This window comes from Oryza sativa, chromosome 10 (assembly GCF_034140825.1).
Source record: "Oryza sativa Japonica Group chromosome 10, ASM3414082v1".
Taxonomy (NCBI): domain Eukaryota; kingdom Viridiplantae; phylum Streptophyta; class Magnoliopsida; order Poales; family Poaceae; genus Oryza; species Oryza sativa.
In genome coordinates this window covers 19,577,781-19,646,560 of record NC_089044.1, presented here as the reverse complement: position 1 = coordinate 19,646,560, position 68,780 = coordinate 19,577,781, and the positions used below count along the sequence as shown (strand labels likewise).

Here is a 68,780-nt window from a genome sequence, read left to right as displayed (position 1 = left end):
CACAGGTAAATAGAAACATCATTCCATCAGATATTTCATGATTAGTACATGTGCATAATAATACGTTGAGATAAGATAATCAGATCGGAAACCATTCTATACAATCCAATCTTGTTCCATAAAAAATATATTGTGATGATCAGTACTGCATTTGGTAAAGAACAAAGCTTCAGACATATCTTTTGTTCAGTTAAAAAACAAGTCAAACTATTCAACACCTAAACAGTACACATAGATGAAATTTAATGAAACCCTATAAATTGTTTTGGATCTAATGTCAAAATTACTGCCTAGACACATTAAGTTTGAAACTCCAGTCACAAATCCCTTTATGATCCGTTAGTAGAGATAACGACAAACTTTTATGTTTTTTCTGGCATCAACAGCATAACATAATTGCTTGTTTACAGTCTAGGAACCACAGTAAAAATAATTCGGAGAGGTGGCATACATACCTCGCTATTTACACATACAGAGAAGATCCCTCCTCTAATAGGACTGTAGGAGAAAAGAATTCCAACACAGAATTTCAAAGCTGCAAAATGCTTCAGCAGCTCAAAGATTCTATAAAGGACTTGTATTTTTCAGGGAGAAACCTATAATATTCTTGATATTTTCCCCCAGACAAAAGATCTATAAACAAGGAAGCAGTGGATGCTTCGAGGGAAAAGTGCTTCTCATCAATCATGGAAAGGTAAGTGCCAGCCCTGGTTATCTCACCTCTCTGCAACAGTTCCCTAACAATGAAATTTAGCATGCCAGAGTCAACAGTACAGCCATTGTCCTCCATTGAAAGAAAGAGTTGATCCAATTCTTCTAGCAACCCCTGTCCTATAATATTTTCAGCCATCAACCTGTACGTCCAATAATTCGGCACTAAACCGTTAGACGAGAAAGCAACAAACAAATCCTTGGCTTCATCATTTCTGCCAACTTTAAGCAATGCATCAATCATAATGTTGAAAGTCCTAGCCTCAAGCTTCAAATCCATCAAACATAGGTTCTGAAACATCTGAAGTGCATCATCAGTGAGTTTGTTTTTGCAAAGTCCATGAAGGATTATGTTGTATGTGCTAAGTTCAATCTGCGTTCCACTTTCGGTAATCCTGACATAGAGTTCTTTTGCAGCAGCAGTTCTTCTGGTTTGAAATAAACCTTGCAGAATTATGTTATACGTAATAATATCAGGACTAACACCACTGCTCTCCATCTCCTTAAAAAGAACTAACGCGTCTTCCATCCTACTAATTTTGCAGTAGCCATTAATCAAAGTGCTATAAGTAACAGTATTAGGTTTCAACCCAACTGAGACCATGCCAGAAAGTAACTTCATTGCTTCATCCATCTTACCTGCCAAGCAATATCCATCGATGAGTGTACTGTATGTAATGATATCAGGCTTCACACCAATACGTACCATCAGGTCAAAGAGTTTTTCAGATTCTATAACCCTCCCTTCTTTGCAATGACTGTCAATTATTGAATTAAAGAAAATAGTGTCCAGACAAATGCCTCGATCCAACATTTCAAGAAATAACTATTATATGTCATGCAATCAGGCATGACACCATTCTTAACCATCGTGGTAAGTACCTCCATGGCTTGTCCATAGCTTGACCCTTGCATAACGCAGCAATAATAGAGCTGTAGGTCACAACATCAGGTAAAATCCCCCGGTCCAGCATTTCATGGTATGTACTGTAAGCTTTGTCTGAATCCCCCTCTTTGAAGAAGCCATTGATGACAGTGGTATACGACACCACATCAGGTGGGCTACCTCCTCCTCGATCATCAGCCATCATGTGCAGCAACTCGAGAGCTTCTTGGCTTCTGTTCTCATCACACAGCCCGTTGAGAAGATTATTGTAGGAGAAGACATTTGGTATGCAACCGAGCTCGGTCATTCTGCGGAGCACTATGTCCATTGCGTCGCTCGTCCTCTTGTCGGCACAGAGGCCCTTGAGCAGAGGAGTGAAGGTGATGGCTTCCACTCTAAATCCCTTCTTAATGACATTGCCCAAGGCCGCGAAACCGAGGTCCAAGCGGCCCGCGCGGCAGCAGCAACCGATGAGAATGCCGTAGGTGCACAAGTCGGGAGTTACCTCGTCGGCGCCAGCTCGGGCCATGCGGTTGTAGCGGGACACGGCGGCCGCGGGGCTGTGACGCGCGACGTCGGCGAGGGCGCGGTTCAAGCCGTAGATCGAGGCGCCCCTGCCACGCCGGAGCAATTCGTCGAACACGTGGCGTGCGTCCTCGGCGCCACTGCCCCCCGCGCGGCCTCCTCGCCCTTGGATCGAGCCGTCCGAGCGAAGGGCGCCAACAGCGCGGGAAGCGGCGCGGCGCGCCATGCCCGCCCTAGCTGACAGGTGCAGCAGCAGCGCCGGCGGAAACCAACGCCGCAACGCAGTTTGTCTTATACGGAGAGGTGGGCGGCACCAGTGGAGGATAGAGGGGAGGGGAAGGAGGAGATGGCAGGGATGGTGTAGGAGATCGGCGACGAGCAGGGCGTGGAGAGAATGAGAGATCGGCCGGCGACGTCGGGGCAGGGAGATCGCGATCGATCTCTTCTGCGCGGCGCTCTTGGGGAAAAAAAAGACAGAAAAAAACTAATGCTATAATAATGATTATATTTATTTTAAAGTTCCATGGGAGTTATAAAAGATAGTTCTGAAAATAAACAATGTCCCTTCTCTCCCACCGTAAGCGACAACAGCTGCGCATTTTCCTACTGCGCGCCGTGAAATAATATGATATGGTTGGATTTAATTTTTATTAAATTAATCATGATTAATAATGCTCTTTGAATATTTTTTAAAATTTTCGGAGCTTAATTTCTAATTTTGATAATATAAACACCTTTTCAACATTTATTTAAATAAAATTCCCAATTTCTCTATGGGCCATTTTCAGTCCATTTACTATCTCAGCCCGCAAATAAATTCTACTTTACCTCCTCCAACTCCTCCTCTGACTACGTTTGTTCGACCCTCCGGCCTTCCCTCGGCCCATCAAGCATGCGCGGCCTGAAGATGGAGGCGTTCTGAGCCGTCTGATCTGATGGACAGCTTGGATCGCCTCCGTGTCGCTGAAGATACGAATGGGGAAAAACCTAACCCTCCCTCACATTTCCTTCTCTCTCCATATCCTATCTCCCAAGCAGCGGCGGCGGCGCCCTCCCATACCACGTGCGATAGCAGCGACATCGTTCCCCGTGAGCGGCGGCGGCGGCGCTCGAGCGGATTCGGCGGCATCGGCAGCTTCCCGCGGGATTGAGATAAGATTTGTGTGCTTTTTATTATTTTTTCTGTTCTTTTTCTCTATTTTTTGGATTGTCTAGTTGGATTTCAATCGGATTTACGGACGAAAATTTAATGTGACGAAAGGAAAATTATGAATATTTTAATTAGTTAAGATAAGATTTAGGCTATCTCTTTTGGTGATGCTCTAAAATAAAAGCATAGTTTAAATTTGCTATAGTCTGCTACATCCTCAGTTTCATATTATATGTCATTTTGATTTTTTTTCGTAATCAAACTTCTTTAAATTTGGCTACATTTATAGAAAAATATAGTAGCATTTTAATAAAAAAACAAACATATTATAAAAATATATTCCATGCTACATTTAATGAAACTAATGTGGTGCTTAAATGTTGCTAATTTTTTTTCTATAAATTTAGTCAAACTCAATAAAATTTGACTAAGAAAAAAGTCAAAACAACTTATAATATGAAACAGAGGGAGTACGAAATAAAAACTACTCCCTCCATCCAAAGAGGTAATAACCTATTACCGAATTAGACATTACATACGACTACAAATCTAGATAGCCTAATCAAATTCGTGAATCCAAATAATATCTAATCTAGTACTAGATTCTTATATTTTGGAAGGAAAGAAGTACTTCATCCGTCCCGTAATATAGCAATATAGTATGGAACGAGATTGTTATATTATGGGGCGGAGAAGTAGTAAAAATGTTATTGCAAGTTTGCAACTGTGCCAAAACCGGTGTGGTGTTGAATGAAACATATGTTAACGTGATAAAATGACATTATTAAACTGTACAAACAGTTTAATAACCGATGTATTGATTATTGGGTAGTTAGTAGTAGTGCATGCTAAATAATGAACGTAAGGGCAAGCTATTGCTCGTTGTGCTCTGTGCTAAGGGGCTCAAATTGTGGTGTAGATGACGGTTCAAGCTAAAGTTTCAGCAGAGGATAATGAGAAGGATATCATCTTAAGATCATAAGATGTAGGATCAATATATACCTACTGCCTAGATACCTTAAGTTTGAAACTCCAGTTACAAACCCCTTTATGATCCGTTAGTAGAGATAACGACAAACTTTTGTGTTTTTTCTGGCATCAACACCAGAAGATAATAGCTTGTTTACAGTCCAGGAACCACAGTCAAAATAATTCGGAGAGGTGACATACATACCTCGCTATTTACACATACAGAGAAGATCCCTCCTCTAATCGGACTGTAGGAGAAAAGAATTCCAACACAGAATTTCAAAGCTGCAAAATGCTTCAGCAGCTCAAAGATTCTATAAAGGACTTGTATTTTTCAGGGAGAAATATATGATATTCTTGATATTTTCCCCCAGACAAAAGATCTATAAACAAGGAAGCAGTGGATGCTTCGAGGGAAAAGTGCTTCTCATCAATCATGGAAAGGTAAGTGCCAGCCCTGGTTATCTCACCTCTCTGCAACAGTTCCCTAACAATGAAATTTAGCATGCCAGAGTCAACAGTACAGCCATTGTCCTCCATTGAAAGAAAGAGTTGATCCAATTCTTCTAGCAACCCCTGTCCTATAATATTTTCAGCCATCAATCTGTACGTCCAATAATTCGGCACTAAACCGTTAGACGAGAAAGCAACAAACAAATCCTTGGCTTCATCATTTCTGCCAACTTTAAGCAATGCATCAATCATAATGTTGAAAGTCCTAGCCTCAAGCTTCAAATCCATCAAACATAGGTTCTGAAACATTCGAAGTGCATCATCAGTGAGTTTGTTTTTGCAAAGTCCATGAAGGATTATGTTGTATGTGCTAAGTTTGTTGGAAATTTGGTCATAATTCGGCATATTTTAATCCAAAATAACAAGATAATAAACATGATATTTACAATAGGATTTGATCCAGTGATAGTGGTGAATGTAATCAACATGAGCATGCTTAACGTTGAATAAGCATCAACAATCACATAATGACACAATGTTGACATTGCGATGAACATTAACAGTAAAACTTCTAATTGAAATAATGTAATAAGGTTATACCCCAAGAATGGTCCTCCGCTGGAGTTTGAGGCAGTATTGCCTCCGTTGGTGTTGACGGGAGTCTCCTTCTCCTTGTCTCCAGTGTTCGACATGTTGGTGAAGATGAAGTAGATGTTGACGAACAGTGAGTAGTCGCGCCTTGCGCTCCCCAAAAACCTGATCGCCCGCCCGTCTGTGCAAACGTCGCAGCAACGCGTGGTTTCGGAGGCCTACTCTCCCAACGCGTGTGCACACACTCGTCGGGATGGGATTACCGTAGCAGCAACAGCTTTTGAAAATGGATGAAAGTGTGTCTTCTTCTTCTCGCGGGAGATCAAATCCATTCTCATTTTATAAGAGGAATGGAAGATGAAGAGTAAGAGTCATGGAATAGGAAGAGGAATGGAGCAACTAATTGTCATCAACTAGCCATGAACCATCCTCCACTACACAACCATCAACCAACAATCAATTAAGAGTAATTGATGTAAGTTACCAATGGAATAGGAAGAGGAATAGAGCAACTAATTGTCATCAACTAGCCATGAACCATCCTCCACTACACAACCATCAACCATCCATCAATTAGGATTAATTGATATAAGTTACCAATTCCTTAATCAAATGGATTAATTCTCAAAACTCTTCATCCCATTGATATCCCATAGAAGAATGAATTCACATGAATTCCTAGCATAATGAGCCTTGGAATTTATTTGATTTAATTGATTTAAATGGATTAATTATCCAATTAAATCTAACAAAGTTCAATCTGCATTCCACTTTCGGTAATCCTGACATAGAGTTCTTTTGCAGCAGCAGTTCTTCTGGTTTGAAATAAACCTTGCAGAATTATGTTATACGTAATAATATCAGGACTAACACCACTGCTCTCCATCTCCTTAAAAAGAACTAACGCGTCTTCCATCCTACTAATTTTGCAGTAGCCATTAATCAAAGTGCTATAAGTAACAGTATTAGGTTTCAACCCAACTGAGACCATGCCAGAAAGTAACTTCATTGCTTCATCCATCTTACCTGCCAAGGGTAATGATATCGGGCTTCACACCAATTCGTACCATCAAGTCAAAGAGTTTTCCAGATTCTATAACCCTCCCTTCTTTGCAATGACTGTCAATTATTGAATTAAAGAAAATAGTGCTAAGACAGATGCCTCGATCCAACATTTCAAGAAATAACTCTTCAGCCTTCTCCCATTTGTCAAAGATACAGAGACTATGAATTAGGGAGTTATAAACAATGCTGTCAGGTCTTAGTCCTTCATCGATCATCTGCTCAAAATAAAGCATAGCATCTTCTACTCTACCTGACTTGCAAAGTACATCTATAACTGTTCCATAGGTCACTGCATTCGGATTCAATCCTTGCTGCCTCATTTTGCTGAATACAAGCATTGCCTCTTCTACTTTCTCTTGTTTAGCGTATGCACATACTAGAATGCTGAAAACATAATGATTAGGGTGGATACCGTTTCGTACCATCAAATCCAAGAGACCATGCATCTCAACAAGGGCTCCTTTGGTAGCATACCCCTGAAGCAGGGTACCATAGGTAGTAATATCAGGCTTTAGGCCCCTCTTGGTCATAGAATCAAAAATCTTTCTTGCTTCCGTGCATCTTCCGTTCTTGCAAAGATAATCCATGAGCGAGTTATAAGTAACAACATCTGGTTCGACACCATCACTGCGCATCTTTTTGAGAAATACAATAGCCTCTTTCGGCTGCCCTGAAGAGCAAAACCCATGCACAATACTATTATATGTCATGCAATCAGGCATGACACCACTCTTAACCATGGTGGTAAGTACCTCCATGGCCTTGTCCACAGTTTGAGCCTTGCATAGCGCAGCAATAATAGAGTTGTAGGTCACAACATTTGGCGAAATCCTCTGGTCAAGCATTTTGTCCAGATCCCCCTCCTTGAAGAAGCCATTGATGACGGTGCTGTACGACACCACATCAGGTGGGCAGTCACCTCCATCATCAGCCATTATGTGCAGTAACTCGAGAGCTTCTTGGCTTCTGTTCTCATCACACAGCCCGTTGAGAAGAATATTGTAGGAGAAGACATCTGGTATGCCACGACGGAGCAATTCGTCGAACACGTGGCGTGCGTCCTCCGCGCCACCGCCACTGCCCCCCGCGCGGCCCCCTCGCCCTTGGATCGAGCCCTCCGAGCGAAGGGCGCCAGCAGCGCGGGAAGCGGCGCGGCGCGCCATGCCCGCCCTAGCTGACAGGTGCAGCAGCAGCCAGTGGAGGGGAAGGAGATGGCAGGGATGGTGTAGGAGATCGGCGACGAGCAGGGTGATCGCGATCGATCTCTTGCGCAGTTGTGTGCGGCGCTCTTGGGAAAAAAAACCAGAAATTTCCGTTCAGAATGGCCCACTTTTATTTTTTTTATTGTACTGAAAAATTACCCTTGCGTTGCAATGGAAAAAAAACTAATGTTATGATAATGATTATATTTATTTTATAGTTTCATGGGAGTTATAAGAGATAGTTATAAAAATAAACAATGCCCCTTCTCTCCCACCGTAAGTGATAGCAGCTGCCATTTCCTCATCACGGACCGTGAAATAATATGATATGGTTAGATTTAATTTTTAATTAAATTAACCATGATTAATAAATCTCTTTTAATTTTTTTTTGAAATTTTGGGAGCTTTATTGCTAATTTTCATAATAAAAACATCATTTCAGCATTTATTTAAATAAAAATCTAAATAACAGTTAGTGATGCTCTAAAATGAAAGCACAGTTTAAATTCTATAGTCTGCTACATCCTTCGTTTCATATTATATGTCACTAGCAAATATGCCCGTGAGTTGCAATGGGTGAACTAAAAATTAAAGATTTGCACTGGTTTTAGGAGTTTGAGGGGACAAATTAAGGGAGCTAAAGCGAAATTATTCTGTGCGGAGCGTACACATGGCCTATGGGGTGGCCCAATAGTGCGGCCGGCCTGGGAACAATTCAGAGGCAACTTAAAGGACCTAAAGTGAACTTATTTCACGCGGAGCGTACATGTGGCCCAATAGTGTGGGCAACCTAGGAGTGGCACCCGGCCCAACGCGGGAGAAGCCGTAGTTGTCCGATCTGATGGACGGTCCTGATTGATCCCGATCTATATAAAAACTCAGCAGCCCAAACCCTAACTCTAAAATCATTTTTCCTCCCCCCTATCTCTCTCAAAGCCACCACTCCCCTTCCCTTCCTCACCGGCGTCGCCGCTCCCCCCCGCGCGCGCGCCCTCACCGGCGGCGCCGCTCCATATCCCCCTCTTCCTCCTGTCTCGCCGGCGCGGCCACGGGGAGGCGGCGACGGGGAGGGCACCCTACTGGTTCCCCTCGACCACTCCCTCCCCCTTTCTCCACCGGCGGCGCTCTCCCTCCCGGCGTGGAGGCGGTGATACATTCTAGTATAATGAATTTGGATAGATGTGTCACATTCACCTAAAATCTCTTATGCTATGTAACGAAGGGAGTATTGCAACTTTGCAAGTTTGTAAATGTGCCAAAACCGGTGTGTTGAATGAAACATATGTTAACGTGCTAAAATGATGTTAACAGTTTAATAATCGGTGAATTGATTTTTGCGTAGTTAGTAGTAGTACATGCTAAATAATGAACGTAAGGGCAAGCTATTGCTCGTGCACACTTGCCATGTGCACTGATATTTTGTTTTTGACATTTTGGTTTTTAGTAATACCCCTTCTTTTTTTTAAAAAAGTCTTTGTTCCTTTATAAAGGAAAGGAACATCGTATCAATATCACACGTTATACTGTCATATCCGTATACAATCGCTTGTGCGCATACCATATAAGATCGCTTGACACGCAGTAACTGATATGTTGAGCTGACCATGGAATCTCGTCAAATTCATACCCAGAACGCAGAAACAAATGAAAAGGTAAATCACATGCACGTAACACAAGTGAATCCAATACAAAACATTATTACACTTACCGAATGGTGTACCCGGACACAATCTTAAAGAAACTAAAATTAACAATAAATCCCTTACCTTACTCATTAATATTCATAGTCACTAGGATTTGAACCTAGTAGATAACGTTATGCACCCACAACTCCTTCACAATAATTCCTTTGGTGCTTCCCCAAATTTGATATCCTTAACTTAAGCCAAGTAATCGAGCGTCTAATATCAAATCTTACCAATAAATTTGTGGAGTATATAATTACCAAGTTTCCCCTTTTCTTCTATCTTTTGGTTCATTTTCACTTCGATTTTCAATGAAATATAACTCATTTGTGCACGACAAAATTACTTTGTTCTACTGCTTAATCGGCGTGGCAGCACCAAGTGCACAAATGAAGGCAGAAGCAGTCTTACCATTCAGTGTTCGATCCTAGCCTGCCCTACACCATATCTTCAAACAAGAACACAGGATTGCATTGACAGACTCGAGCACACATTTTTACTTCACAGTTTAATTTAATGAAACGAGCAACTTCTCCTAAATTACGATAAGTTCTTAGGATACGTTATATATTTGTATTGTTAAATATAAAATAGGGGCTAAAATAAACTACATCAGAGTCTATTTTTACAAATCTGACTAACAACGGACAGTCCTGTATTTCTCCTCTCTTCAGTCTGCAAAAATGGACAGCACTCAGCACCTAGTCTGCTACCAGCCATACTAGAGGCTCAGGAACATGAAGTAGATAAATTGTGGACTAGAAGTCTAGAACATATATAAATTATAAAACATGGAAAAAAATTCCCACTCAACGTGGGCAAGCAAATTAGCATGATATGCATGAAAATAAGGTGCTAACATTCAAAGATAGAAATAAACAAAATTCATTATGTGGTTTGGCCATATGTGTATGCAACAAAGTTCTTCATTTTAAAGAAGGTGCTATAACTGTGTGAATAGAACTATGTTCAAGGCAGCCACCAAAGAGAGTTTGGTGTTTTCCCCAAAATCATATATGATTCATAAAATCTTGTTTGTTTACCAAATTCTGTAATTGCATATATGTCTACTTAAGAAAGCAGGGATGAGACTACAGCCATACCAGCTGGCTCCTGCTGTCCATACGCCGCAAAGGAATTACTCCTAAGAGATACATTGCCCATCAAATAATTCGGAACATAAATATACTTGTCTTGCTTATAAACTTGAAACACCTTCCTAGAGTTAGAAGGGTATAGATATCCAAAAAACTCTGATGGTTCGCAACATAGATAGCAGGGCTACTATTCGGTGGCAGGTTCTCCATTCCCTCGACGTCAAGCTTGTAGAACATGGAAATTGTCAGAGTTGCCCAAATCTTTGCAATGTAGTGCTGAGCTCTCGAAAAAAATTTGCAAATATACTTATTTTTTCAATAATTTATGTTTATATACATGCATGGAGAGGTTTTATAAAAATATACGCATCCCGCGAAACGGAAACGCGGGACAGCGACGGTTCCGCAGATTCAAAATACGGGACCGACGATCCTGCGCGGAACCGTCATGGTCCGGCAGCTCCAAAACGCGGAATCGCGACGGTCCCGCGGTTCCAAAACGCGGAACCGCAGTGGCCAGCGACTCCAGCACTGTGCAGCGCAGTTTATACACTGTTTTAACCCTGTGCAGCACTGTTCACACATTGTTCATGGTCGGTGCCGCGCCTCCATTGTGCGGAACTGACCCGGGAACTGTGTAAAACAGTACCAGAAACAGTGTCAAACAGTATTAAACACAGTGCCATGCAGTAAAAAAATGTTGGCGCCGCGGTTCCGCACACTGGCGCTGCGGGAGCGTACCGGTTCCGCGTTACCGGCAAGCGAGACTGGCTCGGTCCCGCAGCCCCATTCCGCGCGAACGCCTCGGCCGTCCACTCCGCGCCGCCACGCCATACTTTTGTTGCGCTCCCGCATAACCGATCTGCGGATTAGTTATATTTTCGCAAATTCTTCATACTAGTGTATATAAACGTAAATCTTTTTCAAAAAATGGGTATTTTCAAATTTTTTTCCTGAACTCTCCTCCGGTATCGGTCAAATAGGAGCACAAGTGGATGAACCACAACCATGGCGACAAACAAAAAGATTGCTGCAACTGCAGCCACCGCGTAGAAGCAAACCCCTCTGACCCTTGAAATCACATCGATGTCTGGTAACCAAATCAACAACAAAAGTAACCACATAAGAAATGCAATTCTGGAATTCGGTATGAATCCCATGAGTTTGTCCATGTACATGATTTTATTTGCATCCGCACATTACATGTAAACTGTATAGACATAGTTTTTTGTTTTGCATCATACATCTTAGTAAGAAATATCCATTGCTGCTCAAATTCCATGAAACACAAATGCACAATAGCTAGTATTAGCTGCTACAAGTTCTTTAGAAAGTCTTAACAACTGCCTGTTCTCCTCAATTTATACTAAACATTCTATTGACACCTTCAAGGTTGGTGTGGAGCTAACTGTTATAACCAACAATATATCATGGTGGTTAACAAGAATGATGCGCTGGCAATGATTATGTTTGATTTCCACACCTTCAGTTTTAAAATTAGAGATGGCAATTTTGTCACTGCAGGTTCAAATGATTTTTCTCCCCTCCACAATTCCACATTTTGTCAAGCAATTGCCAACAACGTTCCAAATGTAAATGTTCCAGCAAACTACATTAATGGCTATGAGGCCTGCCCAGCGAGACGAACATCACAACACATTTTGCGAGAAAAAAAAATAAAAAAGGGAAGAGAGTGGAGGAGGCTGCAAACCTGAGAGCGCCTGCGGCGAATCCCCCATGGTAGCGACACCACCAGCGGCGAAATCCGATCTCACCACAGTCTCCCTCCGCCGCCAGCTCGCCGCCAAAGCCTGCGGACCAGGGCGGAGCAGCGCGGCCGATACACCCTGATGCGGATGGCACTCCACGCCTCGGCCACGGTCGCCCCCCGCCATCACCACTGCAAAAACGCCAAAATCACAAATCAACCGGATGAGAAGATATCAGCTAGCGGCGGCCTCGAGATGCGTGTGATTACCGTGCGCGGTCGACGACGTGGCAGCGGGGGCAGCGACGTGGGCGATTACGTGGTGGCGACGCCGACGCGGCGGTCAAATGCAAAAGGGTCATCACCACCACCACTGTCGGTGATTACATTTTAAGATAGACGGAGTCTTTTTGCCATTTCTCTGGAGTTCCCATCAGAACTGTGCGCTCTTATTGAAATCCATCCAGTTGAGCCTCTAATTGGATTTGCATTGCCACGATCCTTTTTTATATTCAACTTCAAACCACTACCATTGCTGTGCCTCTCGCCTAATGAACCACTTGATGCCCCATTGCTTGATATAAATGGAGAACAATTGAATGCCTTCTGTGACAGACCAGCATCACTACCAGAAGATATAGTAATATGAGAAACTTCTGATTTTGAAGATAAGCAACAATGACGTGTCTGGTTCGACAAAAGTTTTTTTTTTTCGAGTTCTTGCTCTTTCCATCATTAAATGAAGTTCCCCCCATGACATCTGCTGCATAACAAAGCTTCAAGAATGTCACTAATTAAACTTATACGAGGAACCAACAAGATAATCTGGGTCAGGAAACATGAAATATTAAAAATATCAGGTAGCATTTTATAAATATTTGGTGTCAGGCCAAGTTCAACATCTGTAGTGAGACTTGAATGGCGACCAAACTATATTGAGACAGTGCATAGAAAAGCCAACGAGATCAACTGATCAAACAAAATTGGTGTTTGTTATTACCAGAGTAACTCTGTTGAGAGACTTTAGACGATTTCGGATATGTAGAGCTGGAAACAACAGAAGAATTCTGAAGTATTGAAAGAGCTGCAGCAAAACAAAATAGGCGTCAGACTGCAACTTTAACATACTGGATGTTTAAAACATTTTATTGTGTTAGCGAACACATTGTATTATTAAGAAAAATACCTGATAATAACTCAATAGTATTGATAATGACACCAACAAAAGAAAGCAAGGAGCGTTTCGGGTTCAATTTTCTACTCATATTAAGCAAATGGGTCTGCAAGAAGCAAAATGAATGTAAGAGTTCATATTGCTTTTTCAGGAAGAAAAGAAAATTGTTAAGCAGACATACAAAGTCGCACTGTTTGCACATTTTGCACAGAACAAATCAGGAGAGAAGATAGTACAGAAGAAGGAAATGGGTACTAAACTGAAACAGAACATATAAGGAGCATTACCTTGTTATCATCGCTTAGAAATATGGCATTTTCCAATATTTTCAAACATTTCAAGAGGAGAGCAGCACTTTGCAAAGATGTTCCTTCATTTCGGTCCAAAGCTGAAGTGGATGTATCCTTTATGAGATTCTGATACACAAGGTTTGCCACCAGAAGTATATTGTTAATTTATTTATTCAGTTTATCAGCGTAATATGATTGCATTATTAGTTGGGGAATAAAAAGTACACAGATAGGAACACCAAGCATTTAAATTAATGCGCAATTTACTCCAAACTTGCTTACACATGCAAGAACAGCAAGTATAGCTGGAAAAGTAACATCCAAATGAATAATGTTCACTTGGTGTAGATATGTCAAGTGTTATTATCGTTTCAAGTGTTATTATCGTGGGGGATATAATCATCAGAGGAACTGTAAGATACTAACACCACATGCAGAATAAAAAAGTATTAAAAAACTATTTTTGCAACATAAAACAACATAATTTGTGTTGCAGCCAATTTTCCATGTCCTGATGAAAATAGTTACTACCTCAAGCATTTTCCATGCCCCAAAATATAACAACCTTTGGCTATGTATCTGGACAAGCATTACTTTCATGTGGCTTCAAGCACATTAAAGCTAAAATGGCGAAAAGGAACAAGCCTGCACAATCCATTAGAGTTGAACAAAGGAAATGTAAAATATGCGATGTTAGCGAGATCTCACCTCCAATGTTGAATGAAAATCCACCATAACGTCAAAAATACTATCAAGACCTCCCATCTCCCTTAATGTCTCTTTAAAATTTCCTCCAACTCTGGACACTGTGTCAGAAGTCTCTGTAACAATCAAATATTTGATAAGGGAAAACCTTCCTAGTATGACAATGGCCATAGGTGCTTCTAGTGCAGTCCACTACTCCAATTCAATTCTGCAACACAGATGGAAGTCATCAATCAAAAGCAGGTGAAGAAAAGGGCTAAGCAAACCACCCATGAATATTGCAAATAGGTGCTATGTAACTTATGACAAGTTGACAACTGCTTATTTGGCTCATATAAATAAATATAATGGTCATAAAGGGAAATCATGACCAAGAAATTTGATTAAAACTTACCCTCTACTGAAACAGCAGACAAGCATGCATTTTCCATTGTCAACAAAGCAAGCCACTTTGGACACAGTTCTGGCCTTGTTGTTTTCTTGTCATCTTTGTCGAGCGACTTGATCACTTGACAGCTTAAGAGAATCTCTTCAACTTTTGAAAGGATTTCCTCTGAAATGCAGTCAGAATCCTTATTTGATCCATTAAGCATTTGAACTTTACTGATTCCAAGAAGTTTGGAACCTATCGATGGTGCTTTGGAATCAACAAGATTCACTGGAGGATTTAATAATTTAAGAAGAAAATGGACACCAGATTCTGAATCCAACAAATGATTTTCTTGAACCTGAACAACAAGAAGGGAGATATTGGAGAATAAGCACAAGTGAAGTTATACCATTAAAGAGTACGAGCTGCTAGCAATAATAACTGAAATTTACACCATAAATTAAAGTTCAACTTCAAACAAAATGATGAAATAAAAGCATGGATTTTCTCAAATAATCTTCTTTGTAATCACATGCCAAAATATTCATGGAAAACTGGTGAATACTTATATAACTATACTGTAGAAATAAATAACTTTGTCATGATGTGATTATCTTTATGGACTGTTATATAAAAGAAAACAATCGATATGCGTAAAAAATTGGAATGAAGCATGCACAGAAGCATAAGGATGGGATTGAGAGGTACTCACATCACTTCACAAAATGAATAGAAGAGCAGCTGCACCAATAGTGCAGGGAGGATCATCAATGTTCAAAACCAAAATTGAATCAATAATTTGTTGTACCAATCTATAGGATATAAGAAAAGAGGACACTTGTGAGTAAGAAAACAAAAGGTAACGTACAATAATTTCATTAACGGAACATGTGTTTGTTGAATGGAACGATTTCAGTATCTTTTGTTCAGTTAAAAAACAAGTCAAACTATTCAACACCTAAACAGTACACATTAACGAAATTTAATGAAACCCTATAGATTGATACACACAAATGAATCCTACACAATGTTGGATCTAATGCCAAAACTACTGCCTAGACAAATTAAGTTTGAAACTCCAGTTACAAATTCCTTTATGATCCGTTAGTAGAGATAACGACAAACTTTTGTGTTTTTTCTGGCATCAAAGGCAGAACATAATTGCTTGTTTACCGTCTAGGAACCAGAGTAAAAATAATTCGGAGAGGTGACATACATACCTCGCTATTTACACATAAAGAGAAGATCCCTCCTCTAATACAACTGTAGGAGAAAAGAACTCCAACACAGAATTTCAAAGCTGCAAAAGGCTTCAGCAGCTCAAAGATTCTATAAAGGACTTATATTTTTCAGGGAGAAACCTATGATATTCTTGATATTTTCCCCCAGACAAAAGATCTAAAAACAAGGAAGCAGTGGATGCTTCGAGGGAGAAGTGCTTCTCATCAATCATGAACAGGTAAGTGCCAGCCCTGGTTATATCACCCCTCTGTAACAGTTTCCTAACAATGGAATTTAGCATGCGGGAGTTGGCAGTACAGCCATTCTCCTCCATTGAAAGAAATAGATCATCCAATTCTTCTAGCAACCCCTGCTCTATAAGATTTTCTGCCATTAAACTGTAGGTCCTAACATCTGGCACTAAACCGTTAGCCGAGAGAGCTGCAAACAAATCCTTGGCTTCATCATTTCTGCCAACTTTAAGCAATGCACCAATCATAATGTTAAAAGTCCTAGTCTCCAGCTGTAAATCCGTCAAACATAGGTTCTGAAACATTCGAAGTGCCTCGTCAGTGAGATTGTTTTTGCAAAGCCCATGAAGGATTATGTTGTATGTGCTAAGTTCAAGCTGCGTTCCACTTTCGGTAATCCCGACATAGAGTTCTTTTGCAGCAGCAGTTCTTCTGGTTTGAAATAAACCTTGCAGAATTATATTATACGTAATAATATCAGGACTAACACCACTGCTCTCCATCTCCCTAAAAAGAACTAACGCATCTTCCATCCTGCTAATTTTACAGTAGCCATTAATCAAAGTATTATATGTAACACAATCAGGTTTCATTCCAACTGAGACCATGCTGGCAAGTAACTTCGTTGCTTCATCCATCTTACCTGCCAAGCAATATCCATCGATGAGAGTACTGTACGTAATGATATCGGGCTTCACACCAATACGTACCATCAGGTCAAAGAGTTTTTCAGATTCTATAACCCTCCCTTCTTTGCAATGACTGTCAATTATTGAATTAAAGAAAATAGTGTCCAGACAGATGCCTCGATCCAACATTTCAAGAATTAACTCTTTAGCCTTGTCCCATTTGTCAAAGATACAGAGACTATGAATTAGGGAGTTATAAACAATGTTGCCAGGGCTTAGTCTTTCATCGATCATCTGCTCAAAATAACGCATAGCATCTTCTACTCTGCCTGACTTGCAAAGTATGCCTATAACTGTTCCATAGGTCACTGTATCCGGATTCAATCCTTGCTGCCTCATTTTGCTGAACACAAGCATTGCCTGATCTACTTTCCCTTGTTTAGCGTATGCACATATTAGAATGCTGAAAACATAATGATTAGGGTGGATACCGTTTCGTACCATCAAATCCAAGAGACCATGCATCTCAACAAGGGCTCCTTTGGTAGCATACCCCTGAAGCAGGGTACCATAGGTAGTAATTTCAGGCTTTAGGCCCCTCTTGGTCATAGAATCGAACATCTTTCTAGCTTCCGTGCATCTTCCGTTCTTGCAAAGATAATCCATGAGCGAGTTATAAGTAACAACATCTGGTTCGACACCATCACTGTGCATCTTTTTGAGAAATCCAATAGCCTCTTTCGGCTGCCCTGAAGAGCAATACCCATGCACGATACTATTATACGTCCTGCAATTAGGCATGACACCATTCTTAACCATGCTGGTAAGTACCTCCATGGCTTTGTCCATAGCTTGAGCCTTGCATAACGCAGCAATAATAGAGCTGTAGGTAACAACATTTGGTAAAATCCCCCGGTCCAGCATTTCATGGTATGTACCGTAAGCTTTGTCCAGATCCCCCTCCTTGAAGAAGCCATTGATGACAGTGGTATACGACACCACATCAGGTGGGCAGTCACCTCCATCATCAGGCATCATTTGGAGCAGCTCGAGAGCTTCTTGGCTTCTGTTCTCATCACACAGCCCCTTGAGAAGAATATTGTAGGAGAAGACATTTGGTATGCAGCCAAGCTGGGTCATTCTGCGGAGCACTATGTCCATTGCGTCGCTCGTCCTCTTGTCAGCACAGAGGCCCTTGAGCAGAGGAGTGAAGGCGATGGCGTCCACTCTAAATCCCTTCTTAATGACATTGCCCAAGGCCGCGAAACCGAGGTCCAAGCGGCCCGCGCAGCAGCAGGAACCGATGAGAATGCCGTAGGTGCACAAGTTGGGAGTTACCTCGTCGGCGCCGGCTCGGGCCATGCGGTTGTAGCGGGACACGGCGGCCGCGGGGCTGTGACGCGCGACGTCGGCGAGGGCGCAGTTCAAGCCGTAGATCGAGGCGCCCCTGCCACGCCGGAGCAATTCGTCGAACACGTGGCGTGCGTCCTCGGCGCCACTGCCCCCCGTGCGGCCCCCTCGCCCTTGGGTCGAGCCCTCCGAGCGAAGGGCGCCAACAGCGCCGGCGCGGACGCGGGAAGCGGCGCGGCGCGCCATGCCCGCCCGCCCTAGCGGACTGGTGCAGCAGCAGCAGCGCCGGCGGAAACCAACGCGACGCAGCTGATACGGAGAGGTGGGCGGCAGCAGTGGAGGATAGAGGGGAGGGGAAGGGGGAGGTCGGCGCCGTGCTATTTGGCGCTGAAGTATACGATTTTGCGCTCAACAAAAAGATTATTTTTAAATAAGTTTTGGTCACGGTTAATTTATAAAATTAATTTTTGGAAAGTGTCAAATTGTCAAAAATTTGTGTGATAAAAGGGTGGCCGCAGTTTGCAAGCGCGTCTAGGTCTAGACGCTGTTATAAACAACGTCCATCCTGTTTTGATAAATCCTCCAAACAAATTGCTAATAATTTAATTTTAAAAATATTAATTATTATTAATATAAAAATTCGGCGAAACATGTGTCATGTAAATTGGATATATAGATCTTTATTTGAGTCAGATTTTAAATCCGTTTGCTTTTGGAAATACGGAAGGAGTCGTATAAGGTATCTCTTTAAAAATTTTACATGCTAACTTGATCGAGATATCTGTTCTGCGCGCGTGGAAGAGAAAAAAAACATAAATTTTTTGCGGTAGTTTAATAGAGGGATCCACCTTTAGTTTTTTAGTTTTTTATTGAATTTAGGCTCTCTCTTAGATGGAGGAGTATTTCCACTTCCTATTTTCAGTTTAGGAAAAAAAATAAATTTTAGGGATAGATTATTGCTAACATATTAGTGATGCTCTAAAATCAAAGCACGGTTTAAATTTGTTATAGTCTACTACTTCCTCCATTTCATATTATAAGTCGTTTTGATTTTTTTTAGTCTAACTTATTTAAATTTGACTACGTTTATAGAAAAATATAGCAGCATTTTTAACACAGAACAAATATATTATCAAAATATATTCCATGCTAAATTTAATGAAACTAGTGTGGTGCTTAAATGTTGCTAATTTTTTTCTATAAACTTAGTTAAACTCGATAAAATTTGACTAATATAAAAATCAAAGCGATTTATAAGAAAAAAAAAGTCAAAACTACTCCCTCCATCCCGAGAGGTAATAACCTATTACCGAATTATACATTACATACAACTATAAATCTAGACAACCTAATCGAATTCGTGAATCTAGATAATATCTAATCCAATACTATATTCTTATATTTTGGAAGAAAAGAAGTGCTCCCTCCATCTCATAATATAGCAACTTAGTACCAGACGAGACATACCAATTTGTTATATTATGGGATGGAGAAGTAGGAAAGAATTTATTGCAAGTTTGCAACTGTGCCAAAACCGGTGTGTTGAATGAAACATATATTAACGTGATAAAATGGCGTTATTAAACCGGTGTATTGATTCTTGGGTAGTTAGTAGTAGTTCATGCTAAATAATGAACGTAAGGGCAAGCTATTGCTCGTTGTGCTCTGTGCAAATTGGGCTCAAATTGTGGTGAAGATGACGGTTCAAGCTAAAGTTTCAGCAGAGGGTAATGTGAAGGAGATTATCTTAAGATCATAAAATGTAGCATCAATATATACCTGCGAAAGATCTGAGAAAAAAATTAGATGTGTAGGAGTAATGGTAGTTAAGAACCCTTCACTTGACATGTGATGGAAGCAAAACCAGGAAGAAGAAAGGGAATGAAAGAGAGCTTAACACGCTGGTAGGTTTCTTACTTTCTATGGTTAAACAAATTGAGTTACATAACGTGGAGAACTAGAACACTGGAAGAGGTTGGAAAGTCCCCCCCCCCCCCCCCACCGTCGCTCTCGCACGGGCGGCTTGGGGGGCGAAAAAACCCTAGCTGCCCACTCCCCACTTCTTCTCCCCCACCTCGCCGCCGCCGGAGCTCGCCGGCGGCGAAGCCGGCAGCGAGCAAGGAAGGCAGCGGCGAGGCCCTTTTTTCTTGGCGTCTTCCTCCTCGACGCGATGAGGATGGGGCAAACGACGAAGCCCTCACTGCGGTCGGAGGTGGTGACGCCGTGGCGGTGTGGGGAGGCGGCGGATCCGGCGCCCCCAAGGCCGGATCCGGCCATCCCGCGCCTGGATCTGGCGTGGCGGCGGCACGAGGCGGCTAGGGACGGCGGTGGCGGCTCAGCAAGGTGCGCGGTGGCGGCTCGGCAGCGGGCGGGCGAGGTGCGCGGCAATGGCATGGGGCTGCCTCGGGCGCGGAGGCGGAGCGTGGCGGCGTGCGGTCGTGTGCGCCGGTGACGTGCAGCCGGCCCGGGCGGCAGCGGCGGCGGCTCAGTGGCATGCTCGGCCCTTGGAGCTGGCGGTTGTGCTCGCTGGCGCCGGCAACAGCGCGACGGCCGTGGCTCGCTGGTGCCAGCGCGAGCTGTCCCATGGCGCGGCCAGGCCTCGGTAGCCGGGCGGCCGTCGTGGTGCCCTTAGCGGCCAGCTGGGCGGCGCGACGCAGCCAGGAGGGGCGCGGAGACCAGGCAAAGGGGGTGCAGGTGGGTGGCGCCGGAGCCGGAGCGACAGCGTATCCGGCATTGGCGCAGGCCCAGATGGTAGTGCAAAGGGAGCTGGAGTCGATGGGTTGTCTTCCTCGTTGCCGGTCGGCACCCTCGCCCTTCCTAGAGCTCATCCCCTTCTTTTGCGGGGAGTTTCTAGGTTGGATTGAGACAGCAGCTCGCCAGCGGGGGAAGCTCAGGCTGCCGAAGCAATGTCACCCAGTCCCGGGTTCTCCTTTGGCCAAAACTGGCAAGGCGGCCGGCGGGTGGTGGAACGGAGGGGTCCTGGGCCAGCTCTCAGGGATGGTGGTTCGATGGAGTCGGCCGACGAAGGGGCGTCGGTGCGGTGCGGTGGAAGCTACGTGCTACCTTTTGTCTGTGTGGTGGTTCTGAGTGGTGGACGGTGATCTGCGATCAAGGCTATAGGGTCCTAGGCGGAAGCCTAGTCCGGTGGTTCACCGGACCGGCAGCGGCTACGCCTTCGGGCGTCGTAACCTCCTTGGGGCGCTGTCAAGGGTTACCCTCTCCCCTTCTTGATGAGTTTCTCTGGGTGAAAACCACATCTTTTTAGATGGACGATGGCAGCATCCTACATGTCGTGACCACCTTGGTGGCATCGTTTTCGAAGTCTCATCTATGTGTTGCTGCCGTAGGCCTAGCGGCGTTTGGTCACACTTAGTGGCGGTCGTTTGGTGCTAGGCTTCACCCTCAGTGGTTTGTGCTTGGGGGTAGTGTATGGTGTGTGGTCATGCACCTTGGTGCATTGTGGTGTTTTTTCTTGTAACTTTTACTCCTTAATACATTCGGATGGCCTTGTCGATGACATGGGATCAGGAGTATCATGACTAGAGGTTTGAGGCAGACACAATCGCCCACGTGGCCTGGCACCCTCGGGGGACGTCGGGCCCGAGGGTGATGTGTTCGCCCTCCTCTTAGTCCCCCCGAGGGGGTCGGACCGCACCCGCCTCGGCCCCGAGGGCCGAGGCGCCCCGACCCCTCGTGGGTTTTTGCTCCGCGTGTATGGGTTAGGTGAGCACAGCGGGGCTCACCTAACCACATTTATTGCGGTTTGGCTGAGCGTGTCACGCCGCATGTAACGAAGTGCAGTGCACTCGTTTATCCGGTCTGTGACCAGTCACAGACCGGTCAGATCGCGGGTTAGGTGGCGACAGGCGATCTGACGCACGCCTCGCCCCATCCCGTCAGGACGAGGGCTTCTAGGCGCTCGTCCCCAGCTGGAGCTAGCGTGTTACCTCCTAGAGATGGCACGTTAGTCCTGGTTAGATATATGCCAGGCTTCATCCTAACCATTACAGGCAAGATGTTGTGTGAAGAAGGGCCAACATGTAGATTGCTAAACTGACGCGTGGTGGACAGGAATGAGCAATTTGTGACCAGTCTGACACTGGTCATGTCGTCAGCAGACAGCCATAATCCCACGTCGCACCTGCTTTCGGCGGAAGTGGAGGTAGGTATGGGCCGTCCTATCAGAAGGTCATTCGGACGGCAACTATACAAATCTCCGTCCATTTATGAAAAGGTAGGGTAAGTCCCCACAGAAAGGAGGGAGATGGTGCATGTGGTATCCCCTTAAGATATAAAAGGAGGACCTTGCCCACTTAGAGGGGGGGACTGGACTGGACTTTTCCAGATTCGGAACCCAGAACAAGGGAGAGGCTGGCTCATACTTTGTAGCTCCTTCATACACAGATCCCCCCAAAACACAGGAGTAGGGTATTACGCTTCTCAGCGGCCCGAACCTGTATACATCGCCCGTGTCTTATGCTCTTTCGACGGTCGCGAACCTTCCACATACAGAGAGCTTAGAATTTCACCCTGAGTCCCCGGCCGAACCGGCAAAGGGGGGCCTGCGCGGTCTCCCGGTGAGGAGCCCCACGCTCCGTCATCTGGCGCGCCAGGTAGGGGACTCAGTGTGTGTTTTTCTGAGCTCTCGTACTCTTCCGTGTGCGCCAAGCTTTTCCTGTTCAGCCTGATGGCCGAGCAAGCAAAGGCGCACGACCTCTCTCCGAGTGTGAGTGGCGACGACGGGGAGCCGAACCCACGCCGTCGAGCTCGTACTCCACCGCTCCCTCCACGCCAAAGTCCTAAGCGGGGGGAGGCGCTCGAGAGGGTCGAAAGATCCGCGACTTCACCGATCGCGGGCGATGGAGAAGAACGGCGAGATGGGGAGCGTCGCCTCCTCGTCTACGGCGACGGCAGCACGCCCCAGGGCGCGCTCCAAGCTGCGGGCGCGCTCTTACGTCACCCGCCTGTCGTCCCTGACCCGGAGTCTCCAGCCCAACGATGGCTGGACGACGTGGCCAAATTAGTCATGACGGTACGGCAGCGCCTAGATGCTGGTGGGCGGTCCTCCGCCACCAAGGCCTCTGGTGCTGCTACCACCGGCTCCGCGTCGTCAAGACGGAGGGCACGACGAGCGGCAGCCGCTGTTCGCCATTCGGCCGCCACTCCTTCGTCGACTCCTTCGACCCAGAAAGATCTGCGTGGGGGGCCGGACGCCCGCACCAGCATCGAGCGCCGGCGTAATGACCGAAGTGCTGCCCACGCAACGGAGGGCGCTTCCTCGTCCAGAGTGTCACCTCAACACGGACGCGGGAATCAGCCCTCCGTGCCCCCGGTTGGTGGTGTCGGCTGTAGAGCCTTTGTGGCGAGTCTTCGGAATGTCCGTTGGCCCCCAAGGTTCCGGCCCACCATCGCCGAAAAATATGATGGCAGCGTCAACCCCGCCGAGTGGCTAGCGAACCCGGTGGTCGTTCCCAAGGCGAACGGCAAGCTTCGGATGTGCATCGACTACACCGACCTTAACAAGGCATGTCCTAAGGATCCTTACCCCCTGCCTCGCATAGATCAGATTGTCGACTCCACTGCGGGGTGCGACCTTTTGTGTTTTCTAGATGCATACTCTGGTTACCATCAGATTCGCATGGCTAGGGAGGATGAGGAAAAAACTGCGTTCATTACCCCCATAGGAACCTATTGTTATACGACAATGCCCTTCGGGTTAAAGAATGCAGGTCCTACTTTTCAACGTACTACTCGAATTTCTTTGGGTAGCCAATTAGGACGTAATATTGAAGCTTATGTCGATGACTTGGTTGTAAAGACGCGCAACCAGGAAACGTTACTCATAGATCTAGCGGAAACTTTTGAGAGTCTCCGCTCCGCCCGCATAAAATTAAACCCCGATAAGTGTGTGTTCGGTGTACCTGCGGGCAAGCTTCTCGGGTTCTTGGTCTCTGCCCGGGGCATTGAGGCCAACCCCGAGAAGATACGGGCTATAGAGCGGATGCGCCCCCCCAGCAAACTTAGGGATGTGCAATACGTCACCGGTTGCATGGCCGCCCTAAGTCGGTTCATATCGAGGCTGGGAGAGAAGGCGTTACCCTTATTTAAGCTTCTCAAACGCTCCGGACCGTTTACCTGGACGAAGGAAGCTGAAAATGCCCTCACCCAGTTGAAGGCGTATCTAAGCTCTCCCCCAGTTCTGGTCGCCCCGGAGCCAGACGAGCCCTTGCTACTCTACTTAGCGGCGACCCCGCAAGTAGTTAGTGCGGCATTGGTTGTGGAGCGCGATGAGGACAATTCTCATTTCGCGCTTCCCCACCCTGTGCCGACTTGGCCCGGGAGAGAGCAGGGAGGAGAGGCCCCCGAGCCGAACGGTGGCCCGAGGCCCCCGACGACCGGAGTTGGCCCTCTGCCCGCTTGTCAGACGGTGCTAGGAGCCCCCGACCCCCAGGAAGGCCCTGAGGCCACTGTGGGAAGGCCGCACCTATCGCCCTTTGACCCCGAGGCTAACCCTGTGCTGACTCGACCCGGGAAAGAGCAGGGAGAAGAGGCCCCCGAGCCGAACGGAGGCCTAAGGCCCCTGACGACCGGAGTTGGCCCTTTGCCCGCTTGTCCGACGACGCCAGGAGCCCCTGACCCCCAGGACGGCCCCAAAGCCACTGTGGGAAGGCCGCCCCTGTTATCCTCCGACCCCGAGGTCATCAGCACAGAAGACAAGTGCGCCCCGCGAGGCTGCTTGGACGAAGAGTGCCCCAGGGATGCGGCCCCTAGCGAAGAGGATCGGCCCCACCGAAAGGTGCAGCGGCCCGTCTACTTTGTTAGTGAGGCCCTCCGGGACGCCAAAACCCGATACCCTCAGGCCCAGAAGATGCTTTACGCTATTCTGATGGCCTCGAGGAAACTGCGCCATTATTTCCAGGCGCATCGGGTCACTGTGGTTACGTCTTACCCCCTCGGTCAAATCTTGCATAATCGAGACGGTACAGGACGGGTGGTGAAATGGGCAATCGAACTTTCTGAGTTCGATTTGCACTTTGAACCACGCCACGCTATCAAGAGCCAGGCTCTCGCCGATTTTGTGGCAGAGTGGACCCCGGCTCCCGAGCCCGTCTCAATCCCCGAGGCCAGCACGGACCCCTCGCAGCTGCCTCACACCGCCCACTGGGTAATGCAGTTCGACGGCTCCCTGTCTCTTCAGGGCGCCGGTGCGGGGGTCACGTTGACCTCTCCGAGCGGAGACGTCCTCAGATACTTGGTCCGCCTCGACTTTCGAGCGACCAACAATATGGCAGAGTACGAGGGACTCCTTGCCGGACTCAGAGTGGCAGCTGGACTGGGGATCCGCCGCCTCCTGGTGTTAGGCGACTCCCAGCTGGTCGTTAACCAAGTCTGTAAGGAGTACCGGTGCTCTGACCCGCAGATGGACGCCTACGTGCGCCAAGTACGGCGTATGGAGCGCCATTTTGACGGGATTGAGCTTCGGCATGTGCCCAGACGGGATAACATGATTGCCGACGAACTCTCACGGCTCGCGTCCACGCGAGCCCAGACCCCACCGGGCGCCTTTGAAGAAAGGCTTGCCCAGCCGTCGGCGCGACCCGACCCCTTAGGGGAGACGGACGCGCCTGACCGGCCCCCGAGGCCCGTTGAAGTCCAGGCCTCGGGACCCGAGGGGAGCGCTCCCAGCTCCCTTAGATTGATTGCTTGGATTGCCGAGATCCAAGCATACCTCACAGATAAGACTTTACCCGAGGACCGCGAAGGGAGTGAACGCGTCCATCGCATCTCCAAACGCTACGTGCTGGTAGAAGGGACCCTCTATCGGCGCGCGGCTAATGGAATCCTCCTGAAGTGCATTCCTCGGGAACAAGGCGTTGTGCTTCTTGCCGATATCCATGAAGGCGAATGCGGAGCCCACTCCGCCTCGCGCACCTTGGTTGGTAAAGCTTTTCGCCAGGGTTTCTATTGGCCGACAGCTCTCAATGATGCGGTCGACCTGGTCCGGCGATGTAGAGCGTGTCAATTCCACGCCAAGCAAATCCATCAGCCGGCCCAGGCCCTGCAGACCATACCACTTTCGTGGCCATTTGCTGTCTGGGGGCTCGATATCCTGGGACCGTTTAGGCGGGCCCCGGGCGGGTTTGAGTATCTGTATGTCGCGATCGACAAGTTCACTAAGTGGCCCGAGGCTTATCCGGTCGTCAAGATCGATAAGCACTCCGCACTTAAATTCATTAAGGGCATCACGGCCCGGTTTGGAGTGCCTAACCGTATTATTACGGATAATGGCACCCAATTCACTAGTGAACTCTTCGGCGACTACTGCGAAGACATGGGCATCAAGCTCTGCTTCGCCTCACCTGCCCACCCCAGAAGCAATGGCCAAGTGGAGCGCGCCAATTCAGAAATCCTCAAAGGCCTTAAAACCAAGACCTTCAACATACTCAAGAAGCACGGCGATTCATGGATCGAGGAGTTGCCAGCGGTGCTCTGGGCAAACCGAACTACACCAAGCCGAGCAACCGGGGAAACGCCTTTCTTCCTCGTCTACGGCGCGGAAGCGGTTCTCCCATCCGAGCTCACCCTGAGGTCTCCTCGGGCCACCATGTACTGCGAGGCTGATCAAGATCAGCTTCGCAGAGATGACCTCGACTACTTGGAAGAGCGAAGGCGACGCGCGGCCCTCAGAGCCGCGCGCTACCAGCAGAGCCTGCGGCGCTACCATCAGCGTCACGTCCGGGCCCGATCACTCTGCGTCGACGACCTCGTCCTACGCCGCGTCCAAACGCGTGCTGGATTGAGCAAGCTCTCACCAATGTGGGAGGGTCCGTATCGAGTGGTCGGCGTCCCCCGGCCGGGCTCCATACGGCTGGCCACGGGCGACGGCATTGAGCTGCCTAACCCGTGGAACATCGAACACCTTCGTCGCTTCTACCCCTGAGGGGGGGGTCGGGTGTCAGGTTTCGGGCTCGGGCCAACCCCGCACCCCCTCGGGCGTGCAGGGTTGGCCGGGGGCTGCCACACATGCACATTCTTATTTCTCTTATTTCAGTATTTCAATAAAAGCAGTTTCAATTTCCTAAAGGCTGTATCTGTGTTTTTTTTTCCTTTTGAAGAATCTTGACTTGAAATAGGTCACTCGTGCTCAATCCTGCCCTCGGGGGCTCGGGTCGGCTAAAATCGCCAAACGGGGCCCAGAACCGAGCCGTGCCCCGGGGCGTGGTGAACTCCGGGGGGGAATCGGCAAAAACCCACAATCGGGTCACCCATAACCCTCGGTCACCACGTTCCCGGCCTGGCCAGTCTCGACATGTGGATCTCCCCAGGCACTAGCCCCGACCCACGCCTTTTGAGGACTGGGACCTGGGCACGAGCCCTTAATCAAGCTAAGACGCAAAAGGACCACGTCACAGATCATCCTCATCTCATACACACAGCAAGATGAAATTGACACAAAAATTTCTTCATTTTTGATTACAGATTAAGTTGATCTATACAAAAAAGAGGCCCGAAGGCCTTAGAAGAAGGAAAAGAAGAAAAAACTGAAGAATGGCGGGGGCTTGGGGGATCAATCCGATACGCCCGGGTCGCCGGCCTCATCGTCACTGTCGTCTGCACCACCGGCATTGTCCTCCTCGTCGGAGTTGGGGGCGAACGCGAGCCGAGGGGCTGAGCCCTCGAAGCTGTGGACGATATGGTCGGCGGCATCCCGGACCTGCGCGCGCGCTGTCCTCGGTCCCAGGAGGGAACTCATCCAGCGCCATCCATGGAGAAATTGGGGTCCCTGGCCTGGTAACTCGCCAGTACGAGCTCCACCGCTCCTTGGGCGAGGTCCCTCGAGGATGACTTAATTGTCTTCTCGAGCTCCTCGGGGAGCCGTTGGAGAGCCCCGGCCATCTTCGAGAGGCGCTGGGCGAGGCCTCCATGGTTGGCGGCGTACTTTACGGTCCGCCCTCTCCAGAGGCCCACCTGCCGACCGGCGCGATCTAGGCGGGAGACGGCGTCCCAAAGCATGCCGGGCCCTACCTCGCCTGCCAAGCGGAGGGCCTCGACCTCCCCGGCGGACGAGTTTAGCGTGCCCTGCAGATCGGCGATGGTATGTTCGGCAGCAGCGAGGCGGGCGGCTAAGTCGTTTTCGCCCGCAGCCGCCCCGCCGCTGCGCGCCCTCGCGTCCAGCTCCTTCTCCCGCGCCTCGAGGTCAGCGGCCCGCTGGTTTAGTGCGGTCCTCTCGGCGCGGACACATTCCAGAGTGCGGCGCGCCTGCTCCTCCTGCGCTGCCTCGCGGAGGGACAGGCTGTCCGCCAGCCGTTGCGCCGCGGCCTCGGCCTCCTCGAGAGCTCGCTCCCGCTCGGTGAGCGCGTCCTCGTGGAGGCGGAGTGCGGACTCCTCTTCGGCACAGGCGGACTCGTGCGCCGCCAGTGTTGCCTCCCGGATAGTGACGGCGGCCTCGCGGTCCGCCAGATCCCTCTCCACGACGCAGGCGCGCTCTTCCAGCGCCATGGCGCGCGCCTCAAGGGTCTCTTCGCGCCGTCGGGACGCCGCTTCGGTCTCCCCCGCCCGCTGTTCTCGGGCAGCGGCAACGTCAAGCACCCCCTGGGCGGCGTCGAGCTTTTTCCCTAGCTCCGCCTCCCAGCTCCCGTATTGAAGGCGGAGGGTGTCCTGCGCCTCGTTCATCACGCTGGTGGCAATGAGGGCAGCCCCCCGCTCCTCCTCCACTTCCTTGGCGATTTCCGCCAACACCTTCTTACGGGCTTCAAGCTCCGAGACATGCCGGCGGTGTGCCTTGCGGCCCACCTCCACCATGGCCTCCACTGAGCGCCGCCCCTCCTCGACACGCGCCCACGCGGCGTCGAGCTCCGCCCACTCTGCTTGCAGGGCCTCCACCTGGGCACTAAGCCCGTCCAACACCGCGATGTTTGCGGCGGCCAAGGCCTGCAGAAGGGGCTCTGCGCTCAGCGGGGCGATAGAAGGCGTGGGGAAGAGCCGCCTTGGAGAGGATGCCACGCGGCTCGGGCCGCCGATGGAAGTGCCGGACTCGGGGATGTCCCTCAGACCTGGTTGGTCCTGGGCGTCGCCTGAGGGAGTGGGCCCAAGCGACGCGCCCGCAGCCTCGTCGCCAGCTGCCCCGGAAGTTGTCGCCTGAGCGTCGCCCGAGGAAGCGGGCTCAAGCGACGCGCCCGCGACCTCATCGCGAGCTGCCTCGGAAGTCGCCATTGCCTCGTCCTGGCGAAATCCGGCTTTCTCCCGAGCGGCTTCCTCGGCCTGGTGGGCTCGGGCGGCCTCCTCCCGAGCGGCTTCCTCGGCCTGGCGGGCCCGGGCGGCCTCCTCCCGAGCGGTTTCCTCGCCCTGGCGAGCCCGGGCGGCCTCCTGGGCGGCCTCCTCGGCTTCCCGTAGGCGATCCGCGGCCTCTCGCCGGTCAGATTCCCGCCTCCGGGCCTCTGCGGCCGCCGGATCCTCGGCCTCAGACTGGCCGGACTTGGAATGGCGGGAGGGACGCGACGGGATCTCGCTGAAACAGAAGAAAAGACCAGAAGACGAACAAGATGGGTGAGTGAAAACTCGCGTTGAGAGAATGAATACAGCCACGATGGGTGAGAGACGAACCTGCGAGGGGGTCGGTTAAACGACCACTTTGGAGGGGAAATAAGGTTTCCCCGAGATGGTTCTGTCTCCCCCATCTTGCGGAGCCGCTTCTTCTTGCGCTCCCCCTCGGGCTGCGATGTCGGCGCGGCCCCCTCCGGGCGCCTGCTGTTGGCACGCACCGCCCCGCCCCCTCGGGGAGGAGATGGGGGAGGTGTTCCTCCCTGCTTCCTCTTCCCCCGGGCGTCGGCAGGGCGGCTGCTCCTCGGGCCTCCGTCGCGAGACCCAGAAGCACGACCCCCTCCCGGGGTAGATTGATCCCCCCTACGGCTCCCGCCTGCGCCGTCGTGGCCCTTTGGAGCTCACTCCTCTGAGGCCCCGACCGCCGTCATAATGGTCAGGATGGAGGCGCGGTCTGGATCGCTGCAGAGAGGGAGGATTCCTTGGGGAATGAGGGACGCCTCCATGGAGTTGAGATTCAGCACCCGTTGGACCACTATCTTGAAATCCTCAGGAGCCCAGTCCCATCTGACTCCCTGGTGGGTCCTCATGTAGTCTTCGGACCCGGTGTACTCCCAGGCGCCCCGAGCGCGCCGCTGGAGCGGCGCAATCCGACGACGGAGGTAGTCGCCGTACACCATGGCCCCTGTGAGCCCCTGGGATCGTAGGCCCGCCAGGCGGTCGAGGACGGCGTCATAGCCATCCCCCAGATCTACCGGCGCCCGCCAGCTGGAGGCCTGCGCCGGGGGCTGGCTCGGAAGTCAGAGGCGCGCTTCGTCGGCGAGGGGGGTGTAGAACCAGTCGCTCTTCCAGTCGTCCCACTTCTTGCGGAGGGCGCAGGGGATGTAGCGATTCAGCACCGGCCCCCATGGCTGGAAGTAGCAGCCACCAACTACCGATGGCGGCGACACCGACTGCACGGTGAAGAACCACCGGAACAGCCGAAGAGATGGGCGCACCCCAATGAACATCTCGCACAGATGCGCGAAGATGGCCAATGTCATCACCGCGTTGGGGGTGAGGTGCGCCATCTGGAGATCGTAGAACTTCAGAACATCCATGAAGAAAGAAGAAAATGGCGGAACCAGCCCTGCCATTGCAAAGGGGAGAAAGAAGACGGACCGCCCCGGGTAGTCTGGCGCCGGGCGTCCCTCACCCAGCGTGACTATCTCCCGGCCGGTGGCAGATTCCGGCATGAAGCGGCGCGGCAGCCCAGCCTGCCTCTCGCTCACGATGCGGGAAGGCGGCAGCACGCTACCATCGAGCAGAGCGGAGCCCCGTGCCATGGCGCCGGAGGAAGAGAAGATTGAGAGCGAGCGCGTGTGGCGAAAGTAGAGCACAGGAAAGAAGGAGTTAGGGCGCAAGCGGCGAAGACAAGGGAAATGATGGCGAAAGGAAGGAAACAGATCCTTTCCTCAGTGCCTTTATACTCTTGCCAACGCTGTGCCCGGCTCCTCGCTTCTCGCGCCCACTATTTCGCCCCCTCGTTTCTCGCGCCCACGCTTCCACTAATCCCATTCGCCCGCTTGCGGCGCATGAGGTGGATATGCGGTTGTGGCAGTCGAGATAGATCATATCGTGCGCGCGTTAATTACGCTCGCCGACCAAAGCGACGTTACCATATCTCCAGACGAAACGAATCGCCATGTCCAGATTCGTGTGCTACTCGAGTAATGTGGCAGTCTTGAAGAGACCGCTCATTATTGATAGTAGAGTTACCATTGCCGATGTGCGTGATTTGTGACCGTTGGGTTTCTGCCCAATTGTGGAGACCGGTCCCACCTGTCACCAGGCCTTAGGAGTGGCGTCACGCCCGACCGCTTCCCTTAAAGAGGGCGATCGCCCTGGCATAACGCCGGGGGCTACTGTCGGTGACATGGGATCAGGAGTATCATGACTAGAGGTTTGAGGCAGACACAATCGCCCACGTGGCCTGGCACCCTCGGGGGACGTCGGGCCCGAGGGTGATGTGTTCGCCCTCCTCTTAGTCCCCCCGAGGGGGTCGGACCGCACCCGCCTCGGCCCCGAGGGCCGAGGCGCCCCGACCCCTCGTGGGTTTTTGCTCCGCGTGTATGGGTTAGGTGAGCACAGCGGGGCTCACCTAACCACATTTATTGCGGTTTGGCTGAGCGTGTCACGCGGCATGTAACGAAGTGCAGTGCACTCGTTTATCCGGTCTGTGACCAGTCACAGACCGGTCAGATCGCGGGTTAGGTGGCGACAGGCGATCTGACGCACGCCTCGCCCCATCCCGTCAGGACGAGGGCTTCTAGGCGCTCGTCCCCAGCTGGAGCTAGCGTGTTACCTCCTAGAGATGGCACGTTAGTCCTGGTTAGATATATGCCAGGCTTCATCCTAACCATTACAGGCAAGATGTTGTGTGAAGAAGGGCCAACATGTAGATTGCTAAACTGACGCGTGGTGGACAGGAATGAGCAATTTGTGACCAGTCTGACACTGGTCATGTCGTCAGCAGACAGCCATAATCCCACGTCGCACCTGCTTTCGGCGGAAGTGGAGGTAGGTATGGGCCGTCCTATCAGAAGGTCATTCGGACGGCAACTATACAAATCTCCGTCCATTTATGAAAAGGTAGGGTAAGTCCCCACAGAAAGGAGGGAGATGGTGCATGTGGTATCCCCTTAAGATATAAAAGGAGGACCTTGCCCACTTAGAGGGGGGGACTGGACTGGACTTTTCCAGATTCGGAACCCAGAACAAGGGAGAGGCTGGCTCATACTTTGTAGCTCCTTCATACACAGATCCCCCCAAAACACAGGAGTAGGGTATTACGCTTCTCAGCGGCCCGAACCTGTATACATCGCCCGTGTCTTATGCTCTTTCGACGGTCGCGAACCTTCCACATACAGAGAGCTTAGAATTTCACCCTGAGTCCCCGGCCGAACCGGCAAAGGGGGGCCTGCGCGGTCTCCCGGTGAGGAGCCCCACGCTCCGTCAGGCCTCCTTCGGCCTTTCCGGCGAAAAAAAGTTACATAACGTGGATTAATGTTTGTTTGCAACTTATACATTTTCTCCAAGAGAGATGCACACAACCTTTCAGAGTATAAATTATAATTTATACAGTTTTTAATAAATCCAATGTAGATATTTGGCTCATTTAAAAGATTTGTGCCACCCTTATAAAAAAGAACATATAGAAGTATTTTTGTTTAAAGTACAGAGAAAAAATTGCCGAGCACACTTGCCATGTGCACTGATATTTTGTTTTTGTCATTTTTGTTTTTAGTAATACCCTTCTTTTAAAAAAAGTCTTTGTTCCTTCATCAAGGAAAGGAACATCATTTTTTTATTAAAAAAATCAATATCACACGTTATACTGTCATCATATCCGTATACAATCACTTGTGCGCATAGTATGCGTATAAGATCGCTTGACACGCAGTAATTGTCAAGTTGAGCAGACCATGGAAAATTCAACGTTTGAGTTTCTAGCCCAGAACGCAAAAACAGATGAAAAGGTAAAGCACATGTTTAGTGCGTGCATGTAACACAAGTGAATCCAATACAAAGCATTATTACAGTTACCGAATGGCGTCCGATGGCACAATCTTAAAGAAACTAAAATTAACAATAAATCCCTTACCTTACCCATTAATATTCATAGTCACTAGGATTTGAACCTAGCAGATAAATATTCATAGCCACAAGGATTTGAACCTAGCAGATAACGTCACGCACCCATAACTCCTTCACAATAATTCCTTTGGTGCTTCCCCAAATTTGATATCGCTAACTTAAGCCAATAATCGAGCATCTCATATCAAATTTGCCAGAATACATACAGCCCGGAGCTCACAGCTTCCGGATACCATCTTACCAATAAAATGCACTCTCTTTATGGAGTAATTACCAAGTTTCCCCTTTTCTTCTAACTTTTGATTCGTTTTCGCTTCGATTTCCAATGAAATATAACTCATTTGTGCACGACAAAACTACTTTGTTCTACTGCTTAATCGGCGTGGCAGCACTAACTGCAAGTAGCTAAAAATTTAGCAATAACGTCTGAAGGCAGAAGCAGTCTTACCATTCAGTGTTCAATCCTGGCCTGCCCTACACCATATCTTCAAACAAGAACACAGGATTGCATTGACAGACTCGAGCACACATTTTTACTTCACAATTTAATTTAATGAAACGAGCAACTTCTCCTAAATTAAGATAAGTTCTTAGGATCTGTTATATATTTGTATTGTTAAAAATAAAATAGGGGCAAAAGTAAACTACATCAGAGTCTATTTTTACAAATCTGACTAACAATGGACAGTCTTGTATTTCTTCTCTCTTCAGTCTGCAAAAAAGGACAGCACTCAGCACCTAGTCTGCTATCAGCCATACTAGAGGCTCAGGAACATGAAGTACATAAATTGTGGACTAGAAGTCTAAAACATATATAAATTATAAAACATGAAAAAAATTCCCACTCAACGTGGGCAAGCAAATTAGCATGATATGCATGAAAATAAGGTGCTAGTGGATAATGCTAAGTACAAACTAGCTAATGTGAACCAGCTGACACGGTGCCTTTGTTGCTTTTGTAACGAGCTAGAGAAGAATATTAAGATTCATACATGTGTACTGAATTTTCGTTTTTGAAAATATACTAAAAGAGTTGATTGTTTTAGATCATAGAAATGGTAACTGGCATTTACACCAACTAGGATGTACATAGACAACTAAACAAATTAATGGGCCATATCTAAAGTAACAGCCTCGAATACATGTTTGATGCTCTTTGGTCATTTTTAATCGAACAAGAGGTGTTAATGTTCAGTCCTCTCTTACAGGTTACTTGCCTCTTCAACTATATGACTGGGTGAATAAACTCAATCCTCTAAAATATTACTTGCCTCTTCTGTAAATTTACCAAGTGCAGAAATGTACAATGCCATTACACTACACAAGCTTATTTATACTGATTACGAAAGTAATTAGTAACTAGTATCAGTACCTGTAACAAGCTTAGCCTTGAAAGCCTGTCTGTGCCTTTGAATAGGTTCCATATAATAAAAAAAAACACCATCTTTCTTTAGTGCACTCCATAACCGTTTAGAATAAGAGTGTCAGCTATCACCTTCCTTGCTTCAGAACATAATTTCTCAGCATCATTCCCTTCAATTGGATGGTGAATAATGAGCTTTACTGAACCTGAATTAAGGATGCCTTCCATTCCAGAAGGCATCAGTTTCCCTGTCCCGAGAAGAGTAATAGGTATCACAGGAGCACCGGTCTTTGTAGCCACACTGAATGCACCTCTCTGGGGACATTTATAACCACGTCAGTACACCATGAGAAGGTTAACATTATATACTGAATATAAAAATCTCATTAGATGTAATGTAACCTAAGTTTGGTTACTGAACCTTAAATGCACCTAGCTTTCCATCTTTGCTTCTAGTCCCCTCTGGAAAGAAAAATACAGATGCTCCTTTTTTCACCAAATCCACACACCGTTTAAGACAGTCCTGAATTTTAACAAACCATTTGTTATGCTCAGCATGGAATACAATGTTGACATACTACAAATATATAGGAAGGCGATCATGCATTAAACAAAAACGATGCTAACATTCAAAGATAGAAATAAACAAAATTCATTATGTGGTTTGGCCTTATGTGTATGCAACAAAGTTCTTCATTTTAAAGAAGGTGCTATAACTGTGTGAACAGAACTATGTTCAAGGCAGCCAACAAAGAGAGTTTTGTGTTTTCCCCAAAATCATATATGATTCATAAAATCTTGTTTATTTACCAAATACTGTAAATGTATATATGTCTACTTAAGAAAGCAGGGATGAGACTACAGCCATACCAGCTGGCTCCTGCTGTCCATACGCCGCAAAGGAATTACTCCTAAGAGATACATTGCCCATCCAATAATTGGGAACATAAATATACTTGTCTTGCTTATAAACTTGAAACACCTTCCTAGAGTTAGAAGGGTATAGATATCCAAGAAACTCTGATGGTTCGCAACATAGACAGCAGGGCTACTATTCGGTGGCAGGTTCTCCATTCCCTCGACGTCAAGCTTGTAGAACATGGAAATTGTCAGAGTTGCCCAAATCTTTGCAATGTAGTGCTGAGCTCTCCTCCGGTATCGGTCAAATAGGAGCACAAGTGGATGAACCACAACCATGGCGACAAACAAAAAGATTGCTGCAACTGCAGTCACCGCGTAGAAGCAAACCCCTCTGACCCTTGAAACCACATCGATGTCTGGTAACCAAATCAACAAACAAAAGTAACCACATAAGAAATGCAATTCTGGAATTTGGTATGAATCCCATTAGTTTGTCCATGAACATGATTTTATTTGCATCCGCACATTACATGTAAACTGCATAGACATAGTTTTTTTTTTTTTTGTTTTGCATTATACGTCTTAGTAAGAAATATCCATTGCCGCTCAAATTCCATGAAACATAAATGCACAATAGCTAGTTTTAGCTGCTACAAGTTCTGTAGAAAGTCTTAACAACTGCCAGTTATCCTCAATTTATACTTACATTCCATTGACACCTTCCAAGTTGGTGTGGAGCTAACTGTTATAAGCCAACAATATGTCAAGGTGGTTAACAAGAATGATGTGCTGGCAATGATTATGTTTGATTTCCACACCTTCAGTTTTAAAATTATAGATGGCAATTTTGTCACTGCAGGTTCAAACGATTTTTCTCCCCTCCACAATTCCACATTTTGTCAAGCAATTGCCAACAACGTTCCGAATGTAATGTTCCAGCAAACTACATTAATGGCTATGAGGCCAGCCCAGCGAGAGGAACATAGCAACACATTTTGCGAGAAGAGAGTGGAGGAGGCTGCAAACCTGAGAGCGCCTGCGGCGAATCCCCCATGGTAGCGGCACCACCAGCGGCGAAATCCGATCTCACCACGGTCTCCCTCCGCCTCCTCCAGCTCGCCGTCGCCACCGCAACCTGCGGACCCGGGCGGCGGCGCACCCGATGCGGCTGGCACTCCACGCCACGGCCGCGGCCACCGCTCACCACCACCGCTGCGGAAAAAAAAAAACACCCAAATCACAAACCCAAACCCAAACAGGATGAGAAGAGAGATCAGCGAGCGGCGGGGGGGGGGCCTCTCGAGAGGCGCGTGGCTACCGTGCGCGGTCGACGGCGTGGCGTCGCCGGCGCCGGCGGCGTGGGCGAGCGGACGCGGCCGGAGGAGGGTCCCCATAGGGGCTCACGCCTCCTCCTCCTCCTCCTCCTCCTCCTCCTCCTCTCGACGGCGGCGCGGCGGAGGCTTTGGATCAGGGGGCGGCGGCGAGTGGATGGGTGGATTGGGTAGAGCGGAGCGGTCGCCGTTGGCCGCCGATGGCGATGGAGAGCTTTGGATGTATTTAAGCGGATGATAAAATTCGTTGGAAACCAAGGCGTCGGTGGCGAATCGCGATGCGAACGATGGATGAACAAGCCGTGACGTCTGGAAAAATTCAGCAAATTTGATCCTTGTTTAGATTCCAACAAAATTTGGCCAAAAAGATCGCATCAAATATTTGGACATGCATGGAGTATTAAATGTTGACGAAAAAAAAAACCAATTACACAGTTTGCATGTAAATTACGAGACGAATATTTTTGAGCCTAATTACGCTATGATTTGACAATGTGATGCTGCAGTAAACGTTTGCTAATGACAGATTAATTAGGCTTAATAAATTTGTCTCGTTGTTTACAGGCAGAATATGTAATATGTTTTGTTATTTGTCTATATTTAATACTTCAAATGTGTGTCCGTATACTTTAAAAACTTTGCACCCAAAGAACTTAAAAAACTTTACACCCATCAAATATATCTGTAAGGCCTCATGGAGTTAGGGAAAATTTTTGGGTTTGGTTGTCACATCGGATATACGTACACACATTTGAAATAATAAACGTAGTCTAATAACAAAAACAAATTACAGTTTCTGCCAGGAAACTGTTAGATGAATTTATTAAGTCTAATTGATGCTTGTATACAGACCAATCATTTTGAAAACTAAGTTTTTTTTTCAATCATAAAAAATAAAGTACAAAAAATATTTAACGTTTACGATAAGAATAGCTTCTTTTAAAAAGGAAAAAGTCCATATGTACCCATAAACTTTTGATAGAAATTCCTCTAGCATCATGAACTTTAAAATTGGATATTCAACCCCCTAAGTTTTGTAATGCCATTTATATTGTGGTTTTCGATAGTGGTTTACTTATTTGGCAGCTTAAATGACTAGTTTTGAATATTTAATATAGTATATTGCCAATAATCGATCACCAATTTATACTATATTGTAATGTGAATTAGTACTATTGATATTCCTATGTAAGAGAGAAAAAGAAAAGGGATAAAATGAATTGCAACTTAAGACGAACGTGTAGATTTTGTGCATCTCACGTTGTCAAACTATTTCAGCATGTATGCAATTAAATGAAAACCACTTCAGGGTGTAATATGAATAATATAAAGTTCAGGTGTAATATGAATAATATAAAGTTCAGGGAGGGAGGGAGGGTTGGATGTCCGATATCAAAGGTAAGATAGACTCAAGTCAAAATTTCTGAGGATATTCAAACTTTTGTTATGAGTGTCTACGTGGTGGACTTGATTTTACCAAAGATAATGAAAACGTAAACTCAACCATTTATGTGTTGGAGGGACCGTTTTGTCTTTTGTGCCGAAGCTATTTATAAAGCACGGGCCGAAACCGGTGAAACCTTCAGAAAATTACAGCCATCAATAATTTATTGAGTGCTTAGTTTAAAAACAAAGGAGACAATATACATAGACTAGCCTCAAAAAGTTATGCTATCATGTATTATGAACTTGTTACTCCAAGATTTTATAAAATTATTATGATATTAAAATAATGGTTAACCAAATCTTGTAGTACTAAACAATAAACATCATGATAGCATGGAGTGTACATTCTAATAAAAAGAAATGCTGCAATCAGAGTTGCATCAATCTCCGAGATCATGAAAAATCGGTATTTCAACTAGGGACTTCTTAACTTCCACAAAACAGAGCGGAATACGGCATTTGCAACAGCACACCAACCATACACTTCTACACAGAATTTGATGGCCACCAAAGTGAGAGAAGACGCAGATGATATTGCATTGCTAACATGTGATTTATTCTAAGCTTCATCAGATTAAGACGTGTGGTCACAAGGTACAAACTGTATGGACGTCTCTGAATAACTGAAACACCACACACTACACTGAACATTCATCCCTATGCTGTTGCTACTTTACACTTAATTAGAGAAAAAAAAAAGGAGGGCTACTCCCATCATGCTAAGAAAAATAACATCGCTAGATGAGAAGAAAAAATTACACAAAACATGAGCAAAAACAACAGGGGAAAACATAAAAAAAAAAAGAATGAAACCATTGTTAGCTCCCAAGCCCACTGCAGGTCAGAGTATCAGTCCATCTGCAGAGCCCCAGGCCAAGACAAACACTTGTGTGTATGCTTTTTTGCTGCAAAGAGGTTGTTAGTTGATCTGTACAGGCCCCTCTTCACTCTTTCTATGAAAGTTTGCATTTCTCGATAACTTCTGTGACAGCTGAGTGCGTTTCCTCTGTGATCATATTGAGCTGCAGATGGAACGACTGAAAGAGAAACATGATGGATTAATAAATGATGGAAGCAGAATAAGCTCAGGCAGCTTCAGAGTTAATCAAAATGAACAAAAACTAGCAGCTTAGATAGGCATGCACTCAACCAGTGTGGGCACACAATATTCTCAGAGTCAAGTCCTAAATCGCAAGTTAAGAAAGAGTTGTGCCTGGAGTGCTAAGCCAAGAGGGTAAGAGGTTAGATACTTAGAAACTCCCTTTTTACCTCTATCTGTTGTAAGAGAACATTTAATTACGTAGCCAACATGTTGGCTTGATTTGGTGCTGTACTTCAACTGGGAGTTATCAATAACTTAACTCGGTACCAGATTGTGTCTCTCATCTCAAGGGTAGTGATAAAGGTATTACACAAAGTTTCAAATGTGACAGCAGACAATCTTACAGTGGGAGCACACTAGCATTTTAAGGGTTAAAAGTCCCAGCCGGAATGTTTTCTCCAGTTGAGAAATAAAACATCCTGTTACTATTCAAACTTGAAACAAGTTCAAATTTTCCTTATTTATGTGAAATTTTGCAAACAGGCTTCCTGGATGGGAAGTACAATTATGGTGACACCTCACACCTCAGACATGAAAAATTAATGATTTCCAAAATGGAGTAAATTCAAAGATCATCCATACTTTTTTATACAAACAGTAGTTCAAGAATTATGGAGACATACCACAAATTTCTCTAGCGCAGGCACAAGGATTTTTAAGCTGTTATTTGGAAGGCAGCTGGAAATGGCTCCACGAACCTTCATGCTGTTGCAGTTAACAGACAGTATAAGTTAAATGCCATAGTGCTGACATTATGCAAGTAGTTAGACATTAATAAAACAATCCATCAACTACAGATTGCAAACCTTTCAGTTGAAAGAAACGCAAGAAGAAGGGCTGCATAGGCCTCTACGATCATCATTTCAGCTTCCCGTGCTCCTTGCATCAAAGACTCCTCATCATCCTGTTGTTTACAAGCAACAGTCAATCAAATGGTTCATAGAATGTCATAATGAATGCATTGTGAGGTACACAGTTCTGTATAACATTATAAATTGCAATAACCAAGAACTAAAAAAAAATGCTAATGTTCCCAGTGCTTTCAATTGTAACAAAATAAATTCAACTCAAGCTTCTGGAAATCCAATTTATAGCTATGTTAATAATAATCTGTATGTGTTAATGAAATTTGTGGGTTTGTGGCATTGAGAACATTGCATTAAGATGGCCTTTCACTTCTAACCCGATGTCAATAGAAGGGAATACCATTTTACTTCATAGTAGTTGAACAAATGGTGCACTAAATTATTCTTTGAAATAGAACCTCAGTAATTTCGGTCTAACTAGAGTTGGTAGACTGGATTCAGATAGCAAATATTTATCATTGACATTATTACACATGCATTAATTTTCATCTCATAGATAACAGTATGTTACATGCAAAATATTGTTTTCTGAATAAGATCAACTGTTCTGCTGACCTATGCTAAGGAGCAAAATAAAATACTGCTTTTTGAAACAAAGAGCAGGTAATAAATGCCGAGTTTTACAAAGATATAATCTACATACAAAAGGAACTTGAAGAATTTTGAATTACCGGTGATATAGTTCCAGAAGCTTCACTAGCACCTTGACTTGCTAAGAATACAGAACAGAGGAGTGCTATGACATCTCTCTGTGTCTCTTCACTCTGTGGATTCTGAGATAGATCAACAGGAACACGGGCAGATGAAAGCCGTACCCTGTGGAGAGGTTATAAAGTATTTCTGAGTCGTTAAGAGAACATGAACATTAATTGGATGTTTCTGAGTCCTGACCCCAAGGAACTGCCAGAACAGTAACACTGATATGAATTGAGCAAATGGAAGGAAGCATGTGAGGGACTTACCTATTAAGGCTATCCTTCTCTACAAGGTTAACAAGCAAGCCCAATATGGCAACCAGAAAATCAAGTTCATGATCTCGCAATTGCTTAATTTTGACCTGGTGTGCCTTGCTGTTTTGAGAAGATGATAACTCATGATCAAGATTGACATCTCTCGTGTTATAGTTGTTGTCCACGACAAAACAAAATGAGGGGAAATGCTTCATGATCAAGGAGGCCATGGTGTTAAGTCCACCACATGACGCAATCAATTCACAACCAGATGGGTTGTCATTTGCTAAGTTCATAAGAACCTGCCAGAAAGGAACAGCAGAATTAGATGTGTGCCAATACGGTCAGCAAAATAAAGGGCAACCAAAATTAGACTTTTCCAGGAGTTGTTACATTTTCTTTGAAACAATAAGGCAAAGTTCATACTTCGGCCTAACCATTTACCAGATATCCAAGAAAGGAGCTAGCAAAAAAACATTAAGACAGATCAAGTTGTTTGGAAGATCTCATAAAACGATAAAAAATAGACAATGTAAGGGCATGTAAAGGTAACATTAGGCTCACAGTCAGAACAAGCATGAGTCCCGGTGAAACAATTATATTGTCCTTAAAAATCTTTTGAAAGTACCTTCTTTCTACACTTAAATTTAATCATAAACTGTCTTACATATGCATGTTAGCTGAACTATGTAAACTTAAGCACTCACTACACTCAGACACAGAGTGCCCAGCACATATCATGTACTAAAAGATAGTAGATACAATACAATAGCAATTTAGCTCGAGGCTCTGTCCTAAACCTCCAATCAGGATCACGTCTCATAAATTGCTACTGTATGATATGGATGGTGCCAATTTCTTCTAGGAGATGTTACAATACTATTTTGTACAGAATACATACACGACAGATGCTATAGATTGAGGAGCCATATTGAAAAGGAAATTTTGTGAATTCAAAATATGTCACTCAACAAAGTCACAAAGACAAACCGAGAAACTGTGACCCAAGAATGTATATTCTCTTGAAGAAGAAACAAGAAAGATCAGAAGGAAACATATTTAATTACCTTAACTGATGCCAAGAGGCAGTCTTCCAAAAGACTGGATTCATCTTTAGCACTAAAAAGAGATGTTGTACCCGACTGATTAAGATCTTCAGGTTGGTCTGGTTCATGACTTGCAACTAGCACTCCATTTCCTGATTTGTCTTGATGTTTCTGAGGCGATTTCTTTTTTGGACCAAGCAGTTCCCAATTTGAAGGCTCCTGATCAACATCATCAAAAGCAAAAGGGTCATCACCGCCACCACTGTCGGTGATTACATTTTCAGATAGACGGCGTCTTTTTGCCATTTCTCTGGAGTTCCCATCAGAACTGTGCGCTCTTATTGAAATCCACCCACTTGAGCCTCTAATTGGATTTGCATTGCCACGATCCTTTTTTATATTCAACTTCAAAGCACCACCATTGCTATGTCTCTCGCCTAATGAACCACTTGATGCCCCATTGCTTGATATAGATGGAGAACAATTGAATGCCTTCTGTGACAGACCAGCATCACTACCAGAAGATATAGTAATATGAGAAACTTCTGATTTTGAAGATAAGCAACTATGGCGTGTCTGGTTCGACAAAAGGTTTTTTTTCTTCGAGTTCTTGCGCTTTCCATCATTAAATGAAGTTCCCCCCATGACATCTGCTGCATAACAAAGTTTCAAGAACGACACTAATTAAACTTATATGAGGAACCAACAAGATAATCTGGGTCAGGAAACATGAAATATTAAAAATATCAGGTAGCGTTTTATAAATATTGGTGCCACCGTGTCAGGTCAAGTTCAACATCTGTAGTGAGACTTGAATGGCGACCAAACTATATTGAAACAGTGCACAGAAAAGCCAACGAGTTGATCAAACAAATTTGGTGTTTGTTATTACCAGAGCAACTCTGTTGAGAGACTTTAGACGATTTCGGATATGTAGAGCTGGAAACAACAGAAGAATTCTGCAGTATTGAAAGAGCTGCAGCAAAACAAAATAGGCGTCAGACTGCAACTTTAACATACTGGATGTTTAAAACATTTTATTGTGTTAGCGGACATATTGTATTATTAAGAAAAATACCTGATAATAACTCAATAATACTGATAATGACACCAACAAAAGAAAGCGAGGAGCGTTTCGGGTACAATTTTCTACTCATATTAAGCAAATGGGTCTGCAAGAAGCAAAATGAGTGTAAGAGTTTATACTGCTTTTCAGGAAAAAAAGAAAAATGTTAAGCAGAAATACAAAGTCACACTGTTTGCACATTTTGCACAGAACAAATGAGGGGAGAAGATGGTACAGAAGAAGAAAATGGGTACTAAACTGAAACAGAATATATAAGGAACATTACCTTGTTATCATCGCTTAGAAATGTGGCATTTTCCAATATTTTCAAACATTTCAAGAGGAGAGCGGCACTTTGCAAAGATGTTCCTTCATTTAGGTCCAAAGCTGAAGTTGAGGTATCCTTTATGAGATTCTGATACACAAGGTTTCCACCAGAAGTATATTGTTAATTTATTTATTCAGTTTATCAGCGTAATATGATTGCATTATTAGTTGGGGGCATAAAAAGTACACAGATAGGAGCACCAAGCAGTTTATCTCTTAAAGGGATACGCAATTTACTCCAAAGTTTATGCAAGAACAGCAAGTATAGCTGGAAAAGTAACATCCAAATGAATAATGTCCACTTGGTGTAGATATGTCAAGTATTATTATCGTGGGGGATATAATCATCAGAGGAATCACTGTAAGACACTAACACCACATGCAGAATAAAAAAGTATTAAAAAACTATTTTGCAACATGAAACAACATAATTTGTGATGCAGCCAATTTTCCATGTCCTGATGAAAATAGTTACTACCTCAAGCATTTTCCATGTCCCAAAATATAACAACCTTTGGCTATGTATCTGGACAAGCATTGCTTTCATGTGGCTTCAAGCACATTAAAGCTAAAATGGCAAAAAGGAACAAAACTTGCACCATCCTTTAGAGTTGAACAAAGGAAGTGTAAAATATGCGATGTTAGCGAGATCTCACCTCCAATGTTGAATGGCAATCCATCATAACGTCAAAAATACTATCAAGACCGCCCAACTCCCTTAATGTCTCTTTAAAATTTCCTCCGACTCTGGACACAGTGTCAGAAGTCTCTGTAACAATCAAATATTTGATAAGGGAAAACCTTCCTAGTATGACAATGGCCATAGGTGCTTCTAGTGCAGTCAATTACTCCAATTCAGTTGTGCAACACGGATGGAAGTCATCAATCAAAGGCAGGTGAAGCAAAGGGCTAAGCAAACCACCCATGAATATTGTAAACAGGTGCTATGTAACTTATGGCAACTGCTTATTTGGCTCATAAAAATAATTATAATGGTCATAAAGGGAAATCATGACCAAGAAATTTGATTAAAACTTACCCTCCACTGAAACAGCAGACAAGCATGCCTTTTCCATTGTCAACAAAGCAAGCCACTTTGGACACAGTTCTGGCCTTGTTGTTTTCTTGTCATCTTTGTCGAGCGACTTGATCTCTTGACAGCTTAAGAGAATCTCTTCAACTTTTGAAAGGATTTCCTCTGAAATGCAGTCAGAATCCTTATTTGATCCATTAAGCATTTGAACTTTACTGATTCCAAGAAGTTTGGAACCTATCGATGGTGCTTTGGAATCAACAAGATTCACTGGAGGATTTAATAATTTAAGAAGAAAATGGACACAAGATTCTGAATCCAACAAATGATTTTCTTGAACCTGAACAACAAGAAGGGAGATATTGGAGAATAAGCACAAGTGAAGTTATGCCATTAAAGAATACGAGCTGCTAGCAATATTAACTGAAATTTACACCATAAATTAAAGTTCAACTTCAAACAAAATGATGAAATAAAAGCATGGACTTTCTTAAATAATCTTCTTTGTAATCACATGCCAAGATATTCATGGAAAAGTGGTGAATACTTATATAACTGTACTGGAGAAATAAATAACTTTGCCATGATGTGATTATTTTTATGGGCTGTTATATAAAAGAAAACAATCGATATGCGTAAAAAATAGAATGAAGCATGCACAGAAGCACAAGGATGGGATTGAGAGGTACTCACATCACTTGCCAAAACGAATAGAAGAGCAGCTGCACCAATAGTGCAGGGAGGATCATCAATGTTCAAAACCAAAATTGCATCAATAATTTGTTGCACCAATCTATAGGATATAAGAAAAGAGGACACTTGTGAGTAAGAAAACAAAACGCAATGTATAATAATTTCATTAACGGAATATGTGTTTGTTGAATGGAACAATTTCAGCAATTGAATACATTTGAAATTCAACAGGAAAATGGATACAAATAGGAAGTGTGCTGGTGCGTAACAAGTTGTACATTTTTACTCTCAGCAATTTTATTTGTGCACATTAGCATAAATGGGTACGAAGTAAAATAAAAAGTTGCAAGAGTCCATAACAGTTCAAGCAATCAACCTCCTCACAGAAAACATGTCATTTGCTAACATGAACTTCCATCAAGTGCTTCTTTTATTCACAGTAGATTGCGATGTTTATACAGCTCAAGTGGAAATTCCACAAAAGTTTTGTGAACATTGTAGCATTGTGCTTTTGGTTTATAAGACTCTGCCTAAGGCTCTGGCTGGCACTCCTTAATCTAAAGCGATTTTGAACTTTTAAGAATAATTTTAGGTAGAACTTTACCTGTCTACTTAGCAATCATGAAAAGAGAGCCAGGCACCAAAAGTAACAAATAAAAGAGATTAAGTACCAAATAGAAACTCTCCTGAAAGTTCAAAATTGACTGATCTCTTGGCCTCGAGAGATATATTAGGCTAGAGATCAATGGATATTGGATAGCATTTCCAGCAGTAACATTCTACAGTCATATCTACATAGATACCCAAGCAATCCTAATTCAGTTAATAAAGATGTATTTCTAGTATCTAGGCATTCATCATCAGTCACTATGCTTCCTTCCTCTACAACCATGTGAGATTAGCAAAATAAAGAGACCAACATGCTAGAAATGCTCAAAGATCACACTTCCTAAACCCAGCTGTAACACTCGGTACCAAATTGGGCAAGGCAGAGGTTAAGACAAGTAGCGAACATCTAATTCTGCACCACCACGGTGATAACCCTAACCCTAACCAAGCAAGAAAACTCAGAACAAGAAAACAAACACAAGTTGGTAAATCATAATTCAGAACAAGTTCTTGTGCCTAAGATGAAGGCAATAGCTACGGATTGCAACACCAAGCATGCTGTTCGAAGGTCAAATGCCCTAAAGGTGGTTCATTTCCCACAGAAATGCCGATTACGGAGCCATAATCGTACAAAATCCCACTGTTTCCGCCAAGATTACGCAGAAGAAACAAGAACTGGCTGCCCAATTTCATAACCCTAACAAGATTCCTCACCAAGATTGCCCGCGAAGCAAGAGCAAGAACGCGAATTGTTATTCTTTACTTACAGCGCAGACAAGTAAGAAAAAAAAAAGGAGGGTTCTTTGGTGTACCGACCCCTGGGCCCGGAGGACGCGGCGGCGCGGCGCGGAGGCGCAGATCCCGAGCAGCGCGAGGAAGCTGGCCCGGCGCACCCGCCTCGGCGCGGTGGCGCGCAGCCCGTCGAGCGCGAAGTTCGCCTCGTCCACGCTCTCCATCATCTCGCCGTACTCCTCCGCCTCCATGAGCGAGGTGGCCGCCGCCGCCGCCGCCGCCGCCGTGGCGGGCTCCGCGTAGTCCCCACCCCCACCCCTCCCCCGCCGCCGCCGGGGCGGCGGCGGCGGGTCCTCGTCGAAGTCCCACATCGACGACGACTCCTGCGACGGCGCGGGCGGGTGCGACGACTGCGACGACGACCCCAGCAGGACGAGGTCGTCCTCCTCCTCCCCGTCGAATTCGAACGCGTCTTGCGACGACGAGAACCCACCGCCGCCGCCGCGCTCCCCTCCTCCCCCGTCGGAGAAGGAGCGGGATCTGCGGCCGTAGGTGCGCACGATCATCTCAGCTGCTGCTGCTGCTGCTGCTCCGCCTCCTAGCTGCTGCTGCTGCGGCGGCGGCGGCGGCGCGCATAGGAGAGAGGAGAGAGAGATTTGGGAGTCGTCTCGTCTCGTCTCGCGGGGGTGGGGATGTGGGTGACGTCGTCGTGGGGGGGATGGGTTTGGATTTGGATTTCGAAATTTTTTGCTGCTGCGGCTGCGGCTGATCCGGATTTGGGAATTGGGAATCGGGAAAAATGGAGGCGGAGGGGAGAGGCGTGCGGATTTGGGGGAAATCGGAGGAGGAAACCGGGAATGGGACGAGGAGGAGGGGGAGCTGAGGCGCTGAGCTCGGCTTGGCTCCGGATGTGCTCGGCTCGGCTCGTGGCGTTGGGCCAAGCTAGCTAGCTAGCCAAGAAAGGGAAGGGGATTTGTAAAAAGAAAAAAAAAAGGAAGGAAGGGGTGGGACCCACTTGCATAGGAAGGCGGTTAGGCGGTGGGTGGGATGGGGCGCTTCCTAGCCGTTGGATTGTTGGTGTTCCATCTTGGCATCTCATGTGGGAGGATGACGAGCCATTCGGTGATTTTCGATTTAGTTGGTGTTTGTATCGATCAGTGTTACGTCGGATGTATACTAATTAAAAGTATTAAACGTAAACTAACAATAAAATTAATTGTATAAATGAGAGCTAATTCGTAAGATAAATTTTTTAAGCTTAATTAATCCGTAATTAGTACATGTTTACTACAGCATCACATAGGCTAATCATGGATTAATTATGCTCAATATATTCGTCTCGCGAATTAGTCCAGGGTTATGGAATGGGTTTCATCATTAATCTATGTTTAATACTTCTAATTAGTGTCAAATATCCGATGTGATAGGGATTAAAATTTAGTCCTTGGATCCAAACACCACCTTAGATGAAGATGAAGATATTTTAGTCCACGTAAAATGAAACAAGTTAGTAATGATTAATTGAGTTTTACTTTTATAAACCCTAAAAGTAAATTTTATTTGATATTTTAGAGTAAGTTTATATACAAAATTAAAAAACAGTTTGAAAAACATGCTAATGTATCATGTATCTTGATGAGAAAAGAACATAACCTAAATGAAGATGAAGATATTTTAGTCCACGTAAAATAAAATAAGTCAATAATATATATGATTAATTGAGTTTTTTAAAACTCCAAAAATAGATTTTATTTGATATTTTAAGTATTTTTTATATAGAAAATTAAAAAACAGTTTGAAAAACGTGTAAATAAAAATTAAGATAGAACTTTTATCATAATGGACAAAAGGATGTACTAGTAGTTGTTGAGCCACAGGGAATTCGTGAGTAGTGAGAACCAACCCGTTGTTGCTGGGAAATTCGTGGGAACTATAGTACCCCGTTGATTGCATCTTCTTCAACCTCTCGGTCAGGTTAGTGGTGCTACTGTTCACGCCATGGTTGACGCTGGTCAAACGCTCGTTTTCTTCACCCTCGTCAACGTCCCGTCTTCCATTTCATCGTTTTGCTCCACAGACCACAGCTGCATAGAGAGTTAGAGACCCACCTAGTTGTATCCTCCTGAAAAACCTCTACAATTTCTTTCTTTTTGCCTTTTCAGGCTTTTGCTGCACGGTTCTCACTTTATAAAATGGAGGCCAGTTTAGGGCAAAGAAGTGCCAAAACCTCACTTTAATTACAAAACCGAGTAGTTTCTTTATTTACTGCTGGCAAATTTTTTAATTGAAATGCTTTTTTTTTCCAAATCTCACTCACCTTCTTCCCAAATCAAAATTATATTTCACACCAAATACTCTATTTAAAAGGGTGTTTAGATTCAGGGATGTAAAGTTTTGGCGTGTCACATCGAGTATTATATAGCTTATCGTATAGGATCAATAATTAGTATTTTTATTAGTGCCCAAACACCCTGTGCGACACTATATATAATACCCGATGTGACACGCCCAAACTTCACATCTTTGGATCTAAAGCACCCCTCAGTGTTCTAAACCCCCAAATAAACCATTAGAAATTCAGAATAAGTCAGCCCCGTACAACTGGTCGACGAGCAGCGGCGGTCAGTGTAGCACACACGGTGGTAGCTGCGTCCAGTGGACTCATTCTATGTAGGCACCCGATGGCCAGTATTTTGGCTGTACGCCGGACCACGAAAAACTGCTATCGCCTGCGCCCACTGGTTTCTGCCGTCTGCTGGTTTCAGGATGCTTCAGGTTCAGGACTTTGCTTGATTGCTTTCTGTTTCCGGGAGCTGCTACTACTCCTGTGCCCAAGGAGAAAGAAGTTCACTGTTTGTGCAGGGAGGTGGAGAGGGATAACTATTCTAATATCTTGAAAGAATATTAGGGCCTATTTAGTTCCAAATAAAAATTTTCACGTTGTCACATTGAATATTTGGGCACATACATAAAGTATTAAACGTAGAAAAAATAATAATTACACGGTTCGTCAGGAAACTGCGAGACGAATCTTTTAAGCCTAATTGCGTCATGAGTTGACAATGTGGTGCTATAGTAAACATTTGCTAATGATGTATTAATTAGGCTTAATAGATTCGTCTCGTAGTTTTCTGGCGGAATCTGTAATTTGTTTTGTTATTAGAGTGCATTTAATACTTCAAATGTGTGTCCGTATATTCGATGTGAGATGAAACTAAATATGCCCTTGATTCCTTCGTTGTTTACATGTCATGGTTCAATATTACGGAAATCGGCATGTATTGGGGAATGATTGAATTGAAATTTCCGGGAATTTCGATAGAGAAATTGAAGTTTGAATAGATCTTAGCTGAATTTGAACAAGCTTTTAGCAAATTTATCATTTAAAAAAAATCTAATTAGCTGAAAGAATATCCAGGCGGAGGGAACCAACCGACTTGAAAATTTTCAGTCAGAAATATGGGACATATATACTAGAGATGGACATATAGAGTTGGAGAGCTCAGAGGCAGCTAGAGATGATCTTTGATAGGGTACAAAACTACAAATTACTCAAAAACTCTACAGAGATCATACAACTTAAAAGAAAAACCATCTGTAGTTTTCGATCACCCAAGCTCTTATTACCAAAAGTAATCCCAAAAAAGAAAACACTTGAGTTACATCTTACAACAATCCCATATTCCCATCCCATGATCCACCAGTGAACAACACAACTTTCACTCTGCACCATCATATCGTACACATCAAGCTGATCATTAACAGCTAAGTAATTCGTGAGAAACGCGTCCTACAAATTCTCCTCCATCGATCTTTCTTGGTAGAGAGGAGAAGAAGAAGAAGAGCACAGCAAAATCCTAGACGAAAATCAATAGCACATCACTCTCACTCACTGATCGTGATCGGCCAAGCCGACGAGCTTCTCGCTGAGCTCCCAGACCTTCTTGGCCTTCTCCGGATCGGAGGCCTCCTCGGAGAGCTGGTTCTCGAACGAGGCCGAGTTGTTGTTCCAGCTCCAGTACACCCCGGACTTGGTGAGGCTGGGGTCACTGACGACCTGGGCCAGCCGCTTGCCGGCCTCCTCCTCGGAGACGTAGCCCTTGGTGATGTACTTCTGGAAGGGCGGGAAGAGGAGGCGGAACAGCGGGACGTGCTCCCGGAAGAGGCCCGTGGTGGCGATGCACCCGGGGTAGAGCGACGCGAACGTCACCCCGGTCTCGCCGTGGTACCGGCGGTGGAACTCCTGCATCGTCAGCATGTTGCACACCTTGCTGTCCTTGTAGGCCTTGGCGCCGTCGAACTCGCCGCCGTCGATCATGGCGGAGCTCGACACGCCGTCGAGGCCCGAGGCGAGCCCCCGGAGGTCCCCCAGGTTCGCCTTCGGCGGCACGTTCCCCGCCAGCGTGTTCGTGTTCCCTGCATTCATCGTATCGAAATTAGAACGATGTTCTTATAGTAACATGTTACAATAGAATGTTGCCGATATGCTTTCAAATGATATGATATTTTTTTTAAAAAAAAGTTACAACTGCACTTATAAAGTTTTTTTTTAAAAAAAAATCAGCTTATCGACTTTGTAATACTTGATTCATTCGTTTATACTATCAAATAATTATCATACCCATTTTAGAAAGCAGTATAAGGTTGTGCCCTCCATGCACAGAAAAATAATCCATTAATTAAGTATTATCTAAGAAGAAGTTTTCACTTTTAGAGGTTTGTGCTTGTGTGGTTAGCTCGTGGTTCTTGAACGCACACGCTGGTGCGCATCATCCTCGACAACTTCCTATTATGTTTTTCTTGTAACTTTTTCTCATTCTTAATACATTCAGAAGGTCTCTTTCAATCTTCCCGATGAAAAAGAAAAACTTAAAAATTGGATTAATCACAACAACTTCCTATAATTTTTTTTATAAAACATGCAATTTTTAGCAGTTCAGTAATTGTAGTAATTGTGTACGTGGAGAACTACAAAATAGTAGAAGTTGGAAGCTTTGACATTAGAACACAACAGCCTAATTCTGGTGAGGAAGAAAGGTTGTCATTACCGGTGATGGAGCCGACGATGATGAGGCGCTTGGAGGGGTAGTCGGAGGAGGTGAGGTCGGCGAGGAGCTCGCGGGCGAGGAGGAAGTGCCCGAGGTGGTTGACGCCGACGCTCATCTCGAAGCCGTCGGCGGTGAAGCTCGGCTGCTTGGCGGTGGGCTGGTACACGGCGGCGTTGCACACCACCACGTCGACGGGCATCTCCAGCCGCCGGACGTTGGCGACGAACTGCCTGACGCTGTCGAGCGACGCCAGGTCGAGGTGGACGATGGTGTAGCTGCCCTTCTCCATGCCGGCGGCCTTGGCGGCGCGCGACGCCTTGAGGAAGTCGCGGCACCCCATGACGACGTGCCACCTGCCCGTCTCCGCCAGCGCCTTCGCCGTCGCGAGGCCAAGCCCGGACGACGCGCCGGTGATGACCGCCGTGCCCTTGCGCAGCGTCTGCTTGCCCGACGGCGACGCCGGCGTCACCGTCGGGGACGACACCGCCGCCGACGCCTGCGCGCGGATGGCCACCGACGACGTGCTCACCCTCTGCAGGAGAGTTTCAGTTTTCGTGGCAACAATGTCAAGATATATGAACAAACTAGGCCTTTGTTTTTATATAAAAAATTTTTTGGCCAAAAACATCACATCAAATGTTTGAACATGCAAGAATATTAAATGTGGGGAAAAAAATAATTGCACAGTTTATATGTAAATTGTGAGACAAATCTTTTGAATCTAATTATGCTATGATTTAATAATGTGATGCTACAATAAATATTTACTAATGATGGATTAATTAGGCTTAATAAATTCGTCTAGTTTACATGCGGAACCAAGTTTATGAAATTACAGGGAGCAAACTTGACAGTCTTGCAGTAAAATCAAGTTTATGAAATCGATCCACATCAATATGAACTTGAAATGCCAAAGCTAATTAAGTAGTAGTACAATTTTTTGGGGGTGTGGCGATGTCAGAGTTTTGAGCAACTATTTCTAAGTACAGCAAGTAAACCTTGCAATCTTGCACTAAAAGTTACCCAAATTCGCATCACTTTGCAATGCTATATATACTCAAACTAACACTGACATAAAATCCAGATCAATAGGAAGTCAAAATGCCAGGCTAATCAAGTATAATACAATTTTTGTGGCGCTGTCAGAGTTGTGAGCAACTACCATTTCTAAGTACATCAAGCAAACCTTGCAATCTTGCACTAAAAGTTCGTCAAAATTCACATCAGTTTGCAATGCTAGATACACTCACTCAGCAAGTCCAAATGTCAACCTGAAGTTGCAAATTAACCAGACACAAAGGCTACTTGGTTGCACTAACAATGGCGGCACACACTGATGTTACTAGCAATTAGCAAAGCTGCACACCTGTGAAAACAAAACAAGCCCCTGACATTGTCATAGCTAAAACGATGAGAGAATCATCATGATATAATCTCATTAGCCAGTTGATTAATGCCAAACACAGGCATAACCATTTGCAACGCCACGGGTGCTCCTAATCTGACAGAGCAAACCACAGAGCCACAGTGGTAAGCTCCTCCAACATAACTGAAAGTCTGAAACTAATAATCGTGAAGTCTAGAAACGAAAACCTGGCAATTCACTGAACGAACTAGCCAATTACTTGTACTACTCGCCAGTTAGTAGTAAGTACTAATATTAGCACTAACAAACAGAGCATCAGCACAGAGCAAGCAGAGTGCTGTAACAACATTATTACAGTTACTACCTTGGTGCGAAGGCCGAGAGCACTGGTCTCCAGCTTGAGCCCGTCGCCGAGACGAACGCCCAAGAACGCCGAGTCCTTCACCGCTCCCTACACCCCCAAAAACCAACCCAAAAACAAAAAAAAAACCATTTAACCAATCGCCGCCATGAACACGAAGCAAAACTCTGAACTAGTCTGAACTCTGAAATGCCTCCATGGCTGAATCCCCGAGCTTAGAGCTCTCACCTCCTTGCGGGCGGAGAGCGCGGAGGGGAGGAAGGAGGTGGTGGTGGCCGCCTGGAGAGCCATCGGAGATTTTTCTCTCTTTTTTTTCCTCTGCAGCGAAGTGAGTGAGGCTTTGGGGGGTTGGGGTTCTAAGCTAGAAGAAGAAGAGAGCGAAGGAGATTAGGCGGGCGTTTTATACCAGGTGGCGATAAGGCGATAGGGGGAGGAGTGCCACGTGGCGCCGAGCTGGCGATGGCCCGGCCAATGGGGTTTCGCGGGCTGGATTTCCCCTCAACGGGATATTTATTTTTTATTATTATTGTTTCTCGTCGTTTTTATCTCCTCTATGTGCGCTGATTTTTTTTTTTGGGTGTATGTTGGTCGCTGTTTCGGTTGGGGTCGATCGAGATGGTTCGAGTGAGTTGTGCGTGGATGGATGGGCCGGTTTTGTTTGGTCTCGCCGTGGATCGCGGTTGAAGGACCAGTATCTGGGAACGGATGAGATATGGGCCTGTTCAGCTGCTTGATACAGCCCCTGCAAGGAATAAGTTCACTTCATGACCCTTAAAAGTGATCGAAATCTAATTCGTATCCCTAAACCATAAAAACCATAAAACCGGATATCTCGACTCCCAAACTCTTAAAACCGGTGCAATTTGACTCCCTGGACGATTTTGAAGAGTGGTTTCGCTGACGTGACGCCTACGTGACAGTATTGACTCGGTCTTCTTTCCACGTGGCGTTAACGTGGCATTAGAAATAAAAAAAGGGACTGCCTATACATCATGCGATAGATTTTCTAGCCCCCTATCATGCAAATTTTTCAAGCCATAGGATAAATTTAATCTCATCTATTTAAATTTAGGGAGTAACTATTAAAAAAAAAGTTGGCATGTATTTACATTGTAAGTTCCTAAAATTACATATGTAATTACATATGTAATTTTAGTGTATTTATGATGTAAGTCATAAAATTACATATGTAATTTTAGTATATTTACGATGTAAGTCACAAAATTACATATGTAATTATAATGTAAGCACGATGTAATTAGTAAGCGTGGATCATAAGCAAAGTAGCAGTAGAAAACACTGCTCAAATGCAAGGAAAAAAAGCAGGCGTGTGTTTCGAAATTGAACGGTAAATATGTGAGACCCACAGAACGCAACAACAAAGTCCACATAATGCAACAACAAAAGCTCGGTCCATCTCAAAGTCCACAGCCGTGTATGACTTTGCTCAATCCAAATGCAGCACTAATTGTAAACAGAGATGAATGGTCAAAAAAGTGAAAGATTTAGCACCCTATTTTTTTTTTTGTCAACAGAGCACTAGCGATTCCGATAAAAAAATGTGCGAGAGCACTAGCGATTCCGATAAAAAAATGTGCGTGACCCATTACTCATTCACACAAAAAGAAATGTGGACCCATTGACATGTGAGGCCCACATGTCAGTCCTCTCTTTCACCTTCCTTCTTTCTCCTCCCTCTCTCCCTTCCCTCTCTTTCTCTCCCCTTTCTTCTTCCACTTCCTTCCCGGCACCGGCGGCCGGTGCCTTCTCCAACCCCATCCCGGCGAGAGCGCGGGCACAAGTCGAGCAGCAGGTCGTCACCCACGGCGCTGTCGGCGACGCCCTCCACGTCGGCGCGGCGCGCGGCCACGGCGGGCTCGACTTCTTCGTGTCGCGCTCGCACGCCGCCCGCCTCATCGACCTCGTCACCTCGCTGTCGTCTGCCCGTGTCGTCACGTCCAAGCAGCTCGTCTCGCACGTGAAGCTCTGCCTGGTGTGCCGCGACGACCTCATCTTCCTCCCATCTGCACATTGCTGCAATCAAGCAAAGAAAGTAGCAGGACAAGCAGTAGCAGAGTAAAAGAGAGGACGAGGCTTCATTGAAGTCACATAGGCTAGATTCTAAGGGCATTAGCAATTCGTCCGCCCTCAACAAGGAGCCAAAGCCTCCACGTAGGCAAAAAGCAAAACGAGGCTTTCATCTCCACAATGCGCGTGTAGCTTTGGATAGGCCGCATCGGCATCGCTCCATCTCCAATCTACGCGCCGCCGCTAGCTTCTTCCCCAGCTTCCCGCTTCTTCCGGGCTCCGGCCGGCGCCCCTCATCTCCTCCCCCGACCAGCGCCCCTCCCGTGGCCGGCGAGCGGACAAGCTCTGTGGCGTGGACCGCGGAGACTACGCAAGAGAGGCGGCGGAAGCCTGGCGGAGAGGCGACGGCGCCCGGGCGGAGAGGCGACTGAACCGGCGACAGCGCCGGCCGGAGCGGAGGCCCAGCCCGGGGCTCGCTAGATCTAGCCTCGGGCCCTCTCCGGCGCGGATGCGGCTTCTCTGGCGACCTCAGGGTGGATATGGCTCGGACGCCCCTCCTATCCCGTCTCCGGCGAGCTTCTCCGGCGCAGATGTGGCTCCCTATCCCCCCTCTCTCTCTCCGGTTTTCTCCAAATGGGCGGATGCGATTTTCCTGGCAAAAAGTTGATTTCTCTGACGAGGTCCTCGGAGCCAATGTTGGTCACACGAACCTGGAGAAGGAGCGGTCCCCACTCCCCTCTCTCCTCCATGCATACACTTTATCTAGGTAGACAAACATTGCCACACGCCACGTGTGTGCACTGTGAATGGCCTAAAAAGTCCCCGGCCATTGTGCTTCTTCAAAGTTGAACCTCGACTAGGAGTAATGTTCAACTTCTGAGCGTAAGATATAAGATATTAGGCCTGAGTAATTAGTTGGGCCAGATGTTAGGTCTAGCCCATTTAGCGCCTAGGGTTTAGGGAGCAATATATTTATGGGTGTTTTCGGGTGCCTCTTTTTCTACCCCTCGTTTTCCGCGCGCACATTTTTCAAATTATTTTTTGCAAATAATTTCTATATGAAAGTTGCTTAAAAAAATTAAATTAATCCATTTTTTTAAAAAAAATAGTTAATACTTAATTAATTATATACTAATGGAGCGCTACTTTTTCCCTGTGCGGAGGGTTCAGTTTGGGAAGTAGGGACAGCGAACACATATCTTCTCCTCTTCCTCGCACCGGCCGCCGGCGCAACACATGAGTTAGGGTTTCGACATTTTTGAGAGGGAGGGTTCAGGGCGACGGCGCGGGCGCGATGCCGTTAGAGATCGAGGGGCAGGCGATGGCGAGGTCTTCCGTCTGGAAGAAGAAGAAGCGCGCCAAGCCGATGCCTGACAAGGGTTGGAAGAGGAAGGGGAAGGGATCGAAGAAGAAGAAGGCGAAGCTGCACGACGTCGACGACGAGGTCGTGGTGGCGGCGGACGCCGCCGGATCCAAGTACGAGGAGGCTGCCACCCATCCGCCTGGGACGGAGACGACGGTGACGATGGAGCTGGATCTCATCGACCACTATCTGGTGGGCGAGCTCGTCGCCTACATGACGGGCGCGTTGCTATGCCCGATCCTTCACCTCAAGTCCATGAACTGCCCCTTCGTCGACCCCAGGCACCTCGCTCCTGTCGAGAAGGATGTAGAATTCTCCGCCAACATCCTCAAGCAACACCGCCTCACCAACGGCCCCGTCGAGCTCCAGATGGACCCCATCACCACCTCCGATGACCATGACCACCACGACGACGACGAGCTCATCGATATGAGGGGCTGGATAAACTGGAGGACACCGGAGGAGATGAGGAAGAGGATGGTCGAGGAGGAACAGGAGGAACTGGAGGACCAAGCTTAAGGAGGAAGCTTAATTTATTTAACAATCTGCTTGCTGTGGCTTTGTAATTTGCAAGTTTCTGCTCATCATTATACTAGTTATATATTATACTAGTTCTGCTCATCATTATGATGTAATCTTGCACCTTATATCTTGCTACCGGTGATTCAGATATATCAAGTTAAAAATGGATGTAGCCACTCTCTGCTACTTAAATTTGTTGTCTTGTTGCTACTACCTCCGTTTCATAATGTAAGACTTTCTAGTATTTTCCCCATTCATATAGATGCTAATGAATACGAGAAATACTAGAAAGTCTTACATTATAAAATGGTGGAAGTATCTATTAATTTATCGTCTTGCATTAACAATTTTTTTGGGTGCAAATTGAGCCGTTTTTTTTGACAAATTGACCCTTTTCAAAAACTTATTTCGAAACTAACCCCTGCCAAAAACTTCAACCAAAACTAGGCCGTCGGCTCAGCGCCAAGCGCATTGGCGCTGAGGTTGGCCGTGTCAGCGCCAACGGGACTGGCGCTGACATTGTGCCACCGTGGCGGCCGGGCCGATCCCCTAGCTGACGTGGCAGCTACCTCAGCGCCAACCGCTTCGGCGCTGAGGTGCCCAACCTCAGCGCCAAGTAAGTTGGCGCTGACCTTGGCTACTTAGAGCCCGGCCGAGGCCGCCCCAGCCAGTTCTTCCTCCGTTTTTTCCCCAGCCGCCCGCCTAGGGTTCGGTCGCCACCGCGTTCTCCTCGCCCAATCTCCCCCAAAAACCTCTCTAATCGAAGGTGATTTGTGCGGCATTGAGTTTGGGATCGGAAGAGAAGGTAAACCCTTCTATAAACCCTAAGTTCCCCAAAGTTTTATTGGATATTTTGCATTGTTTTGGTTGTAGACGTGGTTTGATAATAGTTGGCTAAGGATGGATTATTAGATGGATAATATGGGTGGGGATGAAGTGTGGAGGTGGCATATCTTTATCCATTTGGTTGTTATTGATACATTTGACAAAATATATTTGGGATGGATGTTTGGTGATGCGCTAGGGTTTGATGGGAGATGGATGTGTGGTGATGGCCTAGGATGTGGGATGGATTTGTGGTGATTGAGAGGGTTTGAAAGGGGTTGATGTGTGGTGAAGGGTAGGTAATTTGTAGGAGTAGAGTTTTTTTTTATCAATAATGTGTAGTATTTGAGTAATGTACTTATTTATTGGAAAAATTAGACATGTTGTTAGCTTTTGAAGTATTGGTATTGCAATGGTAATTACATATTATTTTCAAGTAATTAATGTTTATGCATGGGTTAAAAATTGTAGATGGATAGATTGGTCCGGCTTCATTATGGTGGTTGTGTGGTAGATGAAAGTACACATGGAAGCCAATTTGAGGGAATGACAGTTAGACAATTAGTGTTTTTTGCGAAGCCTACCTTTGAGGAGTTAATGTCTCGCATCAAGCATGAATTGGATTGGAATGATGAGTCGGTTGGTATGCAAGGGAGATACGATGTGGGCGGCGGTGTCATGTCACATAAATTTATGTTAGACTTGAATGGAGAGATCGAATGGCAAACATATATAGATATAGTATTGGGGTCACATTTCAAATCTCTTGAGGTGTTTGCATGGAAGAAAGATGTTAGGATAGGGAAGAAAGAACTTATAGACCTTAATGAAAGTCCACTCATAGAATCACCCATTAGCTGTCACGAACTGTCAGAGAGGTGTAGTAGGAAGGAAGAATTGATTGAGGAAGACGTGGAGGGGGGCGAGGGAGTAAATGATATGGCGGATGTGGAGGTCAGGGAAGAGAATGACCCGGTAAGGGAGGAAGTACATGCAGAGGAGAATGTGCCGTTAAGGGAAGAAGTACATGCAGAGGACAATGTGCCGTTAAGGGAGGAAGTTAATGTGGAGGAGAATGTGCCGGTAAGAGAGGAAGGAGATGTTGAGGATGGTCGGGAGGTAGGAGATGATGTGGAGTTGCCTGAGGAAGAAGCGAATGCTAAGAATGTAAGTATGGGCCTAAGGGAGTTGGCTAGGCTGAAATTCTATACCCGAGAGGAGTGTGAGGAGGCTATGATACGCAGTGGATTGAACCCAGGCTGGTTGGAGTATGATACAGAGGATGAATTGGATGAGTCCGCTTCCGACTCCGATGATGATCGTCCAGTGCGTAAGATGTCAGAGCATGAAAGGATTGTGTTTGCGAAACTGGTGGGTAGAAACCCGGAAATAACACAATTCGAGGATCTTACCAGATCTGGGCTAGCAATTGCTGATGGGGATCCACAATATGACGGTGCCTTCGAACCAATGTGTGATGAACCAAGGAAGGGGTTGGAGTTTCGATCGATGGATGATCTGAAAATATGGCTACAGAGTTATTCTATCCGTGTCCACCGGCCGTACCATGTGAAGGAATCTAACGCGTCAGTAAAGTATACTATGGCTTGTCTCGATCGCCATTGCAAATGGCAGATTAATGCAAGGAAGAGTGGAGGAGATAGGTGGCGGGTGACTAGGGTGGGCGAAGACCACACATGCTGTAGTGCGGAAGTAACCGGCAAGCATTTGCAACTTACTTCAAGGTTTATTGGAAACAGGTTACAGGCATTTGTGCGAGCTGAACCAACTTTATCTCCAGCAGCGATTGTCGAGGCAGTTGAGCAAATATGGCACTATCGGCCTACGTATGGCAAAGCATGGCGTGCTAAGCAAGTTGCTATGAAGGTCATTTGGGGATATTGGGACGAGGCGTATGTTCGCTTGCCTACACTGATGCGTGCCATCAAAGCAAAGAACCCTACCATGCATTTCCGTGTTGAGGCTCATCCCGAGAAGTCCAGGATGGTGGATGGAGTACAGAAGCGAGTATTTGGACGTGCATATTGGATATTTGGCCAGTCCATAGAAGCATTCAAGCACTTGAGGCCGGTGCTAGCAATTGATGGCACTTTCTTAACCGGTAAATACCAAGGTACATTGCTCATGGCAATAGGGGTCGACGCCGGGTTACATCTTGTTCCCTTGGCGTTTGCTCTGGTAGAGAAGGAGAATACATCCAACTGGGAGTGGTTCATCAACATGTTGAGAAACAAGTTGATCGGTCCTAATAGAGAAGTGTGTATAATTTCTGATAGACACCCTGGCATTTTGAACTCCATCATCCACATCATGCCTCATCACCTAACCATTCACCACAGGTGGTGCATGAGGCACTTCTGTGCTAACTTCTACACAGCTGGAGCTACGACTGATCAGATGAAAGATCTTGAGCGCATATGTCAAATAAATGAGAAAGCATTGTTCCTAGATGAGATAAAACGCCTCATGGGTGTGGTCGGAGAGAGGCCAAAGAAGTGGCTAGAAGACCATATGCCACTTAAGGTCAAATGGGCAAGAGCATTTGATACCAACGGGCGCTGAGTGTCCCACGGTCAGCGCCATTATGGCTGGCGCTGAGGTCCCAGCCCGCAAGCCATCCAGAAGGCTTGCTGGGCTGGGCCGTTTCGGCTGGGCTGGGCCATGGCCGAAACGGCCAAGTCCCACCTCAGCGCCAGGTGGGCTGGCGCTGAGTGTCCCACGGTCAGCGCCATTATGGCTGGCGCTGAGGTCCCAGCCCGCAAGCCATCCAGAAGGCTTGCTGGTCTGGGCCTTGGGGTTGCGGCCAAGTCCCACCTCAGCGCCAGTCCGGTTGGCGCTGAGGTAGCTGCCACGTCAGCTGGGGATCGGCCCGGCCGCCACGGTGGCACAATATCAGCGCCAGTCTCGTTGGCGCTGACACGGCCAACGTCAGCGCCAATGTGTTTGGCGCTGAGGCGACGGCCTATTTTTGGTTGAAGTTTTTGGCAGGGGTTAGTTTCGAAATAAGTTTTCTAAAAGGGTCAATTTGTCAAAAAAAAACGGCAAATTGAGTGCTTGCTGGGGACTTGAGAATGACTGGTGTTTATATATATGTATATATATTTAACCCAGCATGCTGCTATGGCCAACTGGAATCGGTATAGCTCATTACTCAAGACTTGTATTTGATTAATTTACTCTTCTTCCATACTGTACCTTGTGCTGCTTGCAGATTTATATTGAGGTTCAGTCAGTGGTCTTAAAGTGACGCCAAGTCATTTAAGGACTCGTATAATCTTTACTGTCTTATTGCCACGCTTTTAATTTCCCTCGTGTGTCATACTCAACATTATGTACATGGTTCATGCCATAACATATTTCATCTTTTTGTTTTGGCATGGTCCTTTAAGAGCACAAGGCTTCAGAAGCACAAGGAAGGGCAACACCGAAGGCAAGGAGAGCTTGATCACACCCCGCACCACCTATTCATGTCACAGGCAGCAGATTTCAGGTTGGCTAGCCTTTTTCCCTTTGTTTTTGCATGATGATATTTTAGCAAATCAAAGTGCCCGATTAATATTCCGATTCTACCACATCGCACACATCGGAAACAGAAAGAAAGAAGTTTCTCATTCCGTGCTTCATTTTTACTTCCTCCGTTTCGTTGTATTGTAGGGCGTTTTGATTTTTTTTTCCTGTAGTCAAACTTTTTTAAATTTAATCAAGTTTATAGAAAAATTTAGCAACATCTAAAACACGAAATTAGTTTTATTAAACTTAACATTGAATATATTTTGATAATATGTTTGTTTTGTATTGAAAATGCTACTATGTTTCTCTATAAACTCGGTCAAACTTATAAAAAATTAGTATGAAACAGATGGAGTATTATGTTTCCTTCTGTCTTGGATTTTCATGTTATGAATTGAAGTTGGTTGGTCAGTGTCAGGAAGAGAAACTTGAGGTTTTTGTTGAAATGTAAAGGGGTTTATTGATGTTTTCTTTTAGGTACCCCTTAATTAAATTAACTTTTACTCTTATTAGCTGACATGGTGTTATAAGTACAGGGTGGCACATGCTGAGGAACCAAAGATGGCAACTGGTAAAGAAATGTCAGGATCTATGAGGTCAGTATGGTCTTTTTGCCTCTATATCTTTCTATTTAGGGTACCCGGTACCAACTGATGTCAGGCTATATCTGGTAAATGAAAGTGGGATCTGTTTTGCATTGTCATGGGAAGAAAGTAGTGAGGTTCTAAGATTGGTGCATATCCTTATTGTCAGTGGCGGATCTTGATACTTTTTAAAGCCCGGGCAAATACATATGTGAAGAATTATATACACTGTTAATCACTGAAAATTTAAGGTATTGTAATGGTGTGATCCGCCGGTGAGTCCAGGCAGCTGCCCGGAGTTGCCGGACCTTGGATCCGCCACTGCTTGTTGTCCAGATATATTGTCATAATTGCTAGGTGAAGCTGAAAAAACCAAAATGTTTTCTTTTATGGATCTGTGGTAGTCTGCCGTCATGTGGTTTATCTTATCTACACGGTTTCATATAACTGGTTTCTGCTCTGCTATGTATAATTCTTCTATTTAAATGCATCATACTGATAGTGTTTAGTGGTATGACACGTGAGAATAATCAGATTTGTGAGTTAATATAGAACTGTGGGCTGCAAAATTAGTCGTTGAGCATTTAGATGTTTCTACGCCTCGCAATGGCACGTGCCCTATCAGGTAACAATAAGCATGTTGTAGCAGACAAAAGGATTTATATTTTCACTTGTTGACAAATTAGAATGAACTATAGAAAAAAATAGTCGTTGGTTACATGGAGCATTGTACTCGATGCAGAACAACCTTAATGAGAGCGAATGCCATTGGGGGGCAGAAGAACATGTTGGTGGTGTTCTTTTCTTCTAAAAATGAAGATGAAGATGATGATTAAGTTTTTTACGCAAAATGAGGTAGTATTAACGTATGATTGATTGAGTTTTAATTATTACAAACTTGAAAAATAGATTTGTATGATATTTTAGAGCAACTCTCTTGTAGAAAGTTTTCGCATGAAACGCACTGTTTAGCAGTTTAAAAAATATGTCACGAAAATCTTAATCTTCATCCAACTTTATTGGAGGAAAGAACATGACCAAGTTGTGTGATTGGGGGCATTGAGAGCGAATGCACGAGATGATTGCGCTGTTATTTCAGTATGACATCCCGTGCAGACCAGAACGTCCTACGAATGTGCTGCCTATGGTGGACCTGGTGGATGGAATGGTAAGAATTTGATATGAATGTGTTCTGCTCAACCATCTGAGAGTTTCAAACTGATCAACAGATGCTGTTGAACATCAATTGCTTTCTTCAGAGCTCACACAATTTCTGTCAATTGTGCAGCACTCGTCGTTCGCAGCTCAGGGTCAGCATTGGTGGTGCCTCATGACTGCAAGCGTCTTGACACCAAACTAATCATAGAGAGCAGTACAGATTAGTACGTGTCTGCGAATACAGCCTAAATTTATCAGGATTCAGGAAGAAAATGTTTGGAATTTGCAAAGGATTTGTAGAGCTGGAAATGGGATGCCATTTGGTTATATGCAGAAATAAGCTGCAAGCCTATAAGCGTATATGTAAGGTGCCATCAAATGCGGTGTATATCAGAAGTTTGTAACGAAAGTTGCAGCAATAAAACGGTACTCCTGCCACTATCTTATATATGTGTTAGTATGATTATTAGTCAAGAGTTATCGAGTTTGATTTTCCTCAAAAGAGAGAGGGTGCCATGTAATTCGGGACGGAGGGAGTATGGCTTTGTTTAGATTCTAACTTTTTATTCTTCAAACTTTCAACTTTTTCGTCACATCGAACTTTTCTACATACGCAAACTTTCATTTTTTCTATCACATCGTTCCAATTTCTTTAAACTTTCAATTTTAGCGTGGAACTAAACACACCCTATGTCACATTGTTGCTAGCTCTGCTCTAGCTGACTTCCTTCGCTTGAAGCGGAAAGCGCACCAATGAGACATTGTCACTAGCTCTGCTCTAGCTAACTTCCTTCGCTTGAAGCGGAAAGCGCACCGATGCACTCATCGATGATCGCTCGCATCCTGGAGGGCTCGAACTTCTTCCCGGTGGTAGAGCACGGCTCAAACATACACATCGGCGAACAGGTCCAGCGCGAAGCACGTGCTCAAGTTCTGTGAGTTCGATGGCAAAGAGGACACCTCACGTAGAGAACCCTGATGGGGCCAATGCGACATAGATGGTGTTGTCCGAAACGATGGCGGCCTGCCACCAGTCGCCTTTGCCCCTCCCTCACCAGCGATCGGGAACGGATGAGAGAGAGGGAAGATGGGAGTGGAATAGGAGATGGGAAGAGGGGAGGCTAGAGGAATAAGAAATAGACCTGACACGTGGGGCCCACTCACCACATCGGCTAAAATCAGGCTCTATACTGCTTGGAATATCGGGTACACCGGTTTTGCAAGTGGAGGGCCTCGTTATATGTACAATTATTACGGTTTGAGGACGAAATTAGTTACTCCCTCCGTCCCATAATATAAAGGATTTTGACTTTTTACTTGCACTGTTTGACCACTCATCTTATTCAGAAAATTTGTACAAATATAAAAAAGAAATATTGTGCTTAAAGTACTTTGGATAATAAAGTGAGTCACAAATAAAAGAAATAATAATTCCAATTTTTTTTAATAAGACAAATGGTGAGTTAAAATTGCTTATATTATGAGACAGGGAGTATTTCAACGTCAAGACGAGAGATCTAAAGTGAACTTATCCCTATATGTAATTAGTTGGACCTGTGTGGTAAAGGTCCAGCCCATTTAGCGCCTAGGGTTACCCTCTCCTCTCTACCTCGCAGTGGCCGCCGCCGCAACGCATACTCCCTCTGTCCTAAAAAAAAAAAAGACAAACACTGGATTTCCGTGTCAAACGTTTGACTGTCCGTCTTATATGATTTTTTTTTATAATTAGTATTTTCATTGTTATTAGATGATAAAACATGATTAATACTTTATGCATGACTTGTCTTTTAATTTTTTTTAAATAAGACGGACGGTCAAACGTTGGACATAGAAACCAGGGTTTGTCTTTTTTTTTTTGATGGAGGGAGTACGTGAGTGAAGGGTTTCGATAGGGAGAGATTAGGGCGACGGCGGGCGGGGCGCGATGGAGAGGGATGAGATCGAGGGAATCGGCAAGCTCAACTCCCCTGAGAAGAAGAAGGAGAAGGAGAAGAGGAGGCGCAAGCACAAGCCCGACGAGGCGAAGGAGGAGATGGTGGTGGACGCCATACCCAAGGAGGAGGAGAATCTCAAGTCCCCCGAAAAGGGATCACCGAAGAAGAAGGAGAAGAGGAGGCACAAGCACAAGCACAAGCCCAAGCCCGACGGGACACAAGCCGTACTCAAGGAGGAGGAGGAGAGCAACAGCAAGTCCAAGGCCCCGGCGGAGGGCGAGAAGAAGAGGAAGAAGAAGAAGCTGGTGACGGTGAAGCTGAGCGACGAGCTGATGGGATACCTGCGGACCAAGGAGGTGATGGCCTACCTCGCGCGCGAGACGCCTCGCCCGCTCCCGATCGATCCGGGCGTCGCGCAGCACATGTTCGTCGACCAAGAACTCAGGCAGGAAATCGCCGCCCAGGTTCACGAGAACAGGGAATTCGACGCCTTCGTCCTCTACCAGTACCGCACCAAGGGCTACGCCGAGATCCAGCAGGAGGTCACCGACGACGACGACGACGACGACGAGGTGTAGCTAGAATCTTGCAGGGAATCAATAATGGTTGGTGGTAAGGAGCAATGATCTGTGATCCAGCTAAATATACTAGAGTGCTTCTGCTCATTAATCATTATTAGGATATTACTATGTCTAATGGTGTTATTATTATTGCCCGTATCTTTGCTACTTGTAACTAAACGTGTGGGAATCACAAGTAACTGCTTTCGTAGTTAAACCGAGTGAATTGCTAACGTATTGGAATGAATGGGATTGCAACTGTGATTTGATTCTGATTGGCATAGTACTTGTCATAGTAGTTGTGATCCTAAATGTGAATGATCTTGGCTAGCTAACCCGAACGCTTCATGTTACTCTCTGTTTGTGCTAAAAGCGATTCGGATTTCTACTATTTATGACTTGTTACCTTCCTGATCTCGTTAATTCTCTTTTTGTGTGATCCTATTCGAATTATGTTTGAAAAACATTTCAATTATATCGCCTCATGTGGCCGTATCTCATTCAGAGCAGCTTCTTCTATAATGCTGTTTTTCTCTGCGCTTTTGCCATTCATCTATTCATTTTGATTAATCTTCAAATACCTCAGAAGTGTGAATCTTCTGCGGTATTGTTCTTTTCTTCATGTGCCAACGCAGTGTGGTTTGGTGCTTTTTTTCATATTGTAGTAGATATCACTCTCCCTTGGTTATACAATCAAGGACTTTTTAGTGGAGGAAAGAGTAAAGATTCCATTCTTTTGTACATTTGTTTATAGAAGCAATACGTGTGCTGCAAAACTTTGTGAGCCTTATGCATCGTACTGCTGGCTAAATGTTTTCATGTCTAATGAATAGTACACTAGAATGAGAAATGCCATGAAGACCTACAGTAATATTATGTTGTCACTCTGTAAATGTTTGGCTTGCTGTAAAATCATTGGCTGGGTCGAAGGAACAACGAAGCATTGTTGATTCCCTAGGGCCCCATGCCTTTTCTGTACAGGGGATAAGAAAATCTTGCTACATGGTTAACAAGCCGGAGAACAACTGATGACATCACTGACAACTGGGGCAGGTTCTGCTCATCTTCTCTGTAGTATCATTTACATAATACTTGAGTTTTTCAGTACTCCCTCGTTTCACAATGTAAGTCATTCTAACATTTCTCATATTTATATTGATATTAATAAATCTAAACATATATATCTATCTAGATTCACTAACACTAATATAAATGTGGAAAATGTTAGAATGACTTATATTGTGAAAAGGAGGTAGTACTGATCATGATTGCGCTGTTATTTCAGTATGACATCTTGTGCAGACGAAAACGACAAATGGGCTGCCTGCCTATGCTGGACCTGGTGGATGGAACGGTAAGAATTTGAGATGAATGTGTTCTGCTCAACCATTTGAGAGCTTCGAACCGATCAACAGATGCTGTTGAACATCAATTGCAGATCCTGGCATGCTTGAAGTGGGCGATGGGGAGATGTCTTAATCGGAGTACCGCTCACAGTTCAGTATCTGTGGGCACAATCATAGGTACCATAGCATGTTTTGTGTACTAACAGTTTTGCTGCAATGTTGAATATTTTCTTTTGTTGCATTTCCTCACAGCAAGCTTTGCTTCAACTGTTCAGGCTCCTCTTTTGATTGGATGTGATGTGCGCTCAATGTGGCCCCGTTTAGTTTCCCAAAAACATCACATCGAATCTTTGGACATATGCATGAAGCATTAAATATAGATAAATGAAAAAACTAATTGCACAGTTAGAGAGAAAATCGCGAGACGAATCTTTTCAGCCTAATTAGTCTATGATTAGCCATAAGTGCTACAGTAATCCACATGTGCTAATGACGGATTAATTAGGCTCAAAAGATTCGTCTCGCGGTTTCCAGGCGAGTTATGAAATTATTTTTTTCATTCGTGTCCGAAAAACCCTTCCGACATTCGGTCAAACATCCTATGTGACACAAAAAAATTTTCTTTTTGGAAACTAAACAGGCCCGAGCCAGCAGATGAAAGACATACTCAGCAACTGGGAGGTCATCGTTGTGAACCAAGGCAAGCCTTCTCTTTCACATGCTTAGATCTAGCCATATTCTTTGATATTTCACCATACTCATATAACAACTTTGTGCAGACAGACTAGGTGTCCAAGGAAAGAAAATGCAAGCTGACAATGGATTGGAGGTAATCCCTGTTCATCTGCATCAGTGGTTTTCAAGTTTCAGCCTTGTCTTTGTTCCATGCTCTGAAGCTGGCAATACTGTGTTAATTTGTCGATAGGTTTGGGCCAGGTCACTCAGCAACAACAGGAAGGATGTGGTACTCTGGAACAGGCCATCACTGCGCATTGGTCGAGCATTGGACTCACTGGGTCAGTGGCTGTCACTGCTCGTGATCTATGGGCGGTAAACTTGCTTTCTTCAGAGCTCAAAGTACAACATCACTCTTCAGAATTCAGAGTTCATAACATTTCTCTCTTGCGATTTGCAAGGATTGGTAGAGATGGAAATGGATGCCATTTGGTTATATATATGCAGAAATAAGCTGTAAGCCTGTGCATGTAAGGTGCCGTCAAATGCGGTGTATTGCTGAAGTTTGTTGTGAAAGTTGCAGCAACAAAGCGGCATTCCTGCCACTATCTTATAAAGAAATATACTCGCCTGAAGACAAATCTGTGGCAAAAGCCTTCACAGTAGAGAGTTGAGACATTGCAAGACATCACAACTAGACAGAATGCAAAACACATTGTGGATCAAAACAATATCAGCTACAACTAAGGATTGGGTTTGCACCAGCCAAATCACCTGCATCTGTTGCTTCAACAAAACAATTAATATCCACGAGGCTGCCGTCTCCGCCTCCCCGCCCACCGGCG

General features: G+C 45.6%; 9 protein-coding genes across 11 annotated transcripts in view; 2 read left to right on the top strand and 7 right to left on the bottom strand.

Annotated features, from left to right (window-relative positions):
* LOC9267680 (protein Rf1, mitochondrial) overlaps positions 1-2,597 on the bottom strand; it is a 7,546-nt gene extending 4,949 nt beyond the window's left edge. Inside the window, exons 1-2 of one of the 2 annotated variants that reach the window (XM_066304689.1) lie at positions 1,594-2,597; positions 1-1,350 (exon numbers count right to left, since the gene is read on the bottom strand). The exon at positions 1-1,350 is cut by the window's left edge and continues 1,229 nt beyond it. In XM_066304689.1, the coding sequence (XP_066160786.1) occupies positions 1,347-1,350; positions 1,594-2,348 (759 nt within the window). In that variant the 5' untranslated portion in view covers positions 2,349-2,597 and the 3' untranslated portion in view covers positions 1-1,346. The remainder of the gene's footprint in view (positions 1,351-1,593) is intronic. The other variant, XM_066304688.1, reaches the window with a different exon arrangement.
* Positions 2,598-6,182: 3,585 nt separating this feature from the next.
* LOC9270095 (protein Rf1, mitochondrial) lies at positions 6,183-7,664 on the bottom strand. Its single transcript, XM_015758789.3, has one exon. The coding sequence runs from the start codon at positions 7,511-7,513 to the stop codon at positions 6,308-6,310; it is 1,206 nt and encodes a 401-aa protein (XP_015614275.1). The 5' UTR covers positions 7,514-7,664; the 3' UTR covers positions 6,183-6,307.
* A 2,947-nt stretch (positions 7,665-10,611) lies between these two features.
* Positions 10,612-14,354, bottom strand: LOC4349007 (uncharacterized). The gene is made up of 8 exons (XM_066304690.1): positions 14,215-14,354; positions 13,504-13,632; positions 13,229-13,322; positions 13,043-13,126; positions 12,313-12,802; positions 12,046-12,234; positions 11,076-11,196; positions 10,612-10,967 (listed from the first exon to the last, which is right to left on the bottom strand). Exons 5-8 carry the CDS (start codon positions 12,402-12,404, stop codon positions 10,923-10,925), a joined length of 447 nt encoding a protein of 148 aa, XP_066160787.1. The 5' UTR covers positions 12,405-12,802; positions 13,043-13,126; positions 13,229-13,322; positions 13,504-13,632; positions 14,215-14,354; the 3' UTR covers positions 10,612-10,922.
* Positions 14,355-14,790: 436 nt separating this feature from the next.
* LOC136351217 (protein Rf1, mitochondrial-like) lies at positions 14,791-18,376 on the bottom strand. The gene is made up of 3 exons (XM_066304687.1): positions 15,802-18,376; positions 15,294-15,393; positions 14,791-14,939 (listed from the first exon to the last, which is right to left on the bottom strand). Exon 1 carries the CDS (start codon positions 18,276-18,278, stop codon positions 15,894-15,896), a length of 2,385 nt encoding a protein of 794 aa, XP_066160784.1. The 5' UTR covers positions 18,279-18,376; the 3' UTR covers positions 14,791-14,939; positions 15,294-15,393; positions 15,802-15,893.
* A 15,363-nt stretch (positions 18,377-33,739) lies between these two features.
* Positions 33,740-36,963, bottom strand: LOC4349006 (1-acyl-sn-glycerol-3-phosphate acyltransferase BAT2, chloroplastic). The gene is made up of 6 exons (XM_015757481.3): positions 36,752-36,963; positions 36,460-36,645; positions 35,443-35,849; positions 34,994-35,095; positions 34,582-34,887; positions 33,740-33,921 (listed from the first exon to the last, which is right to left on the bottom strand). The coding sequence occupies exons 1-5, from the start codon at positions 36,825-36,827 to the stop codon at positions 34,660-34,662; spliced, it is 999 nt and encodes a 332-aa protein (XP_015612967.1). The 5' UTR covers positions 36,828-36,963; the 3' UTR covers positions 33,740-33,921; positions 34,582-34,659.
* Positions 36,964-38,744: 1,781 nt separating this feature from the next.
* LOC4349005 (wings apart-like protein 2) lies at positions 38,745-47,498 on the bottom strand. 2 transcript variants are annotated; one of them, XM_015759130.3, is made up of 13 exons: positions 46,719-47,498; positions 45,294-45,393; positions 44,607-44,940; positions 44,224-44,336; positions 43,527-43,655; positions 43,253-43,346; positions 43,067-43,150; positions 42,196-42,827; positions 41,141-41,430; positions 40,850-40,994; positions 40,119-40,216; positions 39,936-40,017; positions 38,745-39,247 (listed from the first exon to the last, which is right to left on the bottom strand). In XM_015759130.3, the coding sequence occupies exons 1-13, from the start codon at positions 47,198-47,200 to the stop codon at positions 39,164-39,166; spliced, it is 2,667 nt and encodes an 888-aa protein (XP_015614616.1). In that variant the 5' UTR covers positions 47,201-47,498; the 3' UTR covers positions 38,745-39,163. The 2 variants fall into 2 exon arrangements, with proteins under 2 accessions (XP_015614616.1, XP_015614617.1); XM_015759131.2 differs by having other exon boundaries at positions 42,196-42,824.
* A 2,553-nt stretch (positions 47,499-50,051) lies between these two features.
* LOC4349004 (protochlorophyllide reductase B, chloroplastic-like) lies at positions 50,052-53,784 on the bottom strand. The gene is made up of 4 exons (NM_001423073.1): positions 53,638-53,784; positions 53,413-53,499; positions 51,683-52,214; positions 50,052-51,050 (listed from the first exon to the last, which is right to left on the bottom strand). Exons 1-4 carry the CDS (start codon positions 53,698-53,700, stop codon positions 50,524-50,526), a joined length of 1,209 nt encoding a protein of 402 aa, NP_001410002.1. The 5' UTR covers positions 53,701-53,784; the 3' UTR covers positions 50,052-50,523.
* An 11,560-nt stretch (positions 53,785-65,344) lies between these two features.
* On the top strand, positions 65,345-65,932 carry LOC107275451 (UPF0329 protein ECU05_1680/ECU11_0050). The gene has a single exon (XM_015758229.1). It carries the CDS (start codon positions 65,345-65,347, stop codon positions 65,930-65,932), a length of 588 nt encoding a protein of 195 aa, XP_015613715.1.
* Positions 65,933-67,054: 1,122 nt separating this feature from the next.
* On the top strand, positions 67,055-68,559 carry LOC107279023 (uncharacterized). The gene is made up of 5 exons (XM_015757956.3): positions 67,055-67,268; positions 67,353-67,437; positions 67,901-67,960; positions 68,040-68,089; positions 68,186-68,559. The coding sequence occupies exons 1-5, from the start codon at positions 67,179-67,181 to the stop codon at positions 68,312-68,314; spliced, it is 414 nt and encodes a 137-aa protein (XP_015613442.1). The 5' UTR covers positions 67,055-67,178; the 3' UTR covers positions 68,315-68,559.
* Positions 68,560-68,780: the final 221 nt, after the last annotated feature.

Coding starts and splice junctions, on each gene's coding strand:
- LOC9270095 (XM_015758789.3), bottom strand. CDS start 7,513: ATGGCGCGCCGCGCCGCTTCCCGCGCTGCTGGCGCCCTTCGCTCGGAG.
- LOC4349007 (XM_066304690.1), bottom strand. CDS start 12,404: ATGACCCTTTTGCATTTGACCGCCGCGTCGGCGTCGCCACCACGTAAT. Junction 12,235..12,312: donor CACGTCGTCGACCGCGCACG/GTAATCACACGC, acceptor GCGTTTTTGCAG/TGGTGATGGCGGGGGGCGAC. Junction 11,197..12,045: donor TTCGCCGCAGGCGCTCTCAG/GTTTGCAGCCTC, acceptor ACTAATCCGCAG/ATCGGTTATGCGGGAGCGCA.
- LOC136351217 (XM_066304687.1), bottom strand. CDS start 18,278: ATGGCGCGCCGCGCCGCTTCCCGCGTCCGCGCCGGCGCTGTTGGCGCC.
- LOC4349006 (XM_015757481.3), bottom strand. CDS start 36,827: ATGGGGACCCTCCTCCGGCCGCGTCCGCTCGCCCACGCCGCCGGCGCC. Junction 36,646..36,751: donor CACGCCGTCGACCGCGCACG/GTAGCCACGCGC, acceptor TTTTTTCCGCAG/CGGTGGTGGTGAGCGGTGGC. Junction 35,096..35,442: donor TGGACAGCAGGAGCCAGCTG/GTATGGCTGTAG, acceptor GTTAAAATTCAG/GACTGTCTTAAACGGTGTGT.
- LOC4349005 (XM_015759130.3), bottom strand. CDS start 47,200: ATGATCGTGCGCACCTACGGCCGCAGATCCCGCTCCTTCTCCGACGGG. Junction 45,394..46,718: donor CGCGTCCTCCGGGCCCAGGG/GTCGGTACACCA, acceptor TATATCCTATAG/ATTGGTGCAACAAATTATTG. Junction 43,347..43,526: donor TTCTAAGCGATGATAACAAG/GTAATGTTCCTT, acceptor TGCTTCTTGCAG/ACCCATTTGCTTAATATGAG.
- LOC4349004 (NM_001423073.1), bottom strand. CDS start 53,700: ATGGCTCTCCAGGCGGCCACCACCACCTCCTTCCTCCCCTCCGCGCTC. Junction 52,215..53,412: donor CTCTCGGCCTTCGCACCAAG/GTAGTAACTGTA, acceptor ACTCTCCTGCAG/AGGGTGAGCACGTCGTCGGT. Junction 51,051..51,682: donor CATCGTCGGCTCCATCACCG/GTAATGACAACC, acceptor CGATGAATGCAG/GGAACACGAACACGCTGGCG.
- LOC107275451 (XM_015758229.1), top strand. CDS start 65,345: ATGGAGAGGGATGAGATCGAGGGAATCGGCAAGCTCAACTCCCCTGAG.
- LOC107279023 (XM_015757956.3), top strand. CDS start 67,179: ATGATTGCGCTGTTATTTCAGTATGACATCTTGTGCAGACGAAAACGA. Junction 67,438..67,900: donor ATCTGTGGGCACAATCATAG/GTACCATAGCAT, acceptor GAAACTAAACAG/GCCCGAGCCAGCAGATGAAA. Junction 68,090..68,185: donor AAGCTGACAATGGATTGGAG/GTAATCCCTGTT, acceptor ATTTGTCGATAG/GTTTGGGCCAGGTCACTCAG.